Genomic DNA, 63,108 nt, shown 5'->3' with positions numbered 1-63,108 from the left:
ATAGTTACGTATTGCTGTCAAATTATTTATATATAAATTTAATTTAATTTAACTTTAAACTAATCAAAATAAATCCAATTTAAACATACTTAAAGCAACATTCTACTAAGGATTTCAATTAATCGTAAATTATTTTTTACTCAATAAGCACTAAATATTTCATGAGAATATTAAAATTGAACATTTAACATCTTACTCAATAGCTGGCCTATAAAAACCAAGTTTTAATAAAAAATTAATTAATATATTTTAAAAAATACCAAAACTGTATTGGTAAGGCATAACATAAAAAGAAACCTTGACGCAATTCAAAATTTTAAACATTAAGTTCAACCATGGATAGTCCTACTTGTATTATATGTAAAATATCTCTACCAATCCCTCCATCTTTGTGCAAAAAAAAATCCTAGATACTTAAAGCTCAATTACAAAACAATTGTTTTGCAATATTTCATACTACTAAATTTACAACAACAACAACAACCAAGCCTTTTCCCACTAAGTGGGGTCAACTGTATGAATCCTTTTACGCCATTGAGCTCTATCTCCTATTATATCATCAGCTATATTTAAATAAATTTTATCTTATTTTATTGTTGTTAACCAAGTCTTTTTTAGTCTTCCTCTGCCTCGTTTGATATACATGTTTATCATAATTTCACATCGCCTAACTAGAACATTTATTGGTCGTCTAAGTACATGTCCGTACCATCTTAAACGTCTCTCGAAATTTTTCCTCAATAGATGCAACTCCGACTTCTATCGCTCTCATTTCTTTTCCATCCTCGTACGTCCACACATCCACCTTAACATCCTCATCTTCGCAACTCTCATCTTCGCTCACGTGTTCGAGTCATAGTTTAACATTCAACTTCATATAGCACAGAGATTTTTAAGTTTAAGAGATACTTTACGGTCACATAAAACACTCAACGCCTCCTCCATTTCACTCATCCTACTAGATTCTACGAAGACATCTCTCAATCCCTCCATCGCTTTGGCAAAAAAGATCCTAAATACTTAAATCTCTCGGTTCAAGATAACTCATCGTCTCCTATCTTAACAATTATTTCATTACATTTAATATTGTTAAACTTAAATTCCATATATTTTATGTTTAATCTACTAAGTCTAAAACCTTTTCCTTCTAAGGTTTCCTGCCAAGATTCAAGTTTAGCATTCACTTCTTCACGTATCTCATCTATCAAAATAATATCATGAACGTGTGAAGTGAGTTCGTCCATAATTAGTGTTGATCATCGATGTAACCCTATCTTTATTAAATGTTTCAGCCTTAAAGTCTTTACTCCTGTCGCTACATCCTCATACATATCCTTAATTAGTTCAATATATGTTACGCTAACACCTCTCTTTTCTAAAATTCTCCATATAATTTCCTAACTCTATCATGTTTTTCTAAGTCAATGACCATGTGTAGATCTTGTTTTACTCCCGATATTTTTCAATTAATCGCCTAAGAAGATGTATATCTTCTATCGTCGACCTTCGTATGAACCCAAATTGATTTTTTGTCACTATTCTCCTTCCTTAATCTTTTTCTATTATTTTTTCCCAAAGTTTCATAATACGACTCATTAGTTTAATACCCCTATAGTTGACACAAGACATCTCCCTTATTCTTATATAAGGGAACTAGAGTACTTATCCTCCATTGATTAGATATTTTTTTTATTTTCAATATAATGTTAAGTAATTTTGTAGGCCATTTAATACCTTGTTTCCCTAGGCACTTCCATATATTTATCGGAGTATTATTTGGTTCAACGACTTTTCTATTGTGCATCTCATTTTAAGCTTGTTCTACTTTTAAAATTTGAATTATACGATAAAATTTTAAATTTCTATGCTCATTTAATCTACTTAAATTACCTAAATTAAGTTAGTCACCTAAACCTTTCATTAAAAAGTTGCTGAAAATACCTCTTCCACCACTCTTTTATTTTTCCATCGTTTACTAGTACCCTAAGTTAATACTACTAAATTTAAATTTCATATATTCTATTTTTACTATATTAAGTCTAAACCTTACTTCCAATACTTCCTGTCAAGATTCAAGCTTAGCATTTACTCCACGCATCTCATCAACCAAAACATTATCTACAAACAACATTGCACCATAGTAGCGTGCCTTGGTGTATCCAATGTAAAAAGATATGGACTTAAAGTTGATCCTTATATAGCTCTATCTTTATATGAAATGTTTCGATTAATATACCTAGAGTTTTCACTCTTGTCATTACATCCTAATATATTCTTAATTGTTTTAATATACGCTACATTATTATCTTTCTTTTATTAAAATTTCTATGTAATTTTTTTCTTCGATATTATATCTAAGTCCTTGAATATCATATATAAGTCTTGCTTTTTTTCAATACTTTCAACTTGTCAAGAAGTAGCTTCTATCGTCGATCTTTCAAGTATGAATCTAGATTAATTTTTTATCACCTTAATCTACTTTCTTGAATCTTTTTCTATCGCGCCTTCAAAGTTTTATGATATAGCTCATTGACTCAATGCTCCTATAATTTATATTGTTTTTATACAGAGGACTACAGTATTTACCCGAGAATATATTTCCTTTATTTTCAAATATCAAATTAAATAACTTTATAAGTCATTCAATATTTATCTCCCTAAGCACCTCCATACTTCTATTGGAATATCATTCACTTTTACTGATTCTCCATTTTGCATCCCATTTAACGTCTATTTTGAAATTAAACTTCTATAATAAATTTAAGCTTCTATACTCCTCTAACTTACTTAAAATTCCTAAAGCTAAGTTGGTCATCTAAACTTTTATTAAAACTTGATGAAAATAGTTGTTCCATCGCCCCATTATTTGGTCGTCCTTCGTTAGTACCATATTGAATTCAATCTTTAATGCATCTTATTTAAGTAAGACCCCCTTATTTTCTTCTCTCTCAATTTGGTCCTTCGTTAGTACCATATTGAATTCAATCTTTAATGCATCTTATTTAAGTAAGACCCCCTTATTTTCTTCTCTCTCAATTTGGTTATCTAATAGGTGTCTCTTTCCTTTTCTTTTGTATCAAATTATTGATATAAACGTTCGAAAATTTCATTCACTCACTACTTTCTTGATCTCTTTCTTGGCTAATGCATACTCTTTTAAAATTTCTTCATTTTTACCAGTGCAGCTTAAGTTTAATAAAGAAAAACTTACAAGTTCTTTGAACCATGAGGAGCTAGCAGTAGCAAACAGAAAGCAATAAATAACAAAAGCCTCAGTAGAACTTAATATTAAAAGGAAAAAACTAAAACTGACCTTGCAAGAAATCTAACGTAAGATAAAAGGCATTGGCGATATTCATTAGGGGACTTGAGAGCAAGAGATGAAGCAAGCTGTGTCTCCAAATGTGCTCGTGTCTGTGTCCCATCATCTGTCACCCTGTAAGCATGTCAAAGATTTCCTATGTTGTTGAAAATAGAACAAACTATAACACTGATAAAAGTGCATAGTGCATACCTTGTCCAGCTTGGCTTTCTTGCCAAGAATTTGCCAACATCAACCTGCAACTTCCCCAGTTCACCGCTTTGAATAGAACTCAAGTTAAAGGTACTTGCAAAATTTGAAGCTGGAAAGCAATCATCAGCTATCCTTAGCCAGCACAGCATGCTCATGTCAAACAGAAAGGCATGACGGGTGGCAAGAACAACCAGAGGTGACCCTGATCTGGAGAATCTTGCAGAAATAACTCGTATGGTACCTAATTCATGAGATAAATCAAGAAAAGTTCTATCAAGAACATTACTAGAGAATGTTTAGTTGAGGATCAGAATCCTATCAATAATGTGGTGCAATAAAAACACTCCTAATCATATAATTTGTCATTATATAAAAACACTCCAATCATATAATTTATCATTATACCGGCATCTTTTGTTGAAGACTCCTCCCTTGCTGTAACTAGAGAAGCTAAAGACTCGTGCAAAATGCAAGTCCTGTTAAAAAGATCCCAAACATACAGCAAACCTCTTTTTGTGACAAGAAGCAACTTCCAAGCCTCATCACAATCTACAAAAACTGCAGCAGATCCCATCATCATGACTGGCATGGCTCGCCTTCCACATTTAGTGTAGATCTTACAAAAAGAAACAGAAAAACATCACTTGAAAGTAAAAAAAAAAAAAGATGATAGATAGAATATTCACCACCAACAACAATAAAACCTGCAGAGTAAATGTTATCAGACAATGCTGCAGGATTAATAAAGTTTTTTGGCCAAGAGGATTCCTAAATTCAGTAATTCAGATTACTTCATATACTTAGCAATCTTATAATCATACTTCACTGAAAAAAAAATTGAAGATTCAAAAGATTGGTGACTTCACTTCGCCTATTAACTCATTTAAATAAATATGTTGAACGGATGAAGCATGGGAGTAAAAGAAGTGTGTTGTTTGCCTCTGTAAAAGTTGGCTTCTAAAAATCAAATTCAGGCATGAGAAGCTTAATGATCCTCACAAAGGTTTAAAGAATTACTCCGTGCAAGAGTGACATGATATAACGTGAGTGATCTAAGTATATTTCTTCCCATTCTTAGTTTCTAGATTGACATAGAACTAATCATATGATATAAACATTAATATGCTTATAACTTATTTCACTACTTTAGCTTCGTTGTTCCTATTCAAATTCTCCTCATTTATACAAATTTGTCAATCCCTAAAACATATTTAAACTAATAGACTGTTCTACTTACACCAACACCAACTAGTAACGCATACCTTTTAGCTTTCCAAGAATTGATATTGCTACATTGTTGATCTTATTTGCCATAGAAGTTATATAATATTAATATTATCAAAATCTTCATTCTGTACTCCTTTCTTCAATCTATCCTTAAAAATTATTTCATTGCCTCAGGGAATTTTTTGTTTCACTCATCAACCACAAGAACTGCAAGCAGCTATCCTCCTCCACAAGCGATGAAGGAGACTAACGTTCCACAGTGGGTGAGACTTCTTTGAGACATGCAATATGTAATCCTCCTCTTCCTCCACCTTGTTAGCCTCCTCCTTTACTTTGTACTTCTCTTCTTCCTCCTCTGTCAATCCTCTTCTGTTATCACCTCCTATAACTTCTTTTAATCATCTACCAATTCTGGTCCTTCCTCTCAAGTCTTCCTTAATTACATAATCATAACATGGATTCTTTACCCTAAAACATATTTAAACCCCTGAATTCTCTTTGTTATTTTTAATCACATCTGAGCATTGATGTAATGGTTCACTTCTATGCATCCTCCAAGGCCCTTCCTTTCTTGCCCACCCACCTAATCACACATAAGCCTTTTAACTCCCTCATTTTTTTAATCAAATGTGTCTTGAAAAATTATGTCTAAATTCTTCTTAAACTTTGAATTGAACCATTAATCCTATTTGAAAGGCACGAATCTTTATAATATTTAACATCTCATTTCTTGAAACCAATTTTAATACAATAATTTTATATCCAATATCTTAACTTAAACTTGTGATCCTTAACATCTTAGTGATGGTAGTGGGGTAACACCATAACACCTCTTGTTCCTTTATTATCCATCAAATTATATATGAACTATCTATTTCTTCTATGTTCTGGTTTGCATTTATTAAGAATCAAATGATAAATGGGTTGATAACTACAAGAATACACTGGGATTGGCCAAGTCCCATAGAATATCTAGATAATTTTGGTCTATCTAGATATCTAGAGTGAGTTATTTTTCTGGTAGTTTTGATTCAATATTTTCTAACACTAACAAGTTTTCATTTGGTCAATGTCTGATTTTCAGATCAGCTGATTTTGAAAACTATATACAAGCATAGATACAGGGATTAAAATTTTGTTCCATGTTCGTCGCTCAGGTGAAACTTCTTGTTCCATCCTCTGACCGGCACACAGAAAAGCTAGAAAGAAGAAAACCCACTCCAATGGCACCTCACATGATGGTAGTGATTCCACAAGCTTTCAAACTGCCTAGCTTCAAGAGATCTTGAGAAAAATCATTGTCCTGCGAGTTACCAAGCTTTCCAAGAGATAGAATGCCATATTGAGAACTCCAACTTCGAGAGACTTGAACAAAATCTCTGCTTTGTGAGACCAGAATGTTGCTTCATGGGCTCCCAAGCAATGCAATACCTCAAATGAAATCGCCAATTGAGGTCAGCAGTAATTTCCAACAACCTTGGCTTGTTGTTGCTCTGGATTAGTGAGACCTCTTCTTCTACTGAGGTCACAAGACCTCTTCTTTCACAGCTCGAGGTTGGCAATGATTTCTAGTGACACTGGAGCTCAAGGTCTCCTTCGGGTAGTGACTTCCAACAATGTTCAAGCTTTAAGTCTCGTTCCCTACTCTCCTCTTCTTCCTAAATATGATCTGCCTCACCCTATATTGATGAACACGAGTTGTCACTCCCCCGAAGCGATTGAAGGCTACAATTTCAAACGAATGTAAATGGTTTCAAATTCTTCTCCCCCTTTCATCTTCCTAATTTTCTTCCTCTCCTCCTTGATGCCTTCAGAACCACACCTTCGCATGCTCTAGTAGGGCACGAATATGTCTTGTCCAATGAGAAATTGGAGCCCCGACCCTAAATGAGATTTCAAAGATTCTACAAATTATTTCTTTTTTACTATACAATAACAATAACAACTAAGCCGTATCCCACTAGATGGGGTCGGCTATAAGGATCCTTCTATGTCATTGAGCTCTATGTCCTACTATATCATCATTTACATTTGAAATTTTAGCTTATTTTATTATTAATAATCAACTTATTTGGTTTTCCTCTTCCTCGTTTGATATGCACATTTGTCATAAAGAGCATCTGTTGCTCTCCTCCATTTCAACCATCTTACTTGTATTTTATGTAACGCATCTCCCAATCCCCCTAATCTTTTGAAAAATGATCTTAAATATTTAAAGTTCATAACTCATTATTTCTTATTTTAACAATTATCTCATTACGCCTAATATTACTAAACTTAAATTTATATATTCTATTTACTCTACTAAACCTAAAGCCTTCACTTCTAGCATTTCCTTCCAAGTTTCAAGTTTAGCATTTATACACTATCACGCATGTTTATTCAAGTTATATCCATGATTAATATAAAAAGATAAGGACTTGGATCTAATTCTTAATGTAACCCTATTCTTATAAGAAACGCCTGTTAATCCGCCAAAGTCTTCACTCTTGTCATACATATCTTTAATTAATTCAATACATGTTATGCTAACACCTTTCTTTTCTAGAATTCTCTATATAATTTTCCTCGAACTTTATCATAAGTTTTTTCTAGGTCAATGAATATCATATATAAGTTTTGCTTTTGCTTCTATTCCTTAGTCTTGGATTTTCAATCACCTTGGTCTCCTTCCTTAGGATTTTTTATATTACTTTTTTCTAAAATTTCATAATATGACTCATTAGTGTAATGCTCCTATAGTTTGCACAATTTTATAAATCTCCTTTGTTCCTTTAATCAGACAATTTTTTGATTTTTAATATCAAATTGAATAACTTTATAAGTCATTCAATACCTTATTGTTTAGACACTTTTATACCTCCATCGAAATATCATCAAGTCCAACTACTTTTCCATTTTGCATCTCTTTCAAAACTTGTTCTACTTCTGAAGTTTGAATTCTACGATAAAAATTTAAATTTCTATACTCATTTGACCTACTTAAATTATCTAAGTTAAGTTGTTCACATAAACCTTCGTTAAAAAGTTGATGAAAATATCAATTTCATAGCTCTTTTATTTCCTCATCATTTGGATAAGATATCTTATCTTCCTCTCTCTCGCTTTAGTTATTTTATAAATATTCTTTTCTCCTTCTTTTACATTCAATTTTCGATATAAGTGTTCATAGGTTTCATTTTTGCTTCACTCACTGTTGTATTGGTCTTTTTCTTGGCTAGTGTATATTTTTTAAAAAATTTGTCTCGTTTTTATAAGTGTATAATACCTTATAGGTTGTTCATTTTTCCTTCACTTTTTCCCCTACTTTCTCATTTCACTACCGAAATTCTTTGTGATGCACGACCACTCACTGAGTACACTCTTAACAACTATTTTCAACTTTAATGTCATCTTGTCCAATGTCATATTTGAGTCCTCGTGTATTTCTCCTAAAACTTATTCTCCTACCCCTACTTAAATATGTTTTATTTTTCATACTTAAACATTCCCCATTTAATTTTAGGAGTCGTGCACATTTTTCTTCTATTAATACTACGTTGACGTTATATTCAACACTACTAACGTATGTTGAGTAGTTAAGTTTTATCCAAGGATGGTCTTACAATCTTTACATATATTTTACCCTTTCCTAACCAAAGAAAGTTAATTTATAACTTATTATTTTCAATTTTGAACGTGATCAAAGTGTTCTTCTCTTTTCTTAAAAAAAACGTATTTGTTAATATAAGGTTAATAGTCATATCCAATATAATTTTCCCTTCTTCATTTCTTGTTCCAAACTATACACCCTAACATACTCCTCATTTTTCACTCTGACATGTCGATTTAAATCTCCTATTAAAATTATTTTGTTTGGCAGAATATTTTATAATATCTTATCTAAGTCCAAAACTTAAATTCAGTGTTTTCATCTAATTCTACTTGAAGTGCATATATATTAATTACATTGATAGTTCTTTCCACCACCACTATCTTAAGAGTTATAATCTTACCCCTCTTTTCTAATTACTCATTACTACATCATCCTTTAGCAAACTATCAACAATATCTACTACATTTCTTATTTTACTTCTTCCAACCATAACTTAAAACTTGAATTTTCTATATCTTTATCTTCTCTCCTACCTATTTTGTCTCTTATACACAAAAAATATTAATTCTTCTCTTAATCATCGTATCTACTCCCTTCGTCACTTTACTAGTGAGTGTTCCTAGATTTCATATTCCAAATCTTAGACAACTAGTTTTCTCATAATATTTATTCTTAGCTAACTTATGTTGTAAGAACTCTTATATATTTAATACTACACTCAAATTCTCATGGAGACATAGCGGTCCATACACTCCAATCGGACCTTTGCAACTTAAACTCTTGCATATTCAACACTACACCTGAATTCTCATGGAAATGTAACAGTCCTTGTCGAGACGTTATAATCAGACCCTACAACGTGTTTCTTCCGAAAACAACCTAGCATTAGCACAATAATTTGATAAATTCATTCAAATATTTGCCTAAAAGACCTTGTTGGTGGGCAACCCTCGCTCTTTTTGGGACCGGCATTGGTGGGGTTCTTTTTCACTAAGCATACAAAGTAAGTAACAATAAGAAATTAAACACTCACAACATTGGGCTAAACCAAATGAAACTCAACTTATAAGGATGACAATTAATTTTTGTAGAAAGATAATATCCCTAAAAATTATGCTAAATATATTTCATAATTAATAGGAACATGGTTATGTAAATTATGGGATATGATAGTATAATTAATTTATAAAAAACATGCTGGGTAGTTTTCTAGAAAAGTCTTCGATTTAGTAGGGTAATTAAGGTTTCGTTAAAAATCATTATTTTATTAAGAAAAATAGATTAAGGACAAAATAGAATAATTTAGAAGAACAACAACAATCAAGCTTTATCTCACTAGGTAGGGTCGGCTATATGAATCATTTTACACCATTTAGCTCTATCTCCTACTTTTTCATCGTCTATAGTTAAATAAATTTTATCTTTTTTTATCTTTCGCTTCATTTTTTTTTATTCATCTTTTTCGCAATTTCACATCGCATAATCGACCATTTATCGATCGCCTAAGTACATGCTCATACCATCTAGACGTGTCTCTCAAGTTTTCCTCAATATACGCAATTCTCTCTAACGCCTCATTTCTTATTCTATACATCCTCGTACGTCCACACATCCACCTTAACATCCTCATCTCTACAACTCTCATCTTCTTCTCATGCTCGAGTCATAACCCAACATTCACTTCCAAACAACATAGCAAGTCTAACTACTATTTTCCTTTATAATTTTCCTTTAAGTTTTAAAGGTACTTTACTACCACAAAAAATATCCGACGCTCTCCTCCATCTTAACAATTATCTTTACATCTAATATCATAAACTTATATATATTCTATTCCATTAAGTCTAAAATATTTCTCTTCTAGTATTTCCAAGTTTAGTCATCTGGTCGATTTCATCTACCAAAACAATATCATCTCACATACTACGATTTTATCAGATTTATCTAGAATCGCCCATAATTAGTATAAAAAGACAGAGTAAGAGTCGATCTTCACGAATCTCTATCTTTATCGAATGATCTGGCCATCTGCTCAAGTATTTACCGTAACATCCTCAGACATATCCTTAATTAGTCCAATATACGTTATGCTTAACATCTCTTTTCTAGAATCCATATAATTTCTTTCGAACCTATCATAAGTGTTTTTCGCCAGCCAACTGTATCGATTCTGCTTTTCGATATTATTCAATGTCAAGCGCGTCGACCTTCCAAGCATTTAACTGATGATCCTTAATCTATTACTTTTTTCTAAAGTTTCACGATATACGACTCATTAGTTTAATACTCCTATAGTTTACACACCAGACGTCCTCTCTTTTATATACAAAGGAACTTTTTTTCTATATCCGACATTTTCAATTTCATTTTAAATAATTTTAAAATATTTTTTGCATTTCAAACTTATTTTCCTATCTAATTATATCGCATCAGATATCATCCCATTTAGATTCCTTCAAGAACATATAAAATTATAAATTTCTATATTCATTCGACCTACTTAAATTACCTAAGTTAAGTCGGTCACATAAACCTTTATTAAAAAGTTGATGAAAATACCTCTTCCACCGCTGTTTTATTTCTCCATCGTTTATTAGTACCATATTACATTTATCTTTAATATATTTTATTTGAATAAGATCTCTTGTCTTCCTTTTTCTCACTACATATTCTATAAATATTTTTTTCCCCTTCTTTTGATATAATCATCTAAAAGTTTCATTTTTGCTCCATTCACTACTTTTTTAGCCTCTTTCTTGGCTATTGTATATTTTTTTTATTTTTCCTTGTTCTTACAAATATATAATTTCTTATAAGTTATTCGTTTTTCCTTCACTTTCTCTTGCATTTTCTCATTCTACCACCAAGATTCCTTACTTAGTGGTGCATATCCCTTTGACTAACCGAGTACACTTTTATCTACTATTTTCAACTTTGATACTATCTTATCTCATGTCGTATTAGAATCACGGAATATTTCACCTAATGCTTGTACTTCTACCTTATCATTAAATATATTTTGCTTCCAATCTTTTAGCTTCCATTACTTAATTATAAGAGTCGTATATATTTTCTTTCTATTAATACTATGCTTGAGGAGTATATCCAACACTACTAACTTATGTAGGGTAGTTAAGCTTTCTCCTAACCTTGCAATCTTTATAAATCTTTCTATCTTTTTTACTAAACCATAAGAAATTCAATTTGTGATTTATTATTTCTACTTTTGAATGTGACTAAGTGTTCTTTTATTTTCTTAAAAAACATATTAGCTAATAGAAGGTCATATACTATCGCAAAATGTAATATAATTTTCCCTTCTTCATTTCTCGTTCCAAACCCATAACCCCATGCACCCTTTCATATTTCTTATTTTTCATCTTGATATGCTCATTTAGATTATCTCCTATTAAAATCATTTCATCTGACGGAATGTTTTCGTAATACTTTATCTAAGTCGCCTCAAAATCTTGATTTGGTAGTTTCATCTAATCTTACTTGTGGTGCGTATACATTAATTATGTTCATAGTTTCTTTCGTCAATATTATCTTAAGAGCTATAATTTTCTCTCCTTTTCTAACTACTCCTATAACTTCATCCTTTAACAAACTATCTACAATAATACCCACTCCAGTTCTTGCTTTACTCTTTCCCGTATACCATAATTTAAAACTCGAGTTCTTCATCATCTTTGTCTTCTCGCCCATTTTGTCTCTAGTACACACAAAATACTAATTCTTCTCCTAATCATCGTATCTACTTCCTCCATTAATGTACCAATGAGGATCTTATATTCCATGTTCTAAATTTTAAACTATTAGTTTTCCTATCATATTTGTTCTTATCCAACCTATGTGTGAGAACTCTTGTCTATTTAACACTACACCCAAGTTCTCATGAAGATATAGTGGTCCTTGGCGATACGTTACAATCAGATTCTGCAAAGTAAACTCTTGTATCTTTAGCACTACACTCAAGTTCTGGAGATGTAGCGGTCTTTACTGAAATATTACAGTCGGACCTTGTAACGTGTTCCTTCCGGAAACAACTTAGCATTAGCACAATAGTTTAATGAATTTATTCATTGAACATTTGTCATAGTTTTAACACTAGTTGGTAACCTAATGCAACCCTCCTCCTTTATTCGGGCTTAGACCGACCATGACTGGTTCGTTATAACTTTGAGTTAATAAAATTTTCAATTTCCAACACGATATCAAAGTGTTAGGCTCAGTTTTAGATTCCCTTCTTCCAACCTTCATCACCTTCATCAATGTTTTCTGTTTTTTTGTTTGCTTTGTTTTCTAAAGACAAAATAGAATATTACTCATGTTCCTTTTACCAACTTTCATAGTTGAATTTCATTCCCGAATCTCAATCATTGATAGTTTATCTTTGTTGCTCCACCTTATTGCCAATTTTCCTTGTTTCCCAGCAGTTTTTTCTGCATGTTATGATTTATAAAAATGTTAAAAGTTGTACAAACATATGTTACAATACAGTAAGAAGAGATCATTCAATCTCACCAATACGGAGAATTGTAAAATATCTAGATTGCCTACAAAATTGAATGGAAAAAATCTATCTTAAGTGGTCCCTTCATACTATGCTTAGAGGAAAGCAAAAGCTAAGTCATCTTATGGGTATAAGGTCAAAACTTGGATATCCTAGTTTGAGCATGGAATGAAGAAGATTCAACTATTAGTATGGTTATGGAATTCAATGGTTCGTGAGAATACTGACACGTGTATGTTCTGGACTAATGCAAACCACATTTAGGACAAACTAGTGTTCTAAGTGGCATCGAGGCGGCCGTCTAGGTGCTGCCTAGGGAGGTGGAGCTCAATCGCACCGTCTTATGTTTTGACGACAGTAGTGTTTCCGATTCAAACTCGGGTGACGATCCGAGCACGCACGATGGGTTCGGACCCGTCGCCAAGCCCCGGTGACAGGTTTGATCTCGTCATCAGGCTTAGGCGACACGTCCAGACACGTCGTGTCGAGCGATGTGTTCAGACGCATCGCGTCAGGCGACGCGTCCAAAACCGAAATACCAAAATCGATCGCCGAATAAAATATGTTTTTTTTAACTTAGGATTTAATTGAAACTTTAGATTAATAATTGTAATCATAAATAGGTTTAATTAAAGTGCAATGAAATTATCCTATTAATTTAATATATATTTAAAAAATATTATTATTTATTTTTTAAAAATATATATATTAACTTTTCATTTTTAGTTAATATATTTTATAGTAACTTTTTTAAATTTTTGATCATTTATTTAATTTTTTATCCTTTAGTTGATATATTATTTAATTATGTATAAAAATAGTAAAAAAAAATTAACTGCTTAGGCACCGCCTAGGCAGAGGTAGTAGGCAATTACTCACTGCCACCATCTACCTCCATTTACAACACTGGGACAAACATATTCAAAAGAAAGAGATACACTTAAGTAAAAACAAGGCTGCTAAACAAGGTAATAAACTAATGGCAATAACTAGATCATTGAAAGGTTATCAAAATCAAATGTTTTGAAAATGTTGTTCTAAAGAACTTCATTGACCAAGATTGAATTTATGATTTTCTTGTAGAACTTGATTCAAAATTTAATCAAGTGGGAATCCAAGTTGTTGATAAGCAAGAACTTCCATGCGTTAATTTGTGGTAATACTGGTTCAAGGGGAGGAGAGCAAAAGAGGACTTATACTCCAATCACAAAGCATAAAAAGCGCTGCTAGGTAGCTAGTGGTGGCAATAATTCAACCACAAATTCAGAAAAAGTATTATTTACTGAAAGTAGAAAACTCGGACAACCAAAGGCTCCTAAATCATGAAAGTCACGCATACTCGTAAGGGGTGTTAGAAGCTTCATGGCAAACCGCCCAGCCAAGAGTGGGACAAGAAAGAGAACACACAAATAAAAGATCAATGGCCAAGTGGATATGGTGAAGCAGTACCAAAGGAATCAGGTGGGCATAACCAAGAAGAGGTAGAGCGACTAAGATCCTTTATTGGTAACTTTAACAAGCCTTCATGTACTATTTCATTAGTGTACTTAGGTATGTTTCCATCCTCTATTGGATTAAATGTCTTGGGTACAACCTTTTTCGAGTTTTGGATCATGGATTCAGGAGCTACTGATTGTATGACCTATTCACCATGTGTTTTTTTCCATGTATTCCCTATGTCCAGTGATAGAAAAATAGTCATAGCTAATGGTTCTTTAACTGTAGTAGTAGGTGTAGGAGTCCATTAATCTTAAAAATATTCTTATAAACCTTATCCTTATCCAAAAGCTAACTCAAGATTTATGTTGCAATGTGATTTTTATGATAGTTATTGTGTATGTCAGGACAAGGATTCAAGGAGATGATTGGACATGCAAAAGATAGAATACACTTTACTATCTTGAACCTTGAATCAATCAAATATTACCAAAAACAAGTTATCTTACTCTTTCGTTTTAGAACTTTGTTTGTCTAATAATAATAATAAGATTTGGTTTCACCACCACCAATAGGACATCCATCATTCAGAAACAATAAATATTCTTTTTCCATCTTTACTCCAAAGTATATATATTGAGAGTTTCCATTGCATAGTATGAAAACTTGTTAATCACAAATGTACGTCTTTTCCATTAAGTAGTAAAAACAGCTTTTTTTTATCCCATTGACAATGATATTTGAGATCCTTCTACTACTAATGTTTCTGGGGCAAAATAGTTTGTCTTCATTAATGATTGTAGTAGTATTTTCTTTTTTACTTCTGATGTCAATATGTCCTCCCAATTTTTTGTTCCGTGATTAAAAATTAACTGGGGGTTAATATCAAGGTTAGAATATGATAGGGATTAATTCAATCAAATCCTAACTCTTTATTTCAAAAAGAAGGGATGATATATGAGTCATCTTGTGTCAGTACACCACAATAAAATAGAATTAACAACAACAACAACCAAACTTTATCCACTAGGTGAGGTCGGCTATATGGATCATTCTACGTTATTAGGCTCTATCCCCGACTATATCGTTTATATTTAAATAAATTTTATTTTATTTTATTATTGCTAATCAAATTTTTTTTATCTTCCTCTTCAACAAAACGAAATCAAAGAAAAGAAAATTTATCATCTCCTACTGTTAACCCAAGCCCTTTTATTTCAAAAAAAAAATGTGGCTAAATCATTTTGGGGAAGCAATTTTTTTAAAATCTTCAAAAAATCATTTACCTTTTAAAATCTTAGGGTTTAAGAGTCTAATGGAAACACTCTCAACCATTTTATCCAAACATATAGGCTACAAATAATTTTATCCCTACAATATTTGAGTGTTTATCATTTGTTCATGTGCATAATCAAAATTAGAGGGGAGTTAGACCTAAGAGCATTAAAAAGTATATTTGTACGTTATTCCTCGATTCAGAAAGAGTAAAAATTATCCTCCATTAAAAAAAGTTATATGTGTTGGCATAGATTACTTTCAATGAACAAATGTCTACTTCACCACACCTTATGTTTAAGAGGAGAATTCCATATTAGAAGATAAGGACAAAAAATTCTTACTCGATCCATCATTACTCGCAATGAGCCCATACTAAATCATGTGTCTGAATCTACATAAAATTGCGTCCGAATCTATGTCAAATCCTATGTCTAACCTGTGCATCAAAATCTCAACTCTATCATTGAGAATCACTTGACAAGGCATATTTACGGAAGAAGATATTTGTCCCTAGACTAACGCAAGTCCAAGAATCTATGCCAAATCCTGAAAATGAGATAACAATTTATAATTCTTCATTAGAAGTTAAAACTGAATCACATATAGGTGATGAGGACCTAAGCCTTCTCAATGTTGTTAGGAAAGGAAGTAGAGAACATACAAAATAACCTTTATATCCTCTTAGGAACTCCGTATCTTTTGAACATCTTTCATCATCACATAAAGTCTTCTTGTTTAACCACCATTATCATCTCTACCACCATATCTTAGACATTATTCAATTTGAAATAAAACAAACCATGAATGAAGAAATAAATGCATTAGAGAATAACCAAACGTGGGAATTGGTGAAGTTGCCAATAAGAAGAAAAAAAATGTAAATGGGTCTATCCAGTGAAATATAAAAAAAAAAAAAAAAAAGGCAGCCCGATGCACGAAGCTCCCGCCATGCAGGATCCCGGGAAAAGATCCATTATACGCAGTCTTACCCTGCTTTTTGCAAGAGGTTGTTTCCAAGATTCGAACTCGTGACCTTTTGGTCACATGGCAACAACTTTACCATTGCGCCAAGGCGCCCCTTCTATACAGTGAAATATAAAGTGAATAAATCAATAGAAAGAAAGATATAAGGCAATCCTAGTAGCTAAGGGCTATACTCAAACTTATGACTCATTATCTAGAAACTTCTGCTCCAATTGTAAAAATGAAAATGGAAGGAATTATACAATCTTTGCATCTAATTATAGTTGGGAGTTATAATAATAATTTAATGTCAAGAATGTATTTTTGCACAGAGAGCGAGAAATTTATATGAAGGTCTCACTGAGATAAGGAAATAATTTGGATGCTCATATTGTATGTAAATTGAAAAAAAGTCTTATATGGACTTAAGCAATCACCATGAGCATAGTTTGGTATATTTATGAGAATTATAATTGCCATAGCAGTATAAACAAAGCAAGGGGATTGCATTGTTTATTGATCAATCTTCTTCGAGGGGAGTCACAACGCTCTTAATGTAGGGAGAATCACAAAGGTCACGCTCTTAGTACATGTTAATGATATAATAGTAATGATTATAAGGAGAGTGTTTGGTGAAGGAGTTTAAAATCAAAGTATTAGGAAGGATGACATTTTTTAGATGGCTCACTCTGAACAAGCTCTCCTTAAAGAAACAAGCAAGACAACATTGCAAGCCATCATATGCTCCAATATAACCCAATACCTAGATAAGGAAATGCATCAATGTCTCATAAGAAGACTTATTTATTTATCTGCCTCATACACCTCATACACAACTAAACATAGCATACAAAGTGGTTACTTAATTCATGCATAATGCAAAAAAAATTCATTTGAAAGCAACTCATCAAGTATTACAGTATCTCAAAGAAGGGGTATTTTGTTTCCAAGAAATGGAAGTTTAGTGTTGAAGGCATATATGGATGAATTGTTGATTATACTAGGTCAACAGTTGCAATGGTTGACATAAGGTAACCTTTCTTAGAATTAACCTCGTGACATGGAGCAAGAAACAATATCTGATAGTGCAATCTAGTGTAGAGGCAGAATTCCGAGTAATAGCTTAAAGTGTGTGTAAGCTACTTTGGTTAAAAATCATCTTAGAATATTTAAAGATCAAATGGGATGACCCAATGAGACTTGTAATAATAAGTATGTGATTAGCATAGCTCACAATTCGGTCCAAGTACAACAAGATCAAACGAAAGAGACACTTTGTCAAAGCGAAGCTAGAGAGCAGATTATTTATACCCCTTGTATATCTAGGCAACTTGTAGAAATTCTTTTTTTTACTTTTGTAGATATTCTTACTAAAGGATTAAGTAGTTCAATATTTTAAAGTATTATATCTAAGCTAGGAACAGTGTTCGAAATCTCGCCCTAGGCGGCCCACCTAGGCGTTGTGCGGCGGCAGGCCGCGCCGGAAACCAGTGAGGCGGAAGACCTAGGCGGCTGGACCGCCTAGGCGTTCCTCGGCGGTCCTCAGCAGGCTTCGGCGGACTTCGGCGGGCTCGGCGGGCTAGGTATTTTAAGCATATAAAATCGATTTTTAGGTATTTGCCGAGGGCTCGAGGCGCTTCGTTTCTTTCATCGCCGACTCTTCACCAACTCTTCGTCTTCTCCGATCGCGACTTCCGATAAGTTTTTTTTTGTTTCTGTTAATTTATATTTTTTGTTTCTCGATTCTTCGTCGCAGCAACGTCGGACGCATCGCAGGGCGTCAGACGCCGCCTAAAGCGTCGACGGACGCACTGTACGCGTCCAGCGAAGTCCGGCGTTGCTTCGAGCAACGCCTGTAGAGTCGCGATGCCTCTGGCTGTGCCAAAAGCTTTGCACGACGCTACCGGCGCCGTTGGAAGCAACGCTGGACTTCGCCGGATTCACCGGACTCGTCCGGCGAAGCTTCCGGCGGCGCCGGTGGCGTCCGCGCCGTCGCGCGAGTCACGACAGAGAGACGGTGTTTTCTTCTTTTTTTTATTTTTTTAGATTTAATAAATTAAAACAATTCCTAAGGAGGATAATTTCAATAATAGGGTTGATTCATAAAGCCTAATAAAATTACAACCCCAATTAAATATATTTAAAATTTATTTTTTTTATAATAAATATTATTAATTTATATAAAACAAATTTAAATATATAAAATTATATATAAAATTCAAATAACCATTATTAATTTTATAATTTATATAATCAGATTTAAATATATAAATAATATATTTAATTTTTTTAAATAAATAATATTAAATATTAATTTATATATTAACAGATTTAAAAAATTATAATAAATATTATCATTTATCAGATTTAAAAATACAAAAAATATTCAAAATTTAAAAAAAAATATAATACATATTATTAATTTATATAAATCATATTTATAAATTTTATATATTATTAATTTATATTAATCGGATTTATAAATATTAAAATTATATTAAAATTTTAAAAATTCTAATAAATATTATTAATTTTATATAAATCAGTTTTAAAAATATGAAAAATTAAATTAAAATTTTAAAAATTCCAATAAATATTATTAATTTATATATAAAAGTATAAAACAGATTTAAAAATATAAAAAATATATTTAAAATTTAATTTATTTAACCAAATATCTAATAAATTTTATTAATTAGATTAAGATATATATAAAAATATTTTCAGACTTGTTAATGACTTAATATTATATTTCATTATTTTGTATTGTATACCTGCATGGTATAATTAAATTTTATTATCATGTTATGTCTTGTTATATATAATTTTTTTAAATTTTCTGTTATCAATGGCAAGCAATCCATCTTCGACAGCATCTGTCACTCAACCCAAATCCGGGATTCTTAGAAGAAAGTCAAATGACATCGGGTGGGAGTTTGGGATATTGATTGATCCTAAGAACCTCGATAAAATTAAATGTAAGTTGTGTGGAAAAGCAATGTCAGGGAGAGTGTATAAGATAAAGGAGCACATTGGAAATATACCTGGAAATGTATCTGGTTGTCGAAAAGCATCTCAAGAAGACAAAAATAAGTGCAAACAGGCTATTTTAGAAGGGAGGAACAGAAAGAAGAACAAAATAATGGAAGAACAAAGTTGTAGAGTAGAGGTGGTTATTTCTCTAGACGAAGAAGAAGGTCTTGAAATTGAAGGGATGGATGGAATTAAAAAACCTCTTCCACTTGGCCCCATGGATAGATATGCATCGGCAATTGCTCCAGAAAATGCAGGCTCCAATGGAAGTAAAGTGTTTCGCCAAAAAAATATAAATGAGGCTCTTTTCAAAGAGAGAACTCAACAAGTTCAACAATATGTTGGGAGATAGGTTTATGAAAATGGAATCTCATTCAATGTTGTTGATAATGATAGCTTCAAGCAACTAATGGAGGCAATGGGTCAATTTGGACCAGGATTCAAGCCTCCAGCTCAATATCAACTTAGGGAGCCACTATTGAAAGTCGATGTTGAAAGAACAAAACAATCAGAAACAAGAAGAATGGATGCTCGATTATAACGGAGTGATGTAAAAGAAGCATCTTAAATTTGTGTGTTAATTGCAAGGAGGGTACTACATTTTAGGGTCTAAGGAGTCTTCGATGAACTTATTTTGAGTATCGACAAGTGTATTGAACAAGTATGAGCTCGTAATATTGTTCGATTCTAACAGCAATGTCACCAACAATAAAAAATTGATAAGAGAAAACGACCGAGATTTTTTGAGTTCATGCAACTCATGCTAATCTCATGCTTGAAAATATTGCAAACTCACGATAAAGGTTATTGAGTAATCCAAGTCTTTACAATTTTCATCTATACTCACCATAAGACTTTATCATGAGAAGTTTCACGAAGAAGAGAGACATAATCCGACCAGGAGTTACCAGATTTGCTTCATTGAAAAAAAACTAGTTTAAGGGTCATGTTTACAAGTGATATGTGGGAGAAATGTAAATGGTCAAAAACAAAGAAAAGTGGCTTACTCTATAGTGATGAGCATGAGTTTTTGGAATGGTGTGACACTTTGTTTGACAATATTTGCTCCTTTGGTAAGAGTTCTTCGATTGGTAGATGGAGATAGAAAGCCGTCGATGGGATTTCTATATGGGGAGCTTCTTCAAGCTAAAGAAGATATCAAGGTGGCTCTGAACAACGTGGAATCAAATTATCAACCTATCATAGCCATTATTGAGTCAAAAATGAAGGATAGACTTGATACATCATTGCATACCACTGCTTTTTTGTTGAATCCTTATTTTTCCTATAAAAATAGTTCTATTGCTCTTTATGAGGAGGTCGCGACGGGGATTTTTGAATGCATGGAAACTTTGCATGCCAATGAGTCAGATCTACAAGATACAATTATTAACAAAGAATTTCCATAATATAGAGATGTGAAAAAAATGATGATACATTTGATCCACGTGCATGGTGGAGTACATACGGTGCTCACACACCTAACTTGCTAAGGATGGCATTGAGGATACTTTCATTAACTACAAGTTCATCCGGATGTGAAAGAAAATGGAGTACATTTGAAGGAGTAAGTTTTAAACTTTCAGTCTTTTAATTAAATTAGCTATAATTTTTAACGTCTATACTCTATATTCATGTACTAACTATAATATTTACTTTCTCTGTTTTTTTTAGATTCATACAAAGAAAAGAAATAGGTTGGATGCCAACAGGTTGAACAATCTAGTATTTGTCCAATTTAATGCTAGATTGTTGAACAAACAAAAACGAGAAAAAGAAAGGAATGTCGATGTCCTTCTTGCAAAAGATGCTTCAAAGTTGGATTGTGGATGGTGGGGAAGATGATGAAGTTGAACTAGGTTCCGGGCTCACATGGCAAATGGTTGATGAAGCAAGTGGAGCAGATGAAAATCTACAACCCGAAGAAGCTCTAGAGTGAGAGAACTTCATGAAGATGATTTTGAATCCGAAGAAGAAGACGAGGATCACAATAATGATATTGAGTTTGTGTCATATGAAGAACAAGTTATTGAAAATTATGGAGAAGAAGAAGTAGAATAAATATGAGTCTATGAGATATTATTAGTTGTGTAATTTTAAACTCATTTTGTTAAGACATGATTTATGTTATTCAACAATTATATTTTGCTTAGTGGTTACTAGTTCACAATGCATTGTAATCTTGAATTGAACTATTGCTACTGTTTTCTAATGTTTTCCACCACTAGAGTTGTTTTAGCTTATAGCAAGGTTTTAAAATTCAAGTTGGATATATGTTCTACTGTTTACTACATGATTATGATAATTTACTGCATGTTCTACTGTTCACAATACATAGATCTCCATTGCTATGAAATTGTTTAAGACAACATTTAGATTTGCATCTGACAATGTCCACAGTCCACATGAATCAAGGGATACCGAGGAATCCGCCTAGCGGCATCTAATCCCCGCCTAGGCCGCCCAGGCGCTAGGCACTGGTCTGCCGCCCGACTAGAGCCTAGCGAATTTTAGAACCTTGGCTAGAAATGATAAACATTTATTTACTAGCTTGAGGGAAAGGGTCCAGAAACATGATTTTGTAACTAGGGATTAAAGGATCAAAGTCGAGCTTAGCTATGCTGAAACTTATTTATTTACTTATCTTGTTTAAGCTTATTTATTAAAAATATTATCAAGCTTAACTAATAGCTTTGCTTTATTTATAAACTAGGCTACACTTTTATCTAATTCTTGAAACTTATAGTATTCTATTATTTTAGCATATTATAAATAATTTAAATTATAGTTATAAATTACATCTATTTAAATAAAAAATTAAGAAGTAAATTTACAATTAAATTTCACACAAATTAATAAATAAATTTATTCATAAACTATTCATGAACATTAATGAACCAAACTTACTAGTATTCGAGTTTGTTTATTTTTATATTGTTTTCCTATTGAACGAACTTAAACAAGTTTTATCCAACTAAACACCAAGCTTGTTGACGAACATCCGATTCATTTATGAGATCATTAACAGACTAATTTATAACCATGAATATCCCTAAAAATAAGATTGAAAATATTCCATGATTTATGGGATTATGATTCCGTAAATTATAGAATATAATAGAGTTTGCCAGTTTCTATAAAAGGTTTAGTTTTTTAGAAAAGACTGTCAAAAAAAATTATTTTACGAAAAATAAGTCATGTTATCAATCTATAAAAGAGGGTTAGGATCCCATATATTGGCATATATTAGATTAGTTTTGCATTAATATAAAAGTGATTTTTTGTGTACCTGTAGGCAACCATCATCACAACCAACAGCCCAAAAATTGGCATTTCCAGCTAAAACAGTGACTTTTCCAGATATGCGATCAGACCACAGAGTTTCAGATCCTTGTGTGCAACTTATTTCAGTTTCTTTAGTGGAAAATGCATTACCAACACCAATCACGTCATGGGCAGAATGCTCAACAGGCTTTGCTTCCAGGCAGATTGGTAAACTGTCTTCAGTATTTTTCTTATTAAATACTCGAATTGAAAGAGAATTGCAGGTTGATAGAGAACTTGGCATGCCTATACACCCTATATGTTCTACATTAGCCCTTCCATCAGTGCTAGTCAGAACTGGTGTTTTCTCGATAAGAAGACTTTCAGTGATGTTAGCTCTTGCAGTGATTCCAGAACGCTCCTTAGATCCACAGTTGTTAAGCTTGTCAGAATAGCTGTGTGTCTCATAGCTTCCACTAAATGGACGCTTTAGGGAAGCATCTTTTACCCCACCATCAGCAACTACATTTCGATTGTCCTTTGTTTGATCCAAGGCCAAGGGAGAGAATTCTGCAAGTTGAGCATGAACTGCAGACTGATTTTCCTGGTGTGCTGGAACTCCAACTGCTTCTGGTATAATTCGTTTTCGGCCATCAGGACGGCGATACTCTCTTTGTTTTGGAGGACTTGATAACTGCGCAGATGTAATAGTATTTGAACCATCGTTTATAGCCCCTCCATTTTTTCTACCATCTCCAGGCTGGGCATCAGTACTCTTGTGAATTGGTTGGCTAATAATTGGATTTACTGGATCAGTGGAAGCTTTTCCAGATATCTGATTTTTCTCAACAGTAGATGCTACTTTTTTGCTTGCTGTTTGCTTAGCTGAGACTGCTTCTAGCACTAACTGTGCAGCACTTTCTGCTAAGTTTGATTGCCTTCCTCTGACATCTCCATACCGACTTCTCTTTATTTCATCCAGCTCAGTATCATTTAACCTGTGTCCTAGCTCCTTCACCTCAAAATGAAAGGAGGCTACTGTGCCATCCAAAGAGCAAGCGAAAAGAGCATAGCCATCTGGGCTCCTGCCAGCAAAGAGATAAAATTAGGTTGACTATGAAGCAGACATGAAGAGAAAAAATGGCAAGCTTGTGTAAAAAAAAAAGTCTATTACCATGATAAGTCAACAACACTTTGTGTAAAGAAGTGTTTAGCAACAAATAAGGGGCGGGCACTTGCCGTCGTCCACACTGTTATAGTACGGTCCTGACTTCCAATTGCAATAACATTATATGGTTGGAGCTCTCTTGATGCAGCCTTAGAAGATCCATTGGTCCATCCAGCAGGTGCAGAGTTTGCTTCTTGGGAATTAGAAAATTGTTTCCGGAACATGGAATGGTTAAACTTTACCACAATAACAGGAGCGTTATGACCCAGGAAATCAAAGGTAGCAGACCATTCACCTCTTTCAAGAACAGGGGCTGAATGTCTAGGTTTCTGAAAGCCATGAGTAGTAGTGATGAAATGGCCACACGGTGACCACCCAAGGCGCCTGAAAAATGTAGAACCAAGCTGGAAAGAGAAAAAGTATTATAAATAGACTAGTGAAGGATGACATCTTTACTAACACATAGCATATAGGTTTGTGAAAAATGTTGCAATAACTAGCGACCATTACGCACCGACTTTGACCAGTGGCCTTCTGTCTTATGTGCCAAGCTCCAATCACTAGTTCTCCATATTATTACAGTTTTGTCATCTGACTGACTAGCTATGAAAGAACCAATAGGATCCCAAGTAACTCCTTTGACTAAGCTGGAATGCCCTCTTAGTACAGCAGTGCAGATGCCAGTGGTAACGCTCCAAATGTGAATAGTATTATCCAAGCTACCACTAGCTAGTGTTGAGTCATCAGGAGACCAATTGAGATCTACCTATTTTAAACATAATAGGAAATTCCATTAGACAAGCATGATCAAGACTAAATAAACAAATGTATAACATATTGGTGTTCATAACATAAAAAATTGAAATCTCAAGTAAGGGAAAATTTTCTAATTACCACATCTGCAGTATGGCCTCTCAATGTCATAGTAACTTTCCAATTTTCTACATCTGGAGGCTCTCCGCTGCCAAATTCAGTTGTACCAGATCCAGGCTTTTTCTCATGAATAAGAATTACCTGATCATCAGATCCAGAAGCAAGGAGCCTACCATGCTTAGCCCACCTGACACAATTAACTGATCCAAAGTGGTCCCGCAGTGTAGCCAGCACTTTAGGAGTTGAAGAATCATTTTCAGAGCCCCCCTCTAGTGATTTCATGTTCCATATTCGAACCTTCATGAAAACCAGGAGAAAATTAAAACCAATGTCCATTAATGTAACAAAGGTTGGTGTAGAAAGTAAAATCATAAAATTGCTAGTTGCAGTATTGTTAAGTGATATAAATCTTTTGTCACAAATTGCCTACCTATCTGTCCTAATACTTGTATAATTCTGCATCAAAATTTAACTTAAACACAACCTCATCTACCCAAACACTAAGGGGGAAAAAAAGACAACATATAGAATCAGCATCCCACCAGGACAGTATACACAGTATAAACATCAAGCTGTTTCAAATCACATTCCTGAAGTGAAAATATATGTATATATATTTTAAACTGTCCATGGTAATAAAGCATTCACAAATAAGACTACGTACAAAGTAGCCAAACCACTGTAACTGGAGAATGCGAGCGATCGCAGTGTAAGCAAATGTCGAAGTCAAACAGGTGTAACAAATCTCGTCAATACTAGTTAGCTACGTACACGAAGACGAGAATAGAGATACTAAATCAACTTGAAGTCATAATGGGGTGGTAAAAAGGAAAGGCATGCTTAGTAGAGATCACTAAAAGATTAGAAGACGAAAAAAAGCGTTGAAAAAAAAATTCTCACCTTGTGATCACCTCCACCAGTTGCAAACCTGAGACCGCCGGCTTGGATATCAATGGAGAAGATCTGCATCCCCTCATGTCTAACCCAGCTAGGCTTCTCCGTGATCATCCTCTTCAACCCCTCCCACTAAACCTTGAGCAAGACTGCCTGCCCCCACTTCAGAATTCGAATTCCCAAAACCCTAATGCGAGTTTCACAGACGCCAGAGAGAAAAAGGCGAGAAATCGGTGGAGAGGCAACTTCGAAACCCTAGAAAGCAAGAAGTGCAGGGAGAAGATTTTAGGAGTGTTTGGAAGTGACTACGAATCTAATTCATGTTTGAATACGATCAAGACGAAAAAAGAAAAGAGTGGTAAAAATCAATAAATCGCCATAACAATGGAGTTTGATGAACATTTGCCTTTGGATAATATTTACTGATGTCGTATTGGATATAATAAATTGACTGGTGTTATCGCATTAAATAAATACTGGAAAGTGTTTTTTAAGTTCGGAAATAATATGAGAAAAATATAAATTGCTTTAAAATTGATTAGTTGGAGTTATTAAAAGACAAGAAATATTGCAGTTTGAAACTGAAAGTGATTTAATATGTTTTATGATTAGATTAGTAAAATAAATAAATAAATCTTTAATAATTAATAATTTATGGGGTGTTTGGTTTAGCTGAATAAGAGTGAGAATGAGAATTATAGGAATAGAAATACAAATAAGGGAATGAATCCTTATAATTGGGTAATGACTCATTCTCATGTCTCCCCCTTCAATGAGTTATTATTATTCTATTTTCAACAATCAAAATATTTCCTTATTCCAAAAATACCCTTGACCCAAAATTAAAATTTTCCCCCTTAATATCAAATATCAAAATATATTTATTTAATTTTTCTTTAATATCACTTTCTCTCTTCTTGTTCTCTCTTATTATATTTTTCTCTCTTCTCATTTTATCATTCACTTTCTCTCTCCTTAATTTCTCTCATCATATTTTCTTTTCTCTTTTTTCTCATTACACTTTCTCTCTCATTAATATCTTCTATCACACTCTTTTCCCTCTATTTTTTTTCTCACCACACTTTCTCTTTCATCATACTTCCTTCCTTATCATACTTTCTCTCTCTCAATCTCTCATATCACACTCTTTTTTCTCTTTCTTCTCATCACACTTTCTCTCTCATTATGCTTTCTATCTTATCACACTTTCTCTCTCCTTAATCTTTCCCATCACACTCTCCCTTTTTTTCTAACACACTTTTCTCTCTCTTCAATATCTCCCATCACACTCTCTCTCCTCAATTTTTTCTCATTATACTTTCTCTCTCTTTATCCTCTCTCATCATATTTTTTCTCTTATCTTCTATCTGTATGACCGTTGTGGCCGGCTAGAAGGGGGGGTTGGATAGCCTACAAAAAATAAGGCAACCCTTTCTCGAACTCTCAACGGTACACTTATATAAAATTAAAGTAGTAAATAAAAGCAGAAAGAAAGAGGCAGAAGGTTTTTACTTGGTTGCAACCAAGGAAGTTGTTAATCCAAGGAATGTAGCACTAGTATCTCCTTCAGGCAGAGAAGTCTCTTACAGCAGTGAAAGCGTAAAATAGAGAAGCTAATCTAGAACAGTAGCGTACAAGAGTTGGAAATAGAATGCACTGAGTTGATGAAAAGCTTCTGGACCAAGGCTATATTTATAGCCTTGGTGGGGGCGCCTGAAAGGGTTCCGGGTGCCCTAGGGGGATAAATTTTATCCCCCAACGTTCAGATCGAGTCAAAGCTTGATCCGGTCAAAAACTCACTTCCAAGCACCCGGACTAGTCCGGGCACCCCGGACTGGTCCGGGCTCCCCGGATTGGTCCGTGCCCCGGGCTGGTCCGGGCACCCCGGACAGTTCCGGGCGCCCCGGATGCTTAGTCAACTCCAGTTGACTTTCGTCCGGGTCTTCTGCTCCGGATCCGCTTGATTGGGTGATCTCTACTATCCGGAATAGGGCTCACCCGAACCCAAGTTCTGGGCTTCTCGAACGGGCTTCCCTCCGGCTTCTCGTCTCTCGGAATCGTCGCGTGTTCCCTTCTCGTCCGCTTGCGTACTCATCCGCAGTCTTCATCCTTCGGACGCACCGTGTGTCGTCCTTCTCGCTAGTTGCGTCTCTTGCTCCCCGAGCAATCTTCCGCTCCGACTTTCGTCCCTCGGAACCACCGCATGCTTCCTTCTCGTCCGCCGGTGTATTCTTCCGCAGCACCTCGCCCCTCGGACTGCCATCCTTCTTGCTAGCTGCGTCATCCGCTCGACAACCTATGCTCCTAAGCTCCTGCACACTTAGACACAAGGTTAGAAACAAACAGGACCTAACTTAACTTGTTGATCACACCAAAATAACCTTGGGGTTCCAATACTATCATCATGCTCTCTCCTATCATACTCTCTTTTCTCATTTTCTCTCATTGCACTTTTTCTCTCTTCATTCTTTCTCATCACACTTTTTCTCTCATCATATTTTTATCTCACATCCAACTTTCTCTCACATATATTTTTTTCTCTTATTATCCTTTAAGGGTAAAAAAGAAATTTTTAATTTATTCCGATAGAAAATATTTAACTAACCAAACATTACTTTTAACAGTGATATTCATGCTCATACCCATTCTCATTCCATAATACTATGATTCTCATTCCGATTACTATTCCTAGGAAAAAACCAAACGTCCCCTTAGTTATTTTTGAATATTATTAATGATAGTGTTGCATAAAAATAAATGGATTAGATCTATATGTATTTGATTTTAAATAACTGAGGTTCATACGATAATTTTTTTATGATAAATTTAGGTGAGGGAGATTTTTTTTATTTTCTATTAAATGGTTAGAAATTAGTAGAAAAGTCCATCTATCAAAAAGAAAAATCTAATTCAATCTTAATTAATCTTACTATTTTATTAAGAATCTGTCCTCTTTACTAACTAATTTTAGTGAAGTCTAAAATAAAATTATGTTAATGTTCTTTTTTCTTTTCATATCGAAAATAATTTCAAGGTTTATTAATAATTTCTACAAACGCAACAATCATGAATCTAGAGTTCAAAACTCAGTTGTGCTATATTATTAAAAAAATTTCTCATTAATCAATCAGTGATCTAGAGTTTGCAACTCAATTGTGACGTATTATTGAGAATTTTTCTCATTAATCAATAAAGGATCTAGAATTCAAGACTCAGCTGCGACATATTATTGAGAATTTCCTCATTAATCAATTAGAAATTTAGAGTTCTCTTTAGTCCCATGTCTTATAATTCGCAACTGTGCAAAGAAGCTTTTATAAATACTTTGGGTCGGCGATGTTAGAAAATATACTTTTCTTAACTTTTTTGCTAAGATCAAGTATGATATTAAATTAATTTTTTATAAGGAAGAGTCTATTACAGTAGATTGCTGCTGGGATTCTTGGAAGTCACCCTACTATTGTATTATTGTATATGTCTGGTGCTTTTTTTATATTAGAGGAATGTTATGGTAAAATTTCATTTGAAACGATGTTGTAACAACCCAATTTTCCCTATTTCGAGTTCTAAATGTCCTTAAAAATATTTGGAAATGCTTTTAAAATATTCTAGAGATTTTTAGGAATTTTTAGAGTATTTTTATGTAATTTTTGGAGATCGTTTGGTATTTTTACTAAACGAAAGAAATTCTGACAAAAAAAAATGTTCAAGTCGAGATTCGAACCGTGGACCTCGGACTCGAACCAAACCTTAACCGAACCCGACCAACCAACTGTTCCGCGGCTATTTCGTGAAATGATAGGAAACGAAATATAATTAAGTTATAGTAAAGGACAGAAATAAACCTAGGTATTAAAGGATAAGTTAAGGAGAGGAAATTTTCTCTCGATTAAACCTCTTCTCCTCTGCTTCTCGCGTGCGATGGTGCCGATTCTGCCCGAGCGAAGAAATACGAAGCCCTAGCTTCGTCTCCGGTGGCTGGCGAAGGCCTTTTTCCGGCGAACCTTGCGGATCCGAGCTCCTCTCGTCGAAGAGAACGCGTGAGCACAAAAGAGAAGCCGAAGTCTTCATCTCCCCGAAGCCCTAGCTGCTTTCTTCCGGTTGTAAGTCCTAAAAGCAAGGGTAAGACGCTTACTCACCTGCAGTAAGGGTAGCTCTCGAATTCGTGTTTCCTCTGGTTGTTTTCTTTGATACATGCCGCAAGGAGAGTGTGATCTAGGGTTTTTTTTTCTGCCGTGAATCATATAAAGAAGATAGAAGGGTTTTTGTTTGGTGTTTTCCTTGTGTTTTGAGTTTGCTGTGAAGTTTTTTTGGGTTTAGGGCTTATTGCCGTGAGCCTCAAAAAAGGAACGGAGAAGGGAAAGGTTGTATAGGTTAGGGAATTAGTCTTCTTTTCCTTTGCTTTTTGGTTTCCTGCCATGCCATAGTTCCAAGGGGAATTGTTTCCCTAGTTTTTGGATTTTGATTTGTAGGGAATTTTGGTTGCCTTGCAAAAGTTTAAGCTGTGAATTTGTTTATGCTTGTGTTGGTTGCTGCCATGACCAGTAATTTCGAATTTTGCTAGGTTGAATATAAGATCACCTCATTGTTGAGTAATCTGGGTTTGTAACCTTGCTGTCCAAATCAGTTTGGTGTTAGGAAAAGAGGACATGAACAATTCCTTAAGCTTGCTGTTCGGATTTGGGTTTGTACCATGCAATGAGTGCAGATTTCTATTTTTGATTAACCTTCTAGTTTTTTGATGCTGCAGTAGGCGTGCACAACAAATGAAGGAATGCAGTTTCTATTTTATTTTTCATTTGGTTCCTTAACAGTAGCTTTTATTTGTTATTTGTTGAGCATGACCAGTCCTCTTTACCATTAGAATGACATGAACAATATGTGTTTAAGTGGTTCATTTTATGTAAGCTTTACAGATTTTAGTTTATATGCAATTAACTGGAAACGAGTCAGAATTTGCAAACCTGTTGAGAGCATGCTTTAGTGTAACATGTGTTAACTTTGATAGCAGCAGTAATTTTCCTTTAGGCTATGCTCGGTTAGAAACAAATCAACATGAGTAGATCCATTAAGTTTTGTCATATGTGTTTTTAGTTTTGGTATGAGGTTTTAAGTGTTGTACCATGTTATTTTTAGGCACTTCAGTTTAGTATGGCATGCAGATTTTATTAAGTTATAATGCAGAAATTTATTAAGCATTTTATTGAGTTTAAGTGCAGATTTTTATAAGTGTAGTATGCTGATTTTGTTTTCTCTTGCTTTAAGATGTGCATGAACAGAATATAGCATATACATATATATACATAGCATGTAGTTTAGACTTTCCTTGCTATAATGAGTAGTTATAAGTGAGAAAATACCAAGGTTTTAAATTGATCCTAAATTCCAGAAGTTTAGGATTAAAAGCACACTAAGTGTTTGAATAAATGCCAAGGCATTTTGTTATAAGAGAATTAAAGAATAACAAGTATAAGGAAGTTATAGTTAAAAAGAAAATAAGTATTTTACTTTTTAATGACATGTACCGGACACAAGGTCCATTGGGTGGGCTCCTAGATCGCCCCTAAGCACAAGATCGCCTAGAAGTACCTTAGTAGTTTCAGGATTAGCTACCTCGACTCATATTAAGGATGCGCACAAATTGGTACAATGTCGGGCCCAAGAAAGAAGTTGTTTATTATTTTTAAGTATATAAGTATAAGTTTTGGAATAAACAACATAAACTTTATATAAGTTTCAAATTCAGCAAGTTTAGTCTTTTATTTCAATTTCAGCAAGATAGCTAATTTAGTTTTAATTCAGCAAGTTTAGCTCTTTTATTCTAGCATGCTATTTAGACTTTCTTGTTGTTATTTTTATTGAGCATGAATAGCTTCTTATCATGTTTCGAATTTATTTCGTATACATGCATATTCGAGTTTTTATGAGATAGATTAGTACTTACTAAGCAAATTGCTTATAGTTGCATTCCTCCTACTGCAGATAAAGGAAAAAGGAAAGCTGTGAAGGAAGGCGACAAGGAGATGCTATAATGTGTGTGATGATGAATTATGGAAGCCACGGGACCAAGAAATAATTTATTTAGATTCTTTATTCAATTGTTAAGAAGTAATTGATTAACTGTATTGCCAGAATCTGGAAACATTATTGGTATTGCTATTTTGAAGTTGCTTAAATGCTTTAGTTTTGTTGAATTTCTAGAGTTGTTTTGATGCAGTTTACAGTAAGTTAATGCTAGAATTTGGAGTTTTAATTGCATGCTACTTGTTTTAGTTTTTGTCACTGCTAAAAGTTCAATGAGATTCGTTAATTAAATTGTTAGTGAAACGTAGAGATTCTTGGTATTTAGCACTGCTAGAAGATTGAGTTTTGGTTACTTTTGGAACATTGACTTATTTGCATTGCTAGAATTTGGTATTGTTTCTTCCTTTTGCTGGAAATTCTTGACCAGAACTGCTGTATGAGGTGTTTGGAATTTCATGCATCAACTACATTGCTACCCCATTGGTAGTGAATGTCCGGTTATGGGTTCTGTTATGGCAAGCTTTAATTCAATAAGACCTGATGCATGCCTATTTTGGATCTTTCTGTTGTAGTGAGGATTGCAGCTGCTGTGAATATCCTTTCGTGTTTTAGTTGCTATAGTCTGCATGCATTGGTAGCTAAATAAGTTCAGTTGCTTGAAACTTGTTAATGTTAGTGTTGAGCTGAATTGCATTTGCCAAATTCCTTCAGTTGTCTTAGGTTGCTTTGGTAATACAACATGCTTTAAAATTAGAAATGCATGTTATATTTTTCTTACGTGTTGTATGTTTAGTGAGAATATTTTAAAGAACCATAGTTCTGCATGTTGCAGCTATTACATGTTTGCATATTTGGATTTCATTTCCTGAAAATTTTAAGTACCGCTAACATGAGAGAAAGTAACACCAGTTAAGTGAAGTATATAGTTAGTAGATAAGTAACATTCACCCTTAGAGAGTAGTAAGAAGGGTGGGATGTTACAGATGTGGTACCCTAGCATTGTATTATTGTATAGGTCTGGTGCTTTTTATATTAGAGGAATGTTATGGTAAAACTTCATTTGAAACGATGTGGTAGAAAGCAACATAGCATAACTTGAAGGACATGATCGACTGTGTATGTTTACATCCACCATTTTCCATACCATTATCCACACGCGTTCATATATTATTTTACACACACAAGCCACATATACCTTTGGTGGGGCAACTACCCCACCTCAAATTTTTTTAAGTACCCTTAGAAATATATAAAATTATAAAAATATTAGAGTCTTGCCCCACTAAAAAACTAAAAGTAGGGGCAATATTTAAAAATTAAAACTATTTTCTATAGATCAAGTACTCCTAGAAGTATATAAAATTATAAAAATATTAAAGTCTGCCCCACTAAAAAAATATAAAAGTATGGGCAATACTTAAAAATTAAAACTATTTTATTAAGAATTTGTCTCCTTTACTAACTAATTTTGGTAAAGCCTAAAATAAAATTACACTAATGTTTTATTTTATTTTTATACTAAAAATAATTTCAAGGTTTATTAGTAATTCCCATAAACATATCAATCAGGGATCTAGAGTTCAAGACTCAACTGTGGTATATTATTAGAATTTTTCTCATTAATCAATCAGTGATCTAGAGTTATTATTAAGATTTTTTCCCATTAATCAATCAGTGATTTAGAGTTCATGACTGGCTTGAGATTTTTTTTTTTCATTAATTAATTAGGGATCTAGAGTTCGAGACTCAGTTGTGGTATATTATTTGAATTTTCTCATTAAAAATCTAAATTGACAACACTAGAGAAGTTTCTATAAATGATCATATTAGAAAGCATACTTTTCTCAGCTTTTTGGCTAAGATCAAATATGATATTAAATTAATTTTTTATAAGAGGGAGCCTATTATAGTAGTTTACTGCTGGGATTCTCAAGCGTCAATCTAGCAATGTATTATTGTATGAGTCTGGCACACCCTTATCTAATTTATGGGCGACCTTTTGGTTAAGATTAAATGTCGTATTTATTTTTATCAGATTAATATCTAATATAAAAAATCAAATTAATTTTTTTTATGATGGATAGTCCATTATCCGCAAGGGTTCATATATTATTTTACATACGCAATCAAGGGTGGAGCCACATATAGCTTTGGTGGGGCAACTACCCCACCTCAATTTTTTTTAAGGAACCCTAGAAGTATATAAAATTATAAAAATATTAGAGTTTGCCCCATTAAAAAAATAAAAGTAAGGACAATACTTAAAAATTAAAACTATTTTATTAAGAATCTGCCTCCTTTACTAACTAATTTTAGTTAAGCCCAAAATGAAATTAAGTTAATGTTCTTTTTTTCATACCGAAAATAATTTCAAGATTTATTAATAATTTTAAATGCATCAATCAGTGATTTAGAGTTTCAGACTCAGCTGCGGCATATTATTAGAAAATTTTCTCATTAATTAATCAAGAATCTAAAATTTGAGACTCAGCTGCAGCATATTATTGAGAATTTTCTCATTAATAAATTAGAAATCTAGAGTTTTCTTTAGTCTCACATCTTATAATTGGCAACCTTGTGAACAAAGAAGCTTCTATTAATACCTTTGATCGGCGATGTTTGAAAGTATACTTTTCTTGGATTTTTGGTTAAGATCAAATATTAAATTAATTTTTTATATGGGGGAGTCTATTACAGTAGCTTGCTGCTAGGATTCTCCGGCGTCACCCTAACATTGCATTATTGTATGAGTCTAGCGCACCCTTACTCAATTTATGGGTGGTATTTTAGCTAAGATTAAGTGTAGTATTTGTTCTTATCAGCTTAATATCTGATATAAATAATTAAATTAATTTTTTTTTATGAAGTAGAGTCCATTACTCGCATGCGTTTATATATTATTTTACACATGCAACTAGGGACGAAGCCATGTATAGCTTTGGTGAGGCAACTACCCCACCTCAATTTTTTCTAAATATCCCTAGAAGTATATAAAATAATAAAAAAAATTATACTCTTGCCCCACAAATAAAGTAAGGGCAATACTTAAAAATTAAAACTATTTTTTATAGGTCAAGTACCACTAGAAGAAAATAAAATTATAAAAATATTAGAGTCTGCCCCACTATAAAAAATAAAAGTAGGGACAATACTTAAAAATTAAAACTATTTTATTAATAATCTGTCCCCTTTATTAACTAATTTTAGTGAAGCCTAAAATGAAATTACGTTAATATTTTTTTTCTTTTTATACTGAAAATAATTTCAAAGTTTATTAGTAATTTTCACAAATGCATCAATCAAGGATCTATAATTCATGACTTAGCTGCGGTATATTATTGAGAATTTTTCTCATTAATCAATCAATAATTTAAAGTTAGAGACTCAATTGTGGTATATTATAAGAAATTTTTCTCATTAATCAATCAGAGATCTAGAGTTCGAGACTCAACTGTGGTGCATTATTGAGATTTTTTTCATTAATCAGTTATAAATCTAGAGTTCTCTTTTGTCTCATATCTTATATGTGACAACACTATGAGTAAAGAAGCTTCTATAAATATCTTGGGATATTAGAAAGCATACTTTTTTCGGCTGATTGGCTAAGATCAATTATGATATTAAATTAACTTTTTTCTAAGGGGGAGTCTATTATAATAGCTTGTTGTTGAGATTCTCAGGCGTTGCCCTAGCATTGCATTATTGTATGGGTCTGGCGCACCCTTACCCAATTCATGGACGATCTTTTGGTTAAAATTAAGTATATTATTTATTCTTATCAGTTTAATATTTGATATATAAAATTAAATTAATTTTTTTATGAATGAGAGTCCATTACCCGCATGCGTTCATGTATTATTTTACAAATGTAATCAAGGGTGGAGCCACATATAGCTTTGGTAGGGCAACTGCCCCACCTTAATTTTTTGTAAGTACCCTTAAATTATATAAAATTATAAAAATATTAGAGTTTTGTTCCACTAAAATAAATAAAAGTAGGGGCAATACTTAAAAATTAAAACTATTTTCTATTTCCCTCATATCTCTCATGCAACGCGTGTGCACAATCACTAGTATTAATTAAAAGTGATACAAAAGTTACATTATTTCAATTATTAGCCAATTTAATGGTCGACTATAAGTTAACCCCGTAATTTATCTTTCTTGACATAATCCTGGGACAGACTATAACACATGGGATAAGTATAATTACTTTTTTACTATAATGTACGAGAAAATTGTGTAGACCTAAACTTAATAATTTTAATGAAAATTAATTAAGATTAGGGGTGTCGAATCAATTGAGCTAAACACCATCTTAGTCTGATTCATCTAGTTTTTGACGTGTCAAATTGTCTCATGTGTTGGTATAAGCTTAAGCCCATGGAATAGTTGTCTATTTAATTTCTCTAAACAACTATAATAATATTAAAAAAATTATAAATAAATATATTTTATGATTAGTATTATTTTTATATATTTTAATTTTAAAAAGTATTTGTTATAGTTTTATATTTTAATTTTTTAATATTTTTAAGTATTTGGGACCCTCAATATATAATAGCGAAGATGATTACGCTCACTTTAGGTGTCATTGACAATCCATCTCCATAGTATGTAAAGGGAGGTAAATCACAGACCGACCGCTAAATGACTAGAGAGTGGGAGTTTTTTTTCCCGTAAACATGTGTTTGTCAAAAATTGATCTCTATCTCATTATAATAAATCTATCACTCTCTAACCAACTGAGCATCTCCATGGGAACGGGACACTTAATACATAGGTTGTACATAACTTATAGGTATTGTTCATTTTGATCTACAATCTAAGGTGGATCCATAACTCATCTTATTGGATTGTTCTAACGCAATTTGAACCAAATAGAATTGGACCAAATCATCAATGAAATGACTCTATTGTCACTTCAATTTACGTTATTTTATAAAGGAGATTATGTCCCCTATACTTTCTTAATTGGTATGTGATCCCGTCCAGAAGATGAGAAGAGTGAACCGCCGGTGAAGTGGCTGGAATGTAGACCAAGTTACCATGGCCCAAAGGGAGGAGAGATGATAAGTTATCTTCTATGTTGACTGAGTCACTAGACCCCCCCCCCCAAAAGAAAAAAAAAGAGAGGACTGAAGGTGTCCTAAATTCTCAGGTTAATGGTGCTTGCAAGGTTGTTAGAAAACAGACCAAAGACTATCCTATTTTGGCCCTTCGACGCTTAAGTTAGTCTCCAATAATAGAAATGAAAATGATAAACAATACTATAATGAAATGACTGAATATAAAAGTATACCAGGCCCGCAAGAACAGACTAGAAGCAGCACGAAGCTGGAGGCGATGACGCAGAGCCGGAGGGTGGCACGGAGTCGAAGGGTGGCACGAAGCCGAAGGACGTCATCGAGCCAAAGACGGAGGTGGCAGGGAACTGGAGGGTGGCACGGAGCTAGAATATGATAGTGACATGCAGGCCGAAATATGACAGTGACTCAAAGGCCAAAACACAACAGTGATATGAAGGGAAAAAAATACAACAACGACATTGATACTTCAATCACTAAAGGTGAAAGTCTAAGCTTGGAAATGTGTCCTAAAACTTAGGTAGAAGTAAGGGAAATGAATAAAGTACCTTATTTCAGTACAGTATGAAGTCTAATGTATGCAATATTGTGTACATGACTAGATATATGTATACAGTCGGTATGGTATGTAGATATCAAGAAAATCCTGGAAGGGCTCATTGGAGAGTAGTGAAAAGGATTTTTCGATATCTCAAATAACTATGAACTTCTCTCTGTGTTATAGAGGAAGTGATTTGCAACTTGTGGGATATTCATATGCTGATTGGAGAGGTGATCTGGATAAACACAAATCAACATCATGTTTTACTTTCTTGCTCAATGGTGAAGCCATTTGTTTGACTAGTAAGAAAAGAGTGGTACTTTCTATCTTGTTGAGAAGAACAAAGAAGGTTATCATCATACATCACCAGGTTAAGGGTTGAAATATTGTAACATAACATTGATAGTTTGTGATACGTGACTATCATCTCGACTTCGAGTAGTTCGTGGCTATGTTTTACTTTTAACAACACCCAATAGTATTCTATTAGGTCTTGCTTAAGTATTCTATTAGATCTTGCATGTTAATCTTACTTAAGTATTCTATTAGATCTTGCTTGTTAATCTTGGATTTAGATAGTTTGGTTTTGATTAACTGAGTTAGTGTTTATTTCAAAACATTTATTTCATTTTTACTGTATACTTATGTTTTATTTATTAGTTTAGAATATATTACTATCAACTCTGAAACTGTATATATTATTCACCCCTTTAGTGTAGAAACGATTTTATAAATTGGTATCAGAGTAGATTGAGTTGAACATTAGGTAAGATTCGTTAAGTGCATGTTTAGGCTAGAAAAGATATATCTTACCTAGTGCATTTAGTTAAATGGAACTAGCTGAAGCTAACTCGCCCCTAGTATGAACTAGTTAGATCAGAGTTTTGTAATTAAGTTTATTTAAGCGCGGCTTTGTCGAAGGATGTAGTTGACCATAGTAGTGCACATGTGCCTCACCGTTACTTGAAAATTGATTTAAGAACACTTATTTAACTAACGCAAAGTAAAACATAAATCTAACTTATGGGGATTTGTGTTTTAAGTCGAATCAAACCATAATTAAAAATTTACAATAATTCTAATCTAAGCCTAGTCCAAGCTAAATCCTAATCCTAATCTCAACTAAGCCTAATCTAAACCAAACCCATCCTTGACCTATACCTAATGAAAATTAAACACTTGTTTGACATTTTCTTGTGCTACTGTAACGACCCGACTCCTGGGTACTAAGCTGTGAGCCGGATCGCTACCTTAACTATTGAAACTACTGTGTACTGTGCGGAAGCTGGGTAAAATAAAATTTTACTAAACTATTGTAGTTGCCTCTGTTAACTCTGTGAGAGTGAGATTTCATATCCAACTACCTTCTAGATATTCATAGCTATACTGGGGAGGTGAAACTGGAGCTTTGGATCGGTCCGTGGAATGATCCACTGGCGCCCACGCGAACACTGGCTGGATCGGTCTGTCGACCGATCCAGCTGCTCACTGATCGGTCGGTGAGACCGATCAGTGGCTCACTGATCGGTCGGCCGACCGATCAGTGACTGCTGAATGTGTTCGCGGAGGGATCGATCGGCTGACCGATCCTGGGGGATACAGTAAGCTACTGTATCCATCTGGATCGGTCGGCTGACCGATCCAGGAGAAGGAATGGCACTGGATCGGTCTGCTGACCGATCCAGAACGAAATCAGAATTTCTGATTTCCAGCACTGATTCGTGCCAAAAATCCCATACACAAGCTCTAGATACATGAAAACCACTCTAGCATGTAAATAATAACATTCTAAACATGATAAACTAAACAAGACATAGTTTACTAAGCTATAACACCTAGTAACAAGACTAAGTCATAAAGCTAGACATGTTAAGTACTAAAACTGAAATAAAGCGTATAGATCCCAAGGATCTTTATTCCAGACCCCTTGCACACACACATCATCGTAGCATCGCCCTCCAGCCTCCGCTAGTCCACTTTTCTTTTACTTGTATCTGCAGTATAAGAAAAGTAGCATCTGTAAGCTAAAGAGCTTAGTAAGAAACCATCTACCTCACAAAAACATGCAACGATGCGATTATGTTTTTAAAACATGCTGTTTGAAAACTGAACTGAGCATGGCAACATGGCATGGCATACAAACATGTACTGAACTGATCATGGCATACAAACAAGCGGAGCATAGCATACTGTATCTAAAACTAAGCATGAATACTGAACTGGTCATGCATATACATCTAACTGGTCATGAACTCAAATCATGAAACTTAACTGAGATAATTAACTGAAACTGAAACTAAGTTTGTGTTTCCATCCCTGATTACATATTTGGAAAACTATATATAATAATAGATGAAAATACTAAACATGCTGCTGGGGCCCTGGCAACTGTACTTACTGTGCACGCATCCCTATGAGACCCGGGATTGCAAGTTCTGAATCCAGCAGGGTTACTAGGTTATCTGAACCTAGGGACGACTGTGGGAGTCCAGCCCATGGATATCTGATCCAAGTACAGTGTCAACTGAATAAAAGTAAAATACTGAATACTGTTTTATTTTACTTTGCTGTTCTAGGTTATCTGAACCTAGAGGCTATTGTGGGAGCCCACCCAATGGATATCTGATCCATATAGCTGTAATAACTGGTAATAAGCTGAATAGAATGTTTCTAATACATTTTACATGCTGTTAGGACGCCTACTAGTGCATCCTTCTGAACTGGGCATTCTACCGAATGCTTGGTGTGCACTAAAAGCACACACTAAAACTGAAAACTGTAGAACTACTGAACTAACGCCAAAACTAACAAGCGAGAGCAATTATACTGCAGGTGAGGGGTTTCTTACCTCAATCGCAAGGTTTTCTTACGATTCTATCCGCTAGGTTTTCCGGAAAACTGCTCCGTTCGACGAACCGCTTACGTCCTCGCGTTCCTCTCGCGGAGAAGAACATTTTTCGTGTTGGAGTCGTCACTAGAAGATGTTCCCTTGCCCCTTGGCTTGGTGTGCCGTGCGTGAGGAAGAGGAGAAGAAGAGAGGTGCGGCGGTTTTAGGTTTCGGGTGAGGAAAAACTACGGTGAGAAATAATCTAAAACTTCTCACTTAAATCCTTATTTATATTTACTAATTAATTCATCCAAAAATCAATTATAAATATAATTGATTCCCTCTTCTTTCAGCACGGCCCTGCTGGGTTCAACTGGTTACTAGCATTATCCCTTACACCCATAGGTCTCGGGTTCGATTCCCGCCTAAGCTATTTTGCGACTTATTTGTTTTTGCTACTTCCGGTACTCCAAAAATTATGTAAAAATATCCTAAAAATCTAGAGAAATCATAGGATATTTCTAAAATAAATTCGGGAATTTTTCGGGCTTTACAGCTACATACCCATGATTTGTCAAAAATCTTGGGCATTTCTATCTTAATAGCTTTGTAAAAAGGTTTCAGCACAACCTGTCCTCATTTTTTTCCATGATAATAATTTTTCTTATTAGAATGGAAGAATGGAGTACTTTCTCATTAATGAGATCGACAATTTGATAATAATCAAAGTAGGTTTCGACCTACCAAGAGACTCAAACGGTGAGCTAACTAGTTTTAGAAACTATATAAGTGATATCAAAAAGAAAGCTCAAACCAAAGCTAAGGAAACAACAACACTGCAACGTGGTCTAACTCAAGAACTAAGGGTGTAAACGAATCGAATCAAGCCAAATATGTAGAAAAATTTAAGGCTCAAATTCAGCTCGAAATAGGTATATTCGAGTTTGAGCTTGATTCAAAGCTTGGAAAATTCAAAATGTTTGGTTTGAGTTCGGTTCGAATTAGGGCTCGGGTTTGAGTTCAGATCGAAATATTCGAACATGTTCATGAACTATTTGAATTATTGCTCGAAAATAAGTTTGAAAGACTTGAAATTTATTTATTTAATATATATTTAACTTATATTAATAAATATTAAGACTCGCGAGCGGCTCAAACAATATAATTTGGGCTCGAGTTTGACTCGAAAAAAAGTTCAAACATGTTCGAGTTCGTCTCGAATTCAATAAATTCGAATACGAATCGAATATTTTTCGAACCGGCTCAAAAAGCTTACAAGCCGGCTCAATTTGTTTGCAACCCTACTCAAGAACAACTGAGTAAGGTTGGACCATTTAGCAGTGCTAAAGATCTTTAGGAAAAGCTCATTGAATTTCACAAAGATTCGATGGATTCAAGAATCGCTAAAAAGAACCTGCTACTGAGTCAACTTTAGACCATTCAGATGAAGAAATGTTAGTTAGCCAACTCTATAGTAGATTCAAGGAAATCCTTAATGGAATCCACTTAATCGAAGTACAAGTTGATAATCACAATTTGATAAGGTACACTCTTAAAAGCAATTCCTAGGACAACTTTATGCGCATCTATAGTAGATGCTTATAAAGTATCTAAGAACTTTTATTTAATTAAGTTTGATGATTTTTTCTATGATTTTAAATTATATGAGTATACTAACCTTGATTAGGGGTCAGTCATTGTTTGGCCTTTTGGAAACAGATACGAATCTATGGCTTCTTTCGGGCTCAATTTCTAATTTCGCTCTAGTTCATAGCCCAGGTATACGTAGACGATAATAAGCACCTATGCCTTGGTATGAAAGACTGTCTAGTTTCCTAAATTCGAAAGGGTTTAAAGAAGGTCAAATTGACCCTACACTTTTTATTAAACTCATAGCATCTGACATATTCATAGCCTTGGTATACGTAGACGATATATTATTTGGATCAACCAAGTCAAAATTTTTAAAAGAATTCATAACTTTAATAGAAAATGAATTTGAAATGAGTTTAGTTGGAGAATTAAACTATTTTTTAGGGCTACGAATTAAACAAACTAAAGAAGGCAACTATGTACACTAAAGTAAATACACAAAAGAATTAATTAAGAAATTTGGTATAGAAACCTCGAAATAACTAAATACACCTATGTCAAGTAATATAAATTTAGATAGTGACCTAAATGATAAATCAGCTGACTTAAAATACTATAGAAGTATGATAGGTAGCTTACTATACTTAACTGTAAGCCGACCTAATATATTATTTGCAGTAAGTATGTGTGGTCGTTATCAAACATGCGCCAAAGAATCTCACCTATCTTTTGTTAAACGAATAATTAAATATCTAAAAGGAACCATAAATATAGGAATGTGGTATCCATGAACATCATATTTTGAATTAGTTGACTATTCTAATTCAGATTATGCTGGCTGTACGTTAGATAGAAAAAGTACGAGTGGAGAATGTCAACTACTAGATTCCTCTTAGTTAGCTGGTTTAATAGAAAGCAACATTGTATTACCTTATTTACTACTGAAGCCGAATATATAGCAATGAGCAAGTGCGTAGCTCAATTGTTATGGATGTCTCATACTTTAAAAGACTTTAATTTAGATTATAAAATATAAAAACTTACATTAATAATATAAGTTCTATAAATCTAACTAAAAAGTGCATCACTCTAGAACAAATCATATAGAAGTTAAATATCACTTCGTTAGGGATCATGTTATTAAAGGAAATATAGAACTTAACTATATTGAATCAAAATCTAACCTAGCTAATATTTTTACCAAGTCTTTACTTGAAATTGAATTTAGTAACTTAAGAAGATAATTAGGAATGTATTTTATAGAGTAGCTTTTCTTTCTATATTTTTGAAAATTTATTACTTTTTCAAAATTTATTTTCAAAATTCTCCTTTCAAAATTTGTCATTCAAAACAGCTTTTAAAATATTTTCTTTATAGAGTAGGCTAGGATTTTCATAGAATTGCATGCTCTTATAGTTTTAGCAGCAAGCATCTCACAAGCACAGTAGTATACCTTGTTTGAAAATATAGAAATGTGTGAGATACTTAGGACTTAGTCTAAGATTTCAGATGTTTATATCAGTGCATCACTATAAATCTAGGCTTTAAATAAAATATATTGATCAATTTGAGTAATATGGCTAGTAACAAACTAGTTAGAACCAAACACTCAAATTGACCAACCTGAATCAGTAATTGATATCTTATGGCAGTTAGCTAAGTATGAAGGTTGAACATTTCATCATAAGGATATATTTTTTATTTTTTTTATAACCATGCTTGGACTTTTAGGTAAAAGGGGAATGTAACTATTAAATTTAACATTCTTTCAAATTTGTTTAGAAATTATTTTCAAACTCTCAAAATTATTTTCAATCTTTATCAAAATTTTAAAATTATTTTCAAAATTTACCTTTACCAAATTTTTAAAATATTTTTTAATTATTTACCTTTACAAAATTTTCAAAATATTTTCAAATTGTATCTTTACCAAATTTCAAATTTTTTTTTTCAAATTTATCTTTACCAAATTTTTAAAATATTTTTCAATTATTTACCTCTATAAAAAAATTTTCAATTACTTTCAAAATTTATCTTTTCAAAATATTGGGATTTCACTATTCAAAAGCAAACTTTTCCTTCTTAAGATTCATCTTATTCTTGACTTAAATACTAAACTTCCTCGGCTTGTCTGTTTCTTAACTCAAACATATTTGCTTTCTAAGTATCCCTTTTTAAAAAGTTATTATTATCCTATGTTTAGAAAAGTTTTCAAAACTTTACTCTTCAAGTCTTATTCTTGGATAAGTTTTAAAAAAAAACCATTGTCTTTTGAAAATTTAATTTTCATAATTTTCAAGATATTTTCTAAACTTCAACACTTGCCTAATTCAAGCTTGTTATTTAGTTTTTCCTAATTTTGATGTGTATCAAAAAGGGAGAGATATGAATTCAAGGGGTGTTGTTAAACTCAAGGGGAGAGTAAAATTAAAAACAAATGCTTATTTACTTTTCTTTATGATATTAACTTAATTATGAATCTTGGTTGCCAAACATTAAAAAGGGGGAGATTATTGGTGCAGGAGGCACTAGAATCGAACCTTAGTTTTGATGTTGTCAAAGGTACAAGTTAAGTCATATTGTGATCTAACAAGTTGACTGAGTGTGCAGGATGATTTCTCAACTGAAAAAGTCTTAGCAGATCATGGAAGCCAGGCAAGAAGCCCAAGTGGGACGAGAGGACCTTACACTTGGTAGGGAAGCTCAAAAGGTCTGAAGAACCGAAGATCGAGAGGAAGTCCTGGTGATCTAATCCGATGCTAAGTGGAAAAATCCAAATAGGTCTGGAGGACCAATGTTTAGCAGGTAGGTTGAGGTAAGTAATTGGAGAGGAGCGACAGTGAGGTCATGTTCCAGAAAGGAATAAATCCTAGGTCACTGATCTAACTGAAGAAACTGGGAAGATTTTCAAGTTGAGATTAAGATAGTTCTACTGTCATTTACTACTCATGCATCATATAACTGTGCTAACCTTGTTATACATGAGTATTTGTTCTAACCCTGTTTTGTAGGAATCGAAGGGATCAGCCGACTGAAACCATAGATCGGTCGATCGAACTAGGTTAGTATAGAATAGATCAGATCGAGCCAAAGTAAAAATAGAAGCAAGGCTGATCAATCGACTAAACCTAGGGATCGGTCGACCGGACAATCACCGCATTAATGAAGACTTAATGGCGTATCTCGACGAATAGGAAAACTACACTATTCGGTCGACCAAACAAGGTGATCAGTCAACCAAATAATTAATGCTCTTAATGATGCAAAGATCATATCTCAGCAAAGAAGGAAAGGAGCGTATTTAGTCGATCGAAAGGATCAGTTGATCGAATGACTTTTCAGTCGACCAAATCATGCTTATAAAAGGAAAGCTCGAGGTCCAAGGTAGTAACAAAGTTTTCTATTCATCTTTATGAAAAGTCTCCATTCGTGTTATTTTGCTACTTAACTTCAAGCAAGCTACTGCTTCGATAAAGTGTCGACAATCTTATTACTTATCATTCGTATCAATATAATTTTATTTAGCTTGCTTTATACTTAATCTAAAGTAAGATAGTAGGTTGTTACTATTTTACATTTTTCATTGTATGAATTGCATCTTTTCAGAGATTTTAGAAAGAAGAATTATAGTGATTTGCCCAATGGTGCGATCAAGGATCACGTGTCTTGGAATATGAATTGACATAGGCTTCAAACGTGTATTGTTTTCCGCTGCCACTTTGATATTTGTTTTATGAGTCAAAAGAAAAGTTTTAAATGAGTGATATTCACCCTTCCTCTATTGCATCTGTTAGAATGTATACTAAAACCTAGCTTTTTGTATAAACATTTATTTTGAAATGAGAATCACATTGGTCAAATGTCTGCATTTAGTTAAATGCAGTTATCCATTTAATTTATATTGTAGATAACATGATGTGTGGTGTTACATAGAAGATCATGTTATCAGTTCCTTATAAATTATAAATAGTAGCTCACAACCAAGATGGATCGAGACAAACCATTGGAATGGTTGTACTGTAATTTGGTATTAGTTTATCTTGACTATAAAATTACACTAGTACACTATGTGTGTATTGAGCAGGACCATTTGAGGTTGTTCCTTTTATACTGACTGCATAAAAGAACATAACCTTTGTTATTATGGATGTGCATACTCTTAATCCCGATATAATAACAAGCACATATACTTAGTATTTATTTTTTTAATTTATCAATAGGTGAGATTTATTTGTTAAATCAATAGGCCCGATAAGTTAGAAAATAATATTATTTATATGGTGTGTTGTTGATTATAGAAGGAAACTGTGTCTTATTTATTAGGATGATGATGTCTCCTTGAGGAGCTCATAAGGATTATCATGTAAACCCTGCAGGTGGACTTAGTTCCGACACGACAATGAAGTTGAGTGGTACTACTCTTGTAGTTAAATGTTAATTAAGTGAGTTGTCAGTACCTCATTTAATTAATAGACATACGATATCTTAAACATAGGGAGATTAATGCACTCATGATAAAAGGAGCTCATATTGTAATATGAGATTGGTGCGGTAGTTCAATAATAACCCTTTAGTGGTATGAGTTATTATTGATGGACTTGAGTTAGGTGTTCGGGCTAAGCACGGGAAGCCCAAGTCCATCAGGAGGCCAAAACTAATTCCTCCTATAGGTCCCTATTGTAGCCTCTTTATAAAAAAACCTTGTATCCAACTAAGTCCACTTCTTACCCAAGTAATGGACCAACCACATCCTTGCTTGGTGCCCAAGCAAGGGCCGACCAAGCTTTGCTTGGAGCCCAAGAGGTGGCCAACCAAGCCTGGCTTGATGCCGAAGCAAGGGGTCGACCACAAGGAATTAAAAGAGAGTTTTAATTTTTTAAAATCTTTCCTTTTATAGTCATCCTCCAAGGGATTTAAAAGAGAGATTTTAATTTTTAAAACTTTCCTTTTATAGCCATCTACAAAGGGATTTAAAAGAGATATTTTAATTTTAAAATCTTTCATTTTTTTGTAGCCATCCACAATGGTTTAAAAGAAAGATTTTAATTTAAAATTTTTCCTTAATTATTACCCAAATAAGGGTCGACCACACATAATAGGAATTAAAAGAAATGCTTTAATTTTAAATCTTTCCTTTTTTGCATTCACCAAGGATTATAAAAGAGAGGTAGATGATGCCTTATGGTATAACACAACCCAAGTCTCTTCTTTTAATCCTTGTTTTGGCCAGCCCTCTTCCCTTTCTATTCTCCCCTTGTTTCCTTTACCAAGGGCCAACGACATTAAGAGGCTCCATCTTCTTGTGGCCTGTTACTTGGAGGAGAAGAAGAAGATATGGAGGCTCCCTATTCTAGCATCCCTTGGTGGCCGAAAGTCTTGGAGGCAAAGAAGTGGTTCGGGTGGTGTTGTCTTGGAAGATCGTCGCCCACACGACGTCCAAGAGGAGGAGAGGAATACAGCAGAAGATCAAGAGGTCTTTAAGCTACAAAGAAAGGTATAACTAGTTAATTATTTCCACTGTGTACTGGTTTGTTTTTCCTTTGTATGGATCCTGAAGTACCAACACAAGAGGCTAGCAATCTTATACTTTGATTGAGGTCTCTATAGTTTAACCTAGGATTTACTGTAAGGAGTTTAAATATTCAATTTCTCTGAAAGGCTTTGACTAGGAAGTGGTGGATGATCTCATACCCAAGAAGGTCGAGTGTCTCTCCAACGACCTGGAAGCCAATCCTTGAAATAAATATTTAATCAACTTCTGTAATATGGTTTAATTTCTGATGAACACATGGGTTAAACTTGGATTAATAATGTTAATTTTCATTTGCAATCCAAGTTTAACTTCTGAAAAGCACATAGGTTACTAGGAAAAGTTCTGTGCTTGTACAAATTTTTATACAGGGGAAACAGAATGGAATTCCGAGTAGCGCCAACAACATCTTCTCGATCCTTCACTAAGGAAAATATCTGGGTTAATTCACTCCAAAAGGAGGTCAAAACCTTTAATGAAGTGGCTCACCTTAGTTCCTTAACTGATCAAGTTCAAGAAGGAACCTCAATTCAAGTCCAACAACTTGAGGAAGAGAATTCCACCTTGAAATGTCAAGTCAAGGAACTCAAGGGGGAGTCAATAGAAAGACTATTTTTATTATTAAATAACTTTGTTTGATGATTTGATTTACCACTTTCTTTATTTCTGCGTAGAGTAAGATAGATAAGGACTTAGACTTGATCAACACTTGATTAGTTAGACCAAGGATTCTCAGAAAGAAAGTTAAATGTTTAATTTTCTTAAAATGTTTTATCTAGAAGTGGTTGTTGCTTCAATATCTACGAAGTCCTCGTGCCTCGCCACAACCTAGAAATTGATTATCAAAATGGATATTTAACCGACTAACTGTTAAACCTTAATCTAACTTAAATGTAAATCAATTCATATATTTCAACTAAAATTAAAGATAAAATTAATAACTATCTCACTAAATCCGTAATGTTTCCTGTTTGAAAATCTAGAAAAGAGTGAGATGGGTTTGGGATAAAATTAAGAATTAGTCTAACTTAATTCAAATAAAACTTAATTCAAATCAAATCTAATTCAAATCAAACCAAATTCAAATCAAGCATGATTCAAATCAAACTTAAATATGTTGGGATTCCATCAAAGTCCCACATTGGAAAGATTTGGGAAAGATCATGGAGTTAAAAAGGATATAGGATATCTCTATTAGCATGAGGTCTTTTGGGGAGAGCCCAAGAGCAAAGCCATGAGGGCTTAGACCCAAAGTGGATAATATCATGCAATTGTGGAGATATGTGGGCATCCTTTGGGCACAACAAATGATATTAGAGCCACTTGCGAAGGCATATACTAAGTTGTAATAGAATTTCATATGTGATATAGAAATTACATGACATGTTTATTATGATTTGCATGATTATGAGCAAGTTTCGGCCAAGAGGTTTTTAATGAGACCATCGTGACGTTGTGACTCTAATTAGTTGTTTAAATCATAGTAAATTTTATGTCATAATAGATTGTGAATGTTATATGATATGATGCATGGTTATGACCCTTAAACCCTGATATGAGTTATGATAGGTCGGCCTATCGAATGAAGAAGGAGTCAAGATAGAGAAAGATAGGAGAGGTATATAGTCGAGTGAATGTATAAGATAATGAACAACCAAATAAAAGGCTTTTTTTTTGTATGCGGTCGGTCCGACAAAGCCCGACCGAGCGTAAAAGTACTTAGCCTTATAGAAGCTTTTAGTATATTACCGGCCGAGTGAAGGTCAAGTAAGCACCAACATGCCTTCGCTCGCTCGGTCAGACAAAGCCCGATCGAGCATAAAAGTACTTAGCATTATAGAAGCTTTTAGTATATTACCAACCAAGTGAAGACCGAGCAAGCACCAATGTGCCTTCGCTCACTCGGTCAGGCAAAGCTCAACCAAGTGTAAAGGTACTTAGCCTTATAGAAGCTTTTAGTAATTACTGGCCGAGTAAGCACCAATGTGCCTTCGCTCAGTCGGTCAGGCAAAGCCTGAGCAAGCGTAAAGGTACTTAGCATTATAGAAGTTTTTAGTATATTATTGGTCGAGTGAAGGTCGGGCAAGCACCAATGTGCCTTCGCTCGCTCGGTCCGGCAAAGCCCGACCGAGCGTAAAGGTACTTAGCCTTATAGAAGCTTTTAGCATATTACCGGCCGAGTGAAGGCCGAGTAAGCACCAATGCACCTGCGCTCGCTCGGTTCGACAAAGCCCGACCGAGCGTAAAGATACTTAGCCTTATATAAGCTTTTATTATATTACCGACCGAGTGAAGGCCGAACAAGCACCAATGTGCATTCGCTCGCTCTGTCAGGCAAAGCCCGACCGAGCATAAAGGTACTTAGCCTTATAGAAGCTTTTAGTATATTACCGGCCGAGTGAAGGCCGAGTAAGCACTAATGTACCTTTGCTCGCTCGGTCAAGGAAAGCCCGACTGAGCGTAAAGGTACTTAGCCTTATAGAAGCTTTTAATATATTATCGGCCGAATGAAGGCCGGGCAAGCACCAATATGCTTACACACGCTCGATCAGGCAAAGCCTAACCGAGAGTAAAGGCACTTAGCCTTATATATAATTTTCAGCACGTTACTGGTCGAATGAAGGCCGAGCAAGTGCCAGTATGTGTATATGCGCCTTATACAGCTTGTAGTATATTACCGGCTAAGCGAAAACTGAGTGAGTGTCAATATGTGTATATGCACTCGGTCGGACAAAGTATGATCGAGTGTAAGGGCACTTAACCTTATATATAGTTTTTAGTACGTTCCTGGCCAAGTGAAGGCCAAGCAAGCACCCATGTGCTTACACGTGCCCGGTCAAGTAAAGCCCGATTAAACATAAAGACATTTAGCCTTATAGAAGCTTTTAGTATATTATCGGCCGATTAAAGGCCAAACAAGCACCAGTGTGCGTATATGTGCTCGGACGAGCAGAGCCTGACCAAGTGTATGGGCATTCCGCCTTATACAACTCTAGATATTCTCGGCCGAAACATACTTAGCAGAAGGTATTCTCAATATATACACGACCGACTTGAATGTTCGGTCAAGACATGCTTAACATAAGTATATAAGTATGACAACCTGGTAAATTTGGCGGGAAATGTCTTCTAGAAGCTTCTTCAGTTATAATGACGTATTCAAATGCATATTTCATCATAAATATGAGCCACAAACGACAAAATAGGTACATCTGGGGTAGAAAAAATATTCCTTAAAAGATTATTGCATAAAGCTTAGAAGATGACTTAATCTCCTAACAAACTCTAACAAACTAGGGATCACTTCATGATTACGAAGGTTACATGAGGTAGTATAAAAAGAGGGATCCTCTCCGTTGGCAAGATAAGCAAGTTCTAGCATCTAAACTCTATTTCTAAGTACTTCAGTTACTGTACTTCTTCTTCTTCCACCTTTGGAGAGAGGAACTAACTTGAGCGTCGGAGGGCCTAGCTAGGATCCCCACCCTGGTCTTAGGTCACTAACACTTTGTTAGCTCATCTCATTATGCGTAGGATTGTGGAGGAGCTCTTCTGGATCTCCAAGAGTTCATCTTCATCAGAAACTACCGTTCACCGAAGCCAGCACACCACTTCACAGATTTTACACAAGATCAAGGGTATCTCCACTTCGATTTGGGAAAGATCATGGGGTTAAAAAGGATGTAGGTGTTGGTTGCTACTCGGAAAACCTAGAGGTTCCATTGTACAAAAATTTTGTACAAAGGTCTGAACCTTTTCCTAGTTACCATGTGTTCTTTTAAATTAAATTTTGGATCGCCTGCGGAACTTAACACGTTTGATCCAAAACTTAATCTATTCGTTCTTTTAGGTTTTGACTTGGGTCTCCTGCGGAACTTAACACGTCCATTAAATATTAATTTCCATAATCGGTTCCCAGTACTGACGTGGCGAGGCACATGACCTTCTTGGATATGGGAGCAACCACCACCGACTAGACAAAACCTTTTATAGAAAGCTAATATTTAATTTCCTAAAATAACTTTAGGTTAACTGAAAAGAACAATCAAATCACAAGGAAAAGAAAAAACAAAAGAACACAACATCGAAAAATATATTCGAAATTCTAGAATCGTAAGCCTCTTGTATTTGGTATTATTTCCAAAAATAAACTAGTATGATGTGGAAAGAAAAATTACTAGTTATACCTTTTAGAAAGACCTCTTGATCTTCTACCGTATTCCTCTTCTAACCTCGGACGTTGTGTGGGCAACGATCTTCCGAGATGAGAAACCACCAACCACCTTCTTCTCCTCCTAGCTAGGTTCGTACACAAAAGTTTAACCAAGGATGAAGAACAAAATACCAACCAAGCTCCAAGAGATGCTAGCTTTCTCTCTTTTCTTTCTTCTTCTTCTTCTTCTTCCAAGTAGTATCCGCCGCCACACAAGAGCTCCAAGTCTTTGAGAGGCCACCACAAAAGGGAGAGAAGAGGATGGCCCACTCAAGGAATAAAAGAGAGAGAGAAAGAGTTGTGTCACTTGTGAAGGCCCCTCACCTTCTTTTATATTCCTTGGCCTAGGCAAATTAGGAAATTTAATTACAAAAAATTTTTTTCCTTGACATGATTTAATTGAGAAAAATAAAATAAAATTTCCCAATTTAATCTCTAATGGTCGGCCACATTAAAAGAGATAAATTAGACAAGTTTTAATCAACAATTAAAACTTCCTAATTTGTTTCCGGAAATTTTAAAAATTAAAATTTCTCTTTAAAATCTCTTCATGGTTGATAAAAGGAAATTTCTATAATTTTAATTTTATAACATGTGAATAATTTTTAAAGAGAAAATAAAATATCACCAATCTACAAATAAGGAAAGAGATCTAATCTCTTTCTTTAATCTTTGTAGATCTTTTAAGAGATATTTTAATTTTAATTCTCTTTAATAAATTATATCTCCCATAATAAAAATTAAAATTAAAATCCCTTTTAATTAATACGTCGACCTCTAGCTTGGGTTCAATAGCTCGCCTACCATATTATACCTACTGCTAGCCTACCCTAGCCCTTAGGCCTGTGGCCCTTATGAGGTATGTGGGTATAGGTGGTATAGTAGTACTTATAAATAAGAGGCTACGATAGGGACCGAGGAGGAGGAATTGGTTCCCGATAAAATTAACATCCGTGTTACGAACACAACTTAATTTTATCAATAATAATTCCATTCCACTAGAGAACTATTATTGAACTACCGCACTCAATCCCAAATTACATTTTGGGCTCCTTCTTATTATGAGGTGTGTTAGTCTGTCTCGTTTAAGATATCAAATGCCCACTAATTAAGTGAGTTCGACAACTCATTTAATTAATAGTCCAAGAGTAGTACCACTCAACTACTATCGTCATGTGGTCCACAGTCCGCAGGGTTTTAACATGACAATCCTTATGAGCTCCTCTTGAGGACATTATCAACCTAGTATCTCTAGGACATAGTTTCCTTCTATAATCAACAACACACAATATATAAGTGATACCATTTCCAATTTATGCTTATTGATTCATCGAACTAAATCTCACCCATTGATAAATTAAAGAAATAAATATCAAATATATGTGCTTGTTATTATATTAGGATTAAGCACACACTTCCTTAATAACAGGTCTTTGTTTCTCTTTATAAAGTCATATAAAAGCGACCTCAAATGGTCCTATTACACTCTGAGGTTGTACTGTGTAATTATCATAACAAGATATGATACCTAATTACTCGACCTTCTAATGGTTTGTTCCTTTCCATTTTGGTCGTGAGCTACTGTTTTATAAGGTACTGATAACATTATCTTCTACATGTGACACCACATACTATGCTATCTACAATATAAATTAATTGAACAACTAACTAAATGTAGACAATTTGACCAAATATGATTCTTTATTCATAATGAATGTTTACAAAGCTTAGGCTTTCTATACACTCAACAATCTCCCACTTATACTAATGACTAAGTCATCATATCTTCTACCATACATCTTATTCTCATTCCTCCACATGCCGATCAAAAGCTTTCGGAAGGGCCTTAGTGAAAGGATCAGTTATCTTCTGATGCAATCTTGGTGATGACAACTTCTCCTCGCTTATACGATTTCTCATATTGGGTGATACTTGTGTGTTTACTTGCCTTATAGACTTATAGTTTCTTGAGTTTGCTACGCATTGACCCATTTTATTACAATAAATTGTAATAATCTTTGACAAAGAAAATCATATCTAAGTCTATCTTGAGGTTATTGAGTCATTCAACTTTTATGGCTACCTCGGAGGTTTGCCATATACTCTATGGAGTCCGAAAAGCACCTATGCTTATCACTCTTTCATAGTTATGACTTTACCTAAAGTAAACACAAAACCCCGAGGTTGACTTACTATTGTCCCTATCCATTTGGAAGCTACCCACAGGGACCAAATTAATCGCTTTGTAAGCTAGCATATAATCTCTAGTGCCTCTAAGGTACTTCAATATATGCTTTCCGCAGACTAATGTCCTTGTCCAGGTTACTTTGATATCATGCCTTCGGCAAAACAGATTGATCATAGCATACATTAGGCTTCCAACAGCCGAAGAACTGCCTTCATTTCCTCTATCTCCTTTGACGTCTACGGAGACATTTCTTTAGATAAAGTTACTCCATGCTAAAAAGGTAAGAAACCTTTCTTGGAGTGTTGCATGCTTAAAACGAGCAAGGATTTTTTCCGATATATGAAGCTTGAGATAAGTAAAATATTCTTTTCTTGCGATCCCTTATTACTTTGATCCCAAGAATATATTCATTCTCCCAAGTCCTTCATATCGAATTATTTGGACGACCATACCCTTACTTCTGACAACATTTTATGTTTCCAAAAAATGTTATCTACGTATAGTACAAGAAATACCACCACGTTTCCATCACACCTTTTGTATACACAAGACTTATCCGGTATCCATAGGTCTGGATTACTTTGATAAACCGGATGTTCCAAGACCTTGAAGCTTTGCCTCAGTCCATAGACTGATTGAGCTTACACACAAGATGCTCTTAGCCTTTTGCAATGAACCCTTCTAGTTGCTTTATATGGATGCTTTCTTCAAGACTTCCATTAAGGAATGCTGTCTTGACATCCACTTGCCAAATAGATAAAAGAATTCGGATAGACTTAAGCATGGCTAGCAGTGAAAAAGTTTCCTTTTTCATCTAGCCTTGCTTTTGAAAGTTTCTACCTTCCTGTCTATCCCTCTTTTCCTATTATAGACCTTTTTATACCCAAAGGCTTTTACACCATTTGGTGTTTCTACAAGCTTCCAGATTTTATTAGAATACATATATTCTATTATTCATTACTCTTTGCCAAGATGTTGCATCTTTATCTTGGAGTGCTTCGTCATATGTCCGGAGATCAGGTTCATGTCCTCCAGGGATCAAGTCCAAAAAACTCTCCCAAAACATGAATCCTTTTAGGTTGCCTAACAACCCTCCCACTATGACAAGACACTTTCTGTAATTGTATATCATTTGTGATACGTATTGCAGTTTCCTTGTGGTATCTCATCTTGTACAGTTGGTACTAGATTAGACATGTCTTTTATTATTTCCTTAAGAATAAATTTTCTTATGGGCACAAGGTTTATTACATAGTCTTTTTCTAAAAATCGATCATTGATGCTAACAATGACCTTCTGATTTTTAAGACTATAAACCTACTTTCATTTCTCTAGGATAACCCACAAACAAGTGAATTCCTATCCAACTTATCATTGTCTCTCTTCTGCATATGTGCTGGACTACCGAATCCGAATATGCTTCGAAATAGGCTTACGCCTATTCAACAATTCTATATGAGTAGAGAGTTCTGCCTTTGGAAGGTACTATATTCACTTTCGTTTCCAGAGTATATCCTTAAAATGATTTTGGTAATATTCTAAATAACTCATCAATCTACTTATTTCCATAAGAGTCCTATACCTTCCTTTATCTACACCATTCTGTTGGGGTGTACCAGGTGTAGTTAGTTGGGATTGAATCCCTACTTCTGATAAGTGACTCCTAAATTCTCCCAAGAGGTACTTGCCACTACGATCTTACCATAGTGACTTTTACTTTAACATTTCTCCGTATCAGCCTTGTACTCTTTGAACTAATCAAAGTACTTAGTCTTGCGGTACATTAAGTAAATTTATTTGTATCTTGAATAGTTGTCTATAAAATAGACGAAATATTCAATACTACCTCTTGTCTGGATAGTCATGGGATCACACAAATCAGAATGAACCAATTTCAACATATCTTTGACTCCATACCCCTTAGACTTAAAAGCTTCTTGGTTATTTTTCCTTCCAAGTAAGACTCGTAGGTTGGAAAGATTTCCACTACTAATGAACCCAAAAGTTCATCAGCTACCAATGAATTCTACTCAAGTTATAACCTAGCCTTAGATGCCAAAGATATAATTGGTTCATTTCCGAAGGTTACTTTCTCTTAAAGTTAGAAGATATGTTACTAATTTCCATTTGTTGCATCACGAGAGTTATTGGATTTATAAATTGCCAACTAACGTACCAGAACAGATAACTTCCCTCTTTTTCTTAATAACAACTTTGTTATTAAAAGAGACAGAATATCAAGTTCTTTGAAACTGAAAACTAGTTCTTTCTAAACTTGGTGCGTAAAGATAATTACTCAAAAATCCATGTTTTATTCTTATCAAAAGATAAACATCTCCCACTGCAACAGCTACCATTTTTACAGTAGTGCCCATGTGGACGGTGTTTTAATTTTCATTTAGTTGCCAGGTTTCTTGGAACCCTGCAATGAATTGCGGACATGATTAATGACATCTGTATCTACACTCCAGGTTCTGGTAGATAACACCACTAAACATGTTTCAACTAATGAATTAAATACACCTATATTGTTCTTAATTCTAAGAAGACAGACTACCTTAATGTCCAAGTCCTATTTCCAATCATTACAATTGGGACTACTAAGTCTTTTCTATAGTATGACTACTAGGGGATTGACAAATATTTTAAATCCTAAGAATCATAAAAAAATATTTGGTCAAGATCAACTCCTTAAAAATCCCTATGAATTTTGTATGCCACGATAGTGTGGACGTATACAAAATCAAAGAAGAGATTTTATCCATTAATTTTATTATCTCGTCAACTTTACTTTATGACGAATAAAATTAATAGTTGATCTGTCTTTGATCAAATATTTGGTCAAAACTTTTTGAATTTAAAATAACATTGATTCCTCAAACAATGTTATTTAAATTCACCAACACCTCAAACACCGTGAATTTTGCATGTCACGTTAGTGTGGACGTATACAAATTCAACATTTGTAAAAGGAGGATTTTAACCCATTAATTTTATTATCTTATCAACCTAACTTTTTGATAAATAAAATTAATAGTTGGTGTCTTTTGGTCACACAAATAATAGCAGTGACTCCGATGGGAGGATACTATTAGATGTGTCTAAGTGTATACCATTACTTGACACTAAGTCCATTAATAAGATTATGCCCCTTCCGTTGGGGAAGATCACACGCTCTTAATTAACTTCCTATAGTCATCCAAAAATGGAAGTCTGTTCTAGTGATCCACAAACAAGCTCATCCGTTATGGAGGAAGGCACTCAGAGCCAACGCTCAAGCTTATTTGCATCACTTACAAACCAGTAATGGAGACCATGGGATTTATTTAAAAATCCCTCTCCCACTTAGTTATTTATAAATGAGGAATTTTAACTATGCTAGCCTACTAGTCGTGTATACTAACATGCACACACAACACAATATAAAAGCAATAAATAGAAAATCTAATTTTCAACTATTATGGCTTTTATCTATAGTTGTCCTCCGTGTGTTGTCATCCCAAGCTGCTGCCATATTTGGCCACCGCCACCGGGTCTAGCTGTCGCATCCATCTTGCTCCTAGTTCCGCTGCGCCTCTGGTCCTTAGAAGGTTTCACGCTTTGCAAGATTTGATCCGCGACATAAATAGAATTTTACATTTTGATCCTATATTCCATAAAAGGAATGTACATGTATCTAGATCAAAAATAAAATCCTAATAAAACTAAATACAGCTCCTGCTGTATTTTTAATACAATCATGCACACACATATAAATGCCCTTGACATGTCCAAGGGTCCAATCACACATAATAACTAAAAGCCATAATAGTTGGATCCTGCATCCACAAAGTTAGCACATCCTACTATTAACCTGCCTAAATTATGTATGACATGTGCATAATTAAACTAATACCAAATACACAGAGGCAAAACCCTAGCTCTGATACCAATTGTTGGTTGCTACTCGGAAAACCTAGAGGTTCCACTGTACAAAAATTTTGTACAAAGGTCTGAACCTTTTCCTAGCTACCATGTGTTCTTTTAAATTAAATTTTGGATCGCCTGCGGAACTTAACACGTTTGATCCAAAACTTAATCTATTCATTCTTTTAGGTTTTGACTTGGGTCTCCTGCGGAACTTAACACGTTCGACCCAAATCACCTTAAGTTATTAATTCCATTAAATATTAATTTCCATAATCGGTTCCCAGTACTGACGTGGTGAGGCACATGACCTTCTTGGATATGGGAGCAACCACCACCGACTAGACAAAACCTTTTATAGAAAGCTAATATTTAATTTCCTAAAATAACTTTAGGTTAACCGAAAAGAACAATCAAATCACAAGGAAAAGAAAAAACAAAAGAACACAACATCGAAAAACATATTCGAAATTCTAGAATCGTAAGCCTCTTGTATTTGGTATTATTTCCAAAAATAACTAGTATGATGCGGAAAGAAAAATTACTAGTTATACCTTTTAGAAAGACCTCTTGATCTTCTACCGTATTCCTCTTCTAACCTCGGACGTTGTGTGGGCAACGATCTTCCGAGATGAGAAACCACCAACCACCTTCTTCTCCTCCTAGCTAGGTTCGGCCACAAAAAGCTTAACCAAGGATGAAGAACAAAATACCAACCAAGCTCCAAGAGATGCTAGCTTTCTCTCCTTCTTCTTCTTCTTCTTCTTCTTCTCCAAGTAGTATCCGGCCGCCACAAGAGCTCCAAGTCTTTGAGAGTTTCGACCACCACAAAGAGGGAGAGAGGAAGAGGATGGCCGACCACTCCAAGGAATAAAAGAGAGAGAGAGAAATAATAGAGGTTGTCACTTGTGAAGGCACCCTCACCCCTTCTTTTATATTCCTTGGCCTAGGCAAATTAGGAAATTTAATTACAATAAAATTTCTTTAATTTTCTTGACATGATTTAATTGAGAAAAATAAAATAAAATTTCCCAATTTAATCTCTAATGGCCGGCCACATTAAAAGATATAAATTAGACAAGTTTTAATCAACAATTAAAACTTCCTAATTTGTTTCCGGAAATTTTTAAAATTAAAAGTTCTCTTTAAAAATCTCTTCATGGTTGATAAAAGGAAATTTCTATAATTTTAATTTTATAACATGTGAATAATTTTTAAAGAGAAAATAAAATATCTCACCAATCTACAAATAAGGAAAGAGATCTAATCTCTTTCTTTAATCTTTTGTAGATCTTTTACAAGAGAGATATTTTAATTTTAATTCTCTTTAATAAATTATATCTCCCACATAATAAAAATTAAAATTAAAATCCCTTTTTAAATTAATATGGCCGGCCCCTCTAGCTTGGGTTCAAGCTAGGGCCGGCCACCCCAATTTATACCTAGGCCGGCCCTAGCTTGGTTCCCAAGCTAGCTTGGCCGGCCCCCTATTGGTGGGTATAGAAGGTGGGTATAGGTGGGTATAGTACTCTATAAATAAGATGCTACGATAGGGACCGAGAGGAGGAATTGGTTTTGGTCTCCCGATAAAATTAAGCATCCCGTGTTCGCCCCGAACACACAACTTAATTTTATCAATAATAATTCATTCAACTAGAGAACTATTATTGAACTACCGCACCAATCCCAAATTACATTTTTGGGCTCCTTCTTATTATGAGTGTGTTAGTCTCCCTGTGTTTAAGATATCAAATGTCCACTAATTTAGTGAGTTACTGACAACTCATTTAATTAATATCTTAGTCCAAGAGTAGTACCACTCAACTTTATCGTCATGTCGGACTAAGTCCACCTGCAGGGTTTAACATGACAATCCTTATGAGCTCCTCTTGAGGACATTATCAACCTAGTATCTCTAGGACATAGTTTCCTTCTATAATCAACAACACACAATATAAGTGATACCATTTCCCAATTTATCGGGCTTATTGATTCATCGAACTAAATCTCACCCATTGATAAATTAAAGAAATAAATATCAAATATATGTGCTTGTTATTATATTAGGATTAAGAGCACACACTTCCATAATAACCGAGGTCTTTGTTTCTTTATAAAGTCAGTATAAAAGAAACGACCTCAAATGGTCCTACTCAATATACTCTGAGTGTACTAGTGTAATTATACAGTCAAGATAAACTGATACCTAATTACACTACGACCTTCTAATGGTTTGTTCCTTTCCATTTTGGTCGCGAGCTACTGTTTATAATTTATAAGGTACTGATAACATTATCTTCTACATGTGACACCACATACTATGTTATCTACAATATAAATTAATTGAACAACTACAACTAAATGTAGACAATTTGACCAAATATGATTCTTTATTCATAATGAATGTTTACAAAGCTTAGGCTTTCAGTATACACTCCAACAGTAGGATATCTCCATTAGCATGAGGTCTTTTGGGGAGAGTCCAAGAGCAAAGCCATGAGAGCCTAGGCTAGAGTAGAATATATCATGTCATTATGGAGATATATAGACATCCTTTGGGTACAACAAATGGTATCAGAGCCACTTACGAAGGCATATACTAAGTTATAGTAGAATTTCATATATGATATAGAAATTGTATGATATGTTTATTATGATTTGCATAATTATAAGCAAGTTTCGGCTAAGAAGTTTTTAACGAGGCCATCGTGGCATTGTGACTCATAATTAGTTGTTTAAATTATAGTAAATTTTATGTCATAATAGATTATGAATGCTATATAACATGGTGCATGGTTGTGACCCTTAAACCCCGATATACTTTGATATGCGTGTTGTAATTCATAATATGGCCTACATGTCGTGCCTCTCCTCTTTCATTCTTATTGTAAATTTAGACTACACTCTAATGTAACTAGAGTTTTCCTTAGATTTTGTAATGTACACATTAGAGAAGGACAAGTCTACTAGACGACGGTGAAAAAGGGAGGAGGACAACAACACACGATGACCGAGGAAGCACTTGGAGAAGATGCTTTGACCTAGGTTGACCTTACAATTTTCTCATTGGCTTGAGAGGATCATAAAAAATAGTTTCATAACCATGTCACATTTTATTTATGCATATATGTGATGTATGTCATGATATGCTATGATTGTATGCGATACATGTGTAGTTTAATCATGATTAGGTCACTTTTAAATATGCATACCAAAGTTCGGTACTTACTACTACCTCGATCATTTGTAGTCAAGTTTGTCAAAGTAAAGTGACTCGCTTTATCTTGGTAGAGTGCGACAGGAGAATAGTGATGTTCGACTATTGGACTTTGGGAGTGACTTAACTAAGTTATCTCAATTAGATTGAGAACTTAGAGGCATATCCCATACGATGTAATTCAATTATACTAGTCTTGGGTGATTAGCAAAAGCTAACTCATGATGTGTTATAATGTGGATTTCATAAGATGGGCAAATGAATAAATAGTCTTATTCACCTAATGATACAAGAGTTACATAGGATGTAATTGGTAAACATTGTCTACCTAAGTTATACAAATTTTGGGCGATTAACCAAAGCTAACTGAAGAAAAGGTATAATATGGATCTTGTCTAATTGGTACACGTTGCCTATCTAAGTTATACTAAGTCTTAGGCGATTAGCCAAAGCTAACTCAAGATGCGGTATAATATGAATCTTGTCTCACATGAATGTTATCGCGATTGGATTTCGAGCTAGTAGTGTGGGTAAAACCACATCCATGACTTGCTCCTACCAAAGCTTTACAATTTAGTGGGAGAATCATTTAATTAAATGTCTAGTTAAATGATCAAAATATGCTATTTATTTCTGCATTTTAGATCACCATGTCATCAAATACGTAAAATAGTCTCTCTCTACGATCTGTCCTTGATAAGGACAAGCTCAATGGAGCTAACTTCCTGAGCTGGTATAAAAACCTTAGAATAGTTCTCAAGCAAAAAAGAAAACTGTACATCCTAGAGCAACCCATTTCGGAAGCACTCCCCACTACTGCCACTAGAGCTGATAAGGATGCTTATAAGAAGCATCAAGATGATGCATTAGATGTATCATGCTTTATGCTCACTACCATGAACTCTAAGCTTCAGAAGCAACATGAGAACATGGATGCTTATGATATAGTTGAACATCTTAGACAACTATATCAAGGACAAATAAGACATGTGAGATTTGAGATCTCTAAGGGTCTATTTCAATGTAGAATGCAAGAAGGAAGTCCCGTAGGGCCTTATGTGATCAAAATGATCGGGTATGCGGAGAATCTACAAAGGTTGTGATTCCCACTAGGCCAAGAATTGACCACTGATCTTATTCTACAATCATTGCTCGAGAGCTACAATCAATTTGTCATGAACTATAACATGAATGAAATTGACAAACCACTACCTAAGATGTTGAGCATGTTGAGAACTACCGAACTCAACCTTAAGAAGGCAATGCTTAGTACCATTTTGATGGTGTCAAAGGGCAAAGGCAAGTGGAAGCTTAAAGGTAAGGGTAAGACCTAAGCCAAAAGCAAGAGCAAGACTCATGCACTGAAACCCAAAGGTGGGGTAGCTAAGGAAGGAACTTGCTTCCACTGTGGTAAAACTGGACATTGGAAGAGGAATTGTAAATTGTACCTAAAGGAACTGTAAAAGGAAAAGAAGTGAGACTTCTGCCTCAGGTATATATGTTATAGAAGTCGATCTATTTATTTTTTTTCTTGGATATTAGATACCGAGTGTGTATCTCACATTTTTACTAATATGTAGAAGCTGAGAAATTGTAGAGCATTGATAAAAGGCAAAGTGGACCTACGAGTAGGTAATGGTGCAAGAGTTGCTGCTATAACTGTAGGAACATATTCCTTATCTTTGCCCACTGGGTTTATTTTAGAACTTGAAGAGTGATGCTATGTGCCTGCCTTAACTAAGAACATCATCTCTGTTTCTTGTTCGAACAAGAAAAGATTCTCATTTGTAATAAAAGGACAAATGTTGTTCTGTTTATTTCAATAAAATGTTCTATTGTAGTACATATCTTGTGAATAGACTCTATGTTCTAGACTTTGATAACCCAATATAAAACATAAATACCAAATGGTTCAAGTCTAATGATTTGAACCAAACATATCTCTAGTATTATCGCTTGGGTCACATAAATGAGAGTCGCATATCCCAACTCCATAAGGATGGACTTTTGGGCTCATTTGATGTTGAATCATATAATACATGCGAATCTTATCTTCAAGGCAAGATGATAAAGACTCCATTTAGTGGACATAGAGAAAGAGCTAATGACTTGTTAAAACTCATACATACAGATGTATGTGGCCCTTTTAGAATAGCAGCTAGAGGTCGTTACCATTACTTCATTACTTTTACTGATGATTTTAGTAGATATGACTATGTG

General features: G+C 34.3%; 1 protein-coding gene, 1 non-coding gene and 3 pseudogenes across 2 annotated transcripts; 4 read left to right on the top strand and 1 right to left on the bottom strand.

Moving 5' to 3' along the window:
• Positions 1-3,288: 3,288 nt before the first annotated feature.
• Positions 3,289-26,176, bottom strand: LOC122029124 (protein HIRA-like). The gene is made up of 9 exons (XM_042588074.1): positions 25,769-26,176; positions 24,890-25,165; positions 24,510-24,761; positions 24,291-24,399; positions 24,002-24,188; positions 22,853-23,912; positions 3,920-4,130; positions 3,515-3,755; positions 3,289-3,436 (listed from the first exon to the last, which is right to left on the bottom strand). The coding sequence occupies exons 1-9, from the start codon at positions 25,874-25,876 to the stop codon at positions 3,289-3,291; spliced, it is 2,592 nt and encodes an 863-aa protein (XP_042444008.1). The 5' UTR covers positions 25,877-26,176.
• A 7,445-nt stretch (positions 26,177-33,621) lies between these two features.
• LOC122030706 lies at positions 33,622-33,765 on the top strand (annotated as a pseudogene).
• A 648-nt stretch (positions 33,766-34,413) lies between these two features.
• LOC122030744 lies at positions 34,414-34,552 on the top strand (annotated as a pseudogene).
• On the top strand, positions 34,553-34,745 carry LOC122030747. The gene has a single exon (XR_006125588.1). It is a non-coding gene; the product is annotated as a U2 spliceosomal RNA (small nuclear RNA).
• Positions 34,746-35,367: 622 nt separating this feature from the next.
• Positions 35,368-35,512, top strand: LOC122030729 (annotated as a pseudogene).
• Positions 35,513-63,108: the final 27,596 nt, after the last annotated feature.

This window comes from Zingiber officinale, chromosome 10B, assembly GCF_018446385.1.
Source record: "Zingiber officinale cultivar Zhangliang chromosome 10B, Zo_v1.1, whole genome shotgun sequence".
NCBI classification, from domain to species: domain Eukaryota; kingdom Viridiplantae; phylum Streptophyta; class Magnoliopsida; order Zingiberales; family Zingiberaceae; genus Zingiber; species Zingiber officinale.
Note: the sequence above shows the minus strand (reverse complement) of the source record. Positions and strands in the feature narration are given on the sequence as shown.

Coding starts and splice junctions, on each gene's coding strand:
- LOC122029124 (XM_042588074.1), bottom strand. CDS start 25,876: ATGATCACGGAGAAGCCTAGCTGGGTTAGACATGAGGGGATGCAGATC. Junction 24,400..24,509: donor AAGGCCACTGGTCAAAGTCG/GTGCGTAATGGT, acceptor TTCTCTTTCCAG/CTTGGTTCTACATTTTTCAG. Junction 3,437..3,514: donor AGAAAGCCAAGCTGGACAAG/GTATGCACTATG, acceptor ACATGCTTACAG/GGTGACAGATGATGGGACAC.